The sequence below is a fragment of the Vanessa atalanta genome, chromosome 30 (assembly GCF_905147765.1).
Source record: "Vanessa atalanta chromosome 30, ilVanAtal1.2, whole genome shotgun sequence".
Lineage (NCBI taxonomy): Eukaryota > Metazoa > Arthropoda > Insecta > Lepidoptera > Nymphalidae > Vanessa > Vanessa atalanta.
This window is the reverse complement of record NC_061900.1, coordinates 3446379-3511628: the sequence shown is the minus strand read 5'-3', so window position 1 is coordinate 3511628 and position 65250 is coordinate 3446379. Positions and strand designations below refer to the sequence as shown.

The 65250-nt window shown below is 34.7% G+C and overlaps 2 protein-coding genes across 2 annotated transcripts; both read right to left on the bottom strand.

Annotated features, from left to right (window-relative positions):
• Positions 1-6241: 6241 nt before the first annotated feature.
• Positions 6242-38268, bottom strand: LOC125075417. The gene is made up of 15 exons (XM_047687157.1): positions 38158-38268; positions 27749-33903; positions 25702-25856; positions 19708-19783; positions 19166-19296; positions 18327-18381; positions 15945-16156; positions 15076-15269; positions 14745-14895; positions 10816-10908; positions 10192-10303; positions 9050-9225; positions 8031-8186; positions 6940-7043; positions 6242-6521 (listed from the first exon to the last, which is right to left on the bottom strand). Exons 1-15 carry the CDS (start codon positions 38184-38186, stop codon positions 6338-6340), a joined length of 7983 nt encoding a protein of 2660 aa, XP_047543113.1. The 5' UTR covers positions 38187-38268; the 3' UTR covers positions 6242-6337.
• Positions 38269-43148: 4880 nt separating this feature from the next.
• On the bottom strand, positions 43149-47445 carry LOC125075416. The gene is made up of 2 exons (XM_047687156.1): positions 47107-47445; positions 43149-43702 (listed from the first exon to the last, which is right to left on the bottom strand). The coding sequence occupies exons 1-2, from the start codon at positions 47443-47445 to the stop codon at positions 43256-43258; spliced, it is 786 nt and encodes a 261-aa protein (XP_047543112.1). The 3' UTR covers positions 43149-43255.
• Positions 47446-65250: the final 17805 nt, after the last annotated feature.

The window sequence follows — 65250 nt, the reverse complement described above, 5'->3', positions numbered from 1 at the left end:
ACAACGCCGGAACACTTGAAAAACAGAGACTAAACTCAACATGGATTCCGGATATCGATGACGGAACAAATAACAGTTTTAAATTAAAAAAAAAGTAGTTGTCAAAGTTTTGACACTCAAAGGACTTACCAGAAATTGGGCTTAAATATTTGTAAATTTTAAAATTATTTTGCATAGCAATATAGTATTATTAGTGAGATGATTATATTATGTAATATAGTATTATTTTTGCATTGTGACAAGTGTTGTCAGTATTAAAAAAAAACGGTTGAACCGTTTAATAAATTCGTAGTTAGGTTAAAGAATTCAACCAAAATCGTAGATTAAAAACAAAATTGTAATGAATTATAGTTTCTTTCCATTAGCTTTTCAAATTATATTATATATAGATAGAATGTCTCACGAAAATTAATTCAAGCAATTAAAAAAATAACCAGCGTAGTTATCTTGGTGTGCGTGACAGCTACGCTTGACACTCGCTAAACGTCAAATCTACTTTACTAGTGTGCGTGTATTATTTTTCGACGCGCTCTCTGCTTTGACAATCTGAGTTTATCTTAGACGTATTATTAATCAAAGCTCCTCTATGATGACATTTTTATCCACGTATGTAAATTAAACGGTCGAATTTGAGTAGTATAACGCAAAAAATTGTATTATCCAATATACTTTGTTTATACGTCCGTGCTTGTAATGCGGTTCAATTCCCTTGGCGAGATATTCGTATGGTTTTAGACTGACTCGAGTTTTTATTGTAAATGGGAAAAGGGCATAAGCGACTTCGTGTTTTAAAGAATAGGAAACCATACGTCACAAATAAATTAGGATGACGGTTTACGTCGCGTGTATTTGTTTTTGATGACATAATGTCAAAAGATATGTGCGTTTCTCTTCCTGAATATGTGTGAAAAAGTAGTAGTTTGCCTTAAAAGTTTGACGCGTGTTTTGATGTGAGCGTCTCGCCACGTGTGTCGTACGAAAGTGTACGAAAGTGTTTAAGTTACTCGTGTACGAAACCTCTGCTATTTATGTACGAATAAGTTTGATTTATTGCTCGATCTAAGTTCTTATTAATGTAAAATTGCCAGGATTAAAAATACGAAACTGTCGTTTGGATTCTAGTGTCAAAATAGGCCGGATATTTAATTAAATATATATCTTTATTTATTATTTTTTAATATACGTAGGTGGATGAGCATATGGGCCATCTGATGGTAAGTGGTTACCAGTTACCACCTCTCATAAATATCAACATTAAGACCATGCGCCGCCAACCTTACGACCTAAGATTTTATGTCCCTTGTGCCTGTAGTTACACTGATTCACTACCCGTTCAAACCGGAACACAGTGATACTAAGTATTGCTGTCTGGTGGTAGAATACGTCACGAGTTGGTAGTTCCTAATCTGATAGACTTGCACAGAGCCGTACCACCAAGTAAATTTTGAGAATTGTCAGATTGTAACATTCGTTTCAGTATGCGCTCGATTTAAGATACTTACAAATGCTTGACGATAACTAGACCACGTAAATATTAGACCGAGCACGACCGTAAAAAGTATAAGCTTGCTGTCATGCTTAAAAAACGAATATCTGGCAACACTAAGGTTTTATACCTTAAATATAAGATATAATTAAAATAGACATTGATATTTCACAGTCATGTTTTGTTTGTTTTTTTTTTCTTAATAATACTTAATACGTAGTTCTACAATCCACAAATGTAATGCGATGTTTTATTTGTAAAAAATAATCATTATCTGTAACTTAGTATTAGATAACAATATGATCTAAACACAAATAACGACTTAAAACGATTCAAACTGAATAAAAACCGATATTATTTTATGGTTATAATCAAGATTAGCCAGACTATACTCTATTCCAACCATAACAGGAAAAAAGTCAAATAAACATTTGACAACAAATTGACGCGATATCATTGGTCGAGAGCTTGATTAATCTATGATATTCACTATGGTTTTGCGAAAAAATGCCGTTTCGAACGTCGACGAGACTGTTATCGGAATTTTAGAAGTAAAATTCAAGTGGATATAAGTAGTTCAGTGCAATAGTGTTGTATTATAAATAAAGATATATTTATCATATACTCTTAGTATTGCACAATATCGCTGTGTTATTTGCGAATCGCATGAAATACGTATATCTAATTTTCGTTTATCTTTTTTCCTGTTTCCATTGGAATAGGTTATACGAAAAAATATTTTTGACAAACAGTGTTTAAAAAATGTGTCGCAGGACATCCGGTTGGAATGAAGTTGCTTTCGTTATATATATAATTTATTTAATAACAGACACAATAAAACAAATTAACAATCTTTGTGTTATTTAATAACAATGACAAAATTTTTATTAGAAAATTATGAATTGAATAATCTTACATAAAATCCTACATAATAGAAAAAGAGGATGCCTGGAGGGATAACCCCTTTTCCTTATGCGACGATTACCGTCAGTTTTCTCTGCAACCAGCGTTCCTCTTCGTTCAAAAAAAAAAATAAACTTAATAAATTAAAATTAAGTTCGTAATTTAAATAAAAGTGTACATATATGACAGATCTCTGAATATATTAATCTTTTCATATGATTAAGTGGGTCGGACCCGTCTGGCTTCCATGCTATCCATGACGATGTCAGTGCCTTTATAAGCCATCAATACTTGTAATATAATATAATTTGCCTTCGGTTTTTATAAAAAAAAAAAAAACTGTCTATAAGCCAAACAAAATGTTACCATATCTTAAAACATTTTATATTACGTAGTGTTTTTTCATTTAAAGCTAATTTTACACGAATAATGTTAAAAAGATTGTGTGTTCATGGCTACAGGTATATACTCACCAATTGAATGATTTTAAATGAATGAAATTATATGTAAATAAATGGATGTTGGTAAACAAAAATGTATTCTAAAAATATATGTAAGTCTTAATGTAATTACCATCACCATCAATTTAATTTTAGAAAAAAAAAAGCTTGTTTACCATTTTTTAGTTGAACGAATTTTTTGCTGTCACACGCTTTGATTCTACTTGTCAACGTCAACATCTTATGATCAATAAAAAAGTAAAATATAAATAAAATAAAAAATAAAAACGAATCAATAATAAAATAAATAAGAAAAAAAAAATAATCAAAATCAAAAATCAACGATCACGTTATCAAAAACTATTCTCTCTAAAAGAACGAACAAAATAGAATCGTGTGACAGCGTATTCAAAAAAAAAAAAGTTTAACAATACAGTCAAATTCATATTGGTCATGGAAAAAGAGCATAAGCGACTTCGTGTTTTAAATAATAGTCAATCATATGCCAGATATTACTTAGAATTATATTGGTTAATCAGTCGTCATCGGATTTGATTTAATTCGTGTAAATTCGACGTTTGACTTCAAAAACTAAATTTGTAAATTGTTTTGTACGAATATATAAAGTCCATTGACATTTAAGTGCTGCTTTTTCGTTACATGCACTTGTCTGTACGAACACGCATGTTTGTTACATGTTTTTATAAAATAAAAATCGTGCTAACGTTCCTTTGTCACATTGTAATATTAATTGATGTAATAAGGTTATTTTTATATCAATTAATAAATTAATTTATCTATAGATAAACAAATTTAGTTAAGCAATTATATCATAATATTAAACACGAATTTGTGGTAAAATAAATGAAATAGAAATTGTGTTTATGATTTTTCTTTTATTTTATAGTTCCCTTAAAATATTTTCATGGATATGTGTGTTGGTTCCTCCTGCTTGACCTAGGCCAAGCGGTGTCGTGCCTCGAGGCAAACCTCCTTGCCGGGGCATGTCCTCAACGGTATCAACAGCTGCCGTGTCTCTGTATTTTGACCCGGCGGGTCAGAGCTCCTTGGCCCAGTGGTTTCATGGATAAAAACTGTATTATTGTTGCTACAACTCGGTAGCGATAGATGGCGCTGATTAAAATGAACACTTTTCTGAATCGCACTTACTAGATATTTACTAGAATGACATATATGATACGGATCCCTTTTGAGAAACTACGGCTTGATCGCTCTCTGGCGTGAACCCCATCCGGTTCAGATATCACGGATAATAATCCACCCAGTGACCCACATTGCAGACGGCGATGCCACCACTGTAGGCCTGTAGGGGGCCTGGTCGCTCTGACCAGTTACCCCGGGGCCCATGCGGGCCTGCGTGGATATCTCATGATGAGAAACTACGTCTAATTTTATCCTCCTAATATTATAAATGCGAGTTGGTAAGGTATCTTTGTTAAACTTCCATGCAAACACTGAATCTATTTTAATGGAACTTTTCAATTACATTGCTTATACATCAGAACAGATAGCCGTAGCCAAATGGCAAAAAACGGAGCCCTTATAAATTCGTCATGTCTGTCTGTATGTCCGTCCGTCCGTATGTCACAGCCGCTTTTTTCCGAATATAAGAACTATACTGTTGAAACTTGGTAAGTATTCTGCAAGCCGCATTATTTTTCATCCATTAAAATTTGAGGGTTCCCCATACTTAGAACTGAGACTCATAATTTTTTTTTTATCAAACCCATACGTCTTAGGTGTCTATGGATAGGTCTTCAAAAATGATATTCAGGTTTCTAGTACCATTTTGTTCTAAGCTGAATAGTTTCAAGACAGTTCCAAAGTGATAAAATGTCCCCCCCCCCCTCTAACTTCGAAACTAAGAGAATGATAAAACTAAAAAAAATATACGATGTACATTACCATGCAAACTTTTTTAATACATCATAAATCGTAAACCGTAATTTACCTTTCATTCAAAGTTACAACGAACTAGAAGAAATATTATATTATGTGCTGCTACCGAACCCTTCATGGGCTAGTCCGACTCGCACTTGGCCGCTTTTTTATATTCATTTCGAATTTAGGATAGAAGTATGATTATCAACAAGCAGACAAAACCTTGTAATATATATATATATATATGGCATTTGTTGGCGGACGACGGCGGCCGCCTATAGACAAAGGCGCTGTAAGAAACATTCACCATTCCTTAACTAAACTAGGAACTAAGATGTTATGTCCCGTGTGCCTGTGATTACACTGGCTCACTCACCCTTCTAACCGGAACACAACAATACTGAGTACTGTTATTTGGGGGTAGAATATCTGATGAGTGGGTGGTACCTACCCAGACCGGCTTGCACAAAGCCTTACCACCAAGTATATATATATATAATGGGGGTAGAACTTAAAGAAAACCACTATTTCCATGATTACAATTTTATTAAATATGACACAGTCATATTCTGCCTCTTTCTGACATAAACTCGCTGAGCTTCTAATACAAGGTCATCAAAAATTTCAAGTGACAACGAATAAGCTTTATAATTGTATGAAAAATACATTATATTCCCACGAATTAATGTATCTCTTCGTAGTAAACAAGTCGCTTGCGTTGTACGCTTGGATCTTTTAAGCTAAGCTAAGCTAAGCTTTTAAGATTTCCGACGGAGAACGATTCAAGAGGAAGGTTTATATGTAAATGCATACGCATAACAGACGACAAAAAGCAAAAATTTTTCTATTTATGTTTGGTATTCAATGTAGTTTTGCATATCGATAATCCACTATCGATAGTCTATCGATAGTATCGATAGTTTTGTGCTATCGATAGCCAGTAATTTCCGATAATATTACTTTCTCAAGATAAGTAATTTAGTAGGCCAACTTTAGTGTATATTTAAATAAATTTAATTAAATTTACAACAATATTAGTTTTTAGAATTAAGACATTTAGTGTGGAATAAGGATTAATGAAAAATTTTGCTGGTTATCGATATTCCAAAACTATCGATAGTATCAATAGTATCGCTACTACCAATAGTATAGCTTACAGAGAACTAACGATACTATCCATAGTATTGCCACTATCGATAGTATTGCTCACGGAGAGCTATCAATACTATCGATAGTATCGATCAATACGATACTATCGATAGTAGTATCGATATCCTGAATAGTTTTCGAGGTCAACTATCGATAGTTCTGCAACGCTGATTCAATGTATAACTTGTATGTAGACTCTTATTGTAAACACGTGAAGCTGGGACGAGTAGCTAGTAACAAATATTTACATTTGAATTCCCATCTCGCATTAAAATAAAAACTCCAAGCATTTTACTACATAACTATGTATAAAAAAAAAAATTAATTTAGATATAATCTTAATTTAATTATTACACAAAAAAAAAAATTTAAAGCTGTCAACACCAAAACCTAGCCTGGCAACATTATAAAATAAACCCAATAACATCAAAGCTACAAATACGATAGAATAAATAATTTACACTTTACAACAAACTTTAATTTTATCTTGATCTTTTTCATTATGGCAACACTTATCCCTGCGTCCCTTTCCCGCCAACGGTCGATCCTTTTCATCCCACACGACGACACCGTCGCACGCGCATATCCGTTTCGGATTCTGGAATATACCCGCCGATCTTGCTATAATGCCACACGCTACCCTGTTTATAAAAAAAAAAAATTATTTCACTAACCTAGTTTCGTTTAACACAGCTAAACTTGTAAATATGTTTGTATATTGTCAAGAGAAAGGCATACAAAGTAATTATCATATACAACATCGTCAAGCAACGCCCCCCCCCCCCCTAAACTTGGGAGATAAGTTGTTATGTTGTACAAGCTAACTCACGCCCCCAATTTAAATTCGGAACACAAGAATATTTTGTATTGCTGTTTGGCGGGTTTCCGTCTTCCGTCGTCCATAAGTCACGTCTGTGGCGCATCGGTGATGTAAGGAATGGTTAATATTTCTTAAAGCACTATTGTCTATGGATGGTGGTGACAACTTATCATCCATCAGGTGATAAACAAACCACTGGGCCGTCTCGGCTCTTAGTGTGATAGTAAAATTTTACATACGAGGCGCCGGAATGTCCGTCAGTCTTTGAGGCGGGACTCGTACCCCGACCGAAGTCATCGGCGTGCTCCTTGATCGCTATCGATCTGCCAACGATGTCGTAAATCTAAGAAGAAGAAATGTTTTTGGTAGTTGTATTTTGTTGACTTTGATGCAGGATATTTTATGTATGTAGGGTGGAGGGTGACGTGTGCATTGTAAACCTAAGCATTGAGGCGGTAGTAACGAATAAGGAATCAGACGACAGCCCAGGCGGGACAACTTAAGGAATCCCGCCACCCCAGGCGGGACGACATCCTCGCATCGCATATGAGCGTGCTAAATCACTTTTTTTTAACTGTGAATGCTGTTGGCCCGAATTAGGTCCGGCACAGGGCTAAGGGGCGAGTTAAAATACTCAAGTCGGATGGGTTAGGAGTAGTGTTGAATATCGATAGTTAAGGTGTTAGAGATAGTATCGATAGTCTATCGATAGTATTGTCACGTGTCAATACTATCGACATACTATCGATAGTACCGATAGTATCCCCATGAGCAATACTATCGATAGTATTACTTTTAACCTAAACTATCGATAGTCCAAAACTATCGATACTATCGATAGTCCAAAACTATCGATACTATCGATAGTCCAAAACTATCGATAATATCGATAGTATTAACGATATTCTGAATAGTTTTCGGGGTCAACTGTTGATAGTCAAACTATCGATAGTTCTGCAACGCTGGTTAAGTCCCCTCAAGGGTTCACAGAATGAATATACACATCCTAAAAAGCCACTTATGAGCCCAAACCGAAACCGTGAACCGTCGACGTTGGAAGAGAGGAATTAGTCCAACCTTGAGTTGAGAAGTTAGAACCCACTTAAGGGCACAGAATAGGCGCGTCCTAAGGGTGCCTCCTGTGAGGCCGGACTCTCGGCTTAGGACGCCGTCGTTGATTGGAACATCACCATCCTTAATCATCGACTATATACCCCCAGTACAAAAAATCTTGCCTGCGCGATTCAGAAAAGTAAAATAATTGATCAACGCCATCTATCGGCAGTAAATTGTAACATGTCCTTCGACCAAACTGAAGCGTCATACTCACATTAAGCACGCTGTCCAGTATCCTGAAAGTCGCCCTGCCCTTATCATCAGCGACTATGTTCCCCAAATCACCCGCGTGTCTCTTATCCGGGGGATCTGAAGGGGCGCCGTGTGGAGAGTGGTGGGGGTTGTAATGGTCGCCGATCGAATCGCACCCCTGGAATCAACCGTTTAATACCAACTAATATTAAAAACGCGTTAGGGATTTTGTTTATTTGTTTGTTACGTTACAAGACTTAACTACTGAAATGATCTTTAATTAATTTAACATAGCAAGTCGTCTGGGCAATAAATATGGATATAGCACTAAACTCATCAAACAGCAACAACAAGAGGAGAAAATCAAATCAAAATATACTCTATTCAAGTTGGCTTTTACGAGCACTTTTGAATCGTCATTTAACAAACTATATTAGGTGAAGCCACCACCGGTTCGCAATGAAGATTCAACCGAGAAGAACCGTCAAGAAACTCAGTAGTTAATCTTTTTCAACGTCTAAAAATACAGTCACGTTAGTTAAATACAATTATATACGTATGTTATATAGAAGTCGACAAGCATTAACTCCACGCTTAAAAATCCAAATAAACAACATTTGACAGCAAATTGACGCGATATCATTGGTCGAGAGCTCGATTAGTCTATGATATTCACTATGGATTTGCGAAAAAATGGCGTTTTGAACGTCGACGAGTCTGTTATCGGAATTTTGGAAGTAAAATTAAAGTGGATATAAGTAGTTAAGTGCAATAGTGTTGTATTATAAATAAAGATAAGATTATTTTATTTGTTCCTACTTCCATTGGAATAGGCTATAGGCTTTATGTTATCCGAAGTTTAGTTAATTAGAAGTTTGATTGATCCTGATGGTTGATGATTGAATATCTTACATTTCTAGTGATGGCGCTTTGACGATATAAGGACTAATATTTATAACAGGACCAACGTCTATCGGCAGTGGTGACTTACCATCAGGTGGCGCATTTGACATTCAATACCGTCATTCAGTAAAAACTCACCGCGCTTAGGTCACCAGCGTCATGAACGTGTAGAGCGTGCGCGCCGGGCGTGAGACCGTCCACGCTGCCATCTGCTACGAGCGGACCGCCTTCGTTCTGCTGGAATCTGATCACGCCCAACACCTGCTGCTTACAGCAGTGCTGGCTGGATATCATGGCGACCGCTGACTGAGTATCTACAAGATAATTTATTAATAAAACTAGCTTATCATAAATCAACAACTATATATTGGGTATATATATATATATATATATAATATTAAAAGAGTACTTTTTAGAAAATAACGCCTGGATTTAGGTTCGGTTTCCATCACAGGACACTAATTATTGTAAAAAAAAACAGCATTGTAAATCTGTTTATTTGAAAAGAGCAACTATGCGAGTTTTTTGCCGTTCCTTCTCGCTGGAGGCTGCTTTCCGAAACGGTGGTAGTATTTTAATATTGACGATTCAAAAACGCTTCGTTGTGAAGTTTACATGAATAAACTTGATTTGATTTGATTTTGTTATATAGGTATAAAAAAACCGAGATGGCCTAGTGGTTCGTGTTCAAACCTAGGCGGCACCACTGAATTTCATGTGCTTAATTTGTGTTTATAATTCATCTCGTGCTCGGCGGTGAAGGAAAACGTCGTGACAGGTTCCCTGCATGTGTCCAATTTCAACGAAATAATGCCACATGTGTAGTCCACCAACTCGCATTGGAGCAGCGCGGTGGAATATGCTCAAAACCTTCTCCTCAAAGTCAGAGGAGGCCTAAGCCCAGCAGTGGGAAATTTACAGGCTGTTAATGTATGTTATGTAGCTTATCATTATATTTTATGAGTATATCATACTCCTCCAAAATATTTTCATGTAAAATCTTGCCAAGGCGAAACCATATGACGATGATACTTGGTGGTAGGGTTCGCGCGAGTCCGTCTGGGTAGGTACCACCCACTCATCAGATATTATAACGCCAAACAACAGTGCTCAGTATTGTTGTGTTCCGGTTTGGAGGTTGAGCCAGTGTAACTTCAGGCACAAGGGACATAACATCTTATTTCCCGAAGTTCATGTCACGTTGGCGACGTCAGGATCAATATTTCTAGATATGAATGAAGATAGAAGATTGAGAACGTATATAGACAAAAAAGGCTTACCCCCAAATCCCTGCAGAACTGATCTTCTACCAGAAGTCCTTGTCACCATGTCCAGGATAACGGAGCTTGGCAATGTCGTTTCTACCATAACAGCGCCATCTTTGAACACAGCCTAAAGATACAGGCATGTTTACTTAAACAAATAAAAGGACGAGCGAAATTGAGAACCTAATTTTTTTAGAAGGAGACACTAAAAGACCTAAATTTTTATAATTCACCAGTTACACCGGGCCTTACTCCCAAAGTGGGTTATGTCCTACCTCCGTGATCTATAGCGAGATTTTATATATGGTATCGTTTATGGTAATCTCCTGGTGTTAGGCATAAAAAGTTGCCTATAGCCTAAAGTTCGAATTAGGGTCAAAAGTCATAACGACAGACAGACTTACTTTCACACTAGTACTAGACGACAACCTCCAGAAGAGAAATAAAGTACTTTAACATTAAATAAATATAGCAAACATTGTTCGATTGGAATGAGCTCTATAATTTTACTGACTAACTCACCCTTCAAACCGGAACACAACACAATCAAATATTGCTTGCAGAAGAACACATGACCAGTGGATGTTACTGAGCCACTCAGAATACGATATATTTATGATATAATTTAAAAAAAAATACCTGTTTAACGCCATCTTGTTCTTGTAAATGTTTGAGAGTTTTGTCCACGATTTTCTGGTCTGCAGTCGCGCCAAAATCGACCAACACTTCCAGCTTAAACAATACATAAAATATATTTTACCAGATATTTAAAAATAGGTGATGTCACGTGGAACACCCGGGTGGAACGAAGCAAGGATGTTATGGAGCTCCATGGAAATAAAAGCTATCGATAAGCGTTATCGAAACCAACCAAGCCTTCCTCTTCTGCCTTGCATTTATTAATCCTAGTTATCGTCAGGGTCTGCCTTACGACTAAGTCAACTCCACTTTGCACGGTTATTCTGTGTAAATCTATTGGCTCTCATGTCCTTCACGAGATCCAGCCATCACTCGGACGTCCGGGAGGCCCAATTCCAGGTACAAATATATCAATGCACGTTTTTTGGCGATGTGGTGGGGGACTCACCGGCAACCATGAAGACTGGTACACCGGAATACTCACTAAAATAACCAGTGGTACAAAATGCAGGGCTATAGCGGTTTGTATTGTCTAATGACAAAAAACTGTGAATGTTATATATAAAGACATTCTGTAGTATATTTAGTATCAGCATTGCATCCGTGCGAAGCCGGGGCGAGTCGCTAGTTTATAATATTAGTATAGATTATTATAATTCGAAGATATATATTTATTTTATTAAAATATTTATTTATCAGTTTTTTTTTTTAAATAAACACCTTTGCCCATATTATTGACCACCAATTCATTTACAGAAAAACTCAATATTGACATAAACAATGTATCATATAAGACATTATCACCGTGACAAACATAACAAATCCACTCAAAAGATAAAACAATGTTGATAACAATTATGCTTACGACATCTATAAGACGTTAATCAACTTTAATGCACATTAAAAATTTTTTTTTGTTACTTTGTATGTAGGTAGACGTTCAAATGGGCCATCTGATGGTTAATGGTTAACACTGCCCATAGACAATATTGTTGTAAGAAATTTTAACCATTCCTTACTTCGATCACCAACCATGAGAAAGTATGAGTTAAAAAAAACATTATAATTGGATAATTACCCCCTACATATAATCAAACAAAATCCTCATAATTATATATGTATAGAAGACAGATATGAGGTTTTTATAATTCACAAAAAAAATTGTAATCATCAAAGTTAATTGACATCTCTGACTAGTGAGCACAGCTGCAAAATCATTATTATTACTTTTTTTTCTAGTGTATATCAGTGCTGGTTGCGCACAAAACATTCTGCCAATGACACACATAGCAAAAAGGATTATGAGATTAATAAATTTCTAATCCAAAATCCTTTTTAATTACTACAGAATATTAAAAATAAATTTAGATTATGGGTTTACAAAGGATCAACTACTATTATGAATTCAAAATTAAATTAACTTTGTAACCTTAACAATAGGAACTACTGTTAATTTTCTCCATCATCTGTGACATTGGCAAAATAATCTGTCCACTAACAGCAAAAAAAATTAATAACGTACAGACACCATCGGAAGAAAGATTCAGAAGAAATTTTGTATCTGCACATAGACATACTGACTAAACCAATCAGTCCTAAGTTTTAACTTAACTATACACAGCTAGCTTGATTTGCAACATATTATAATTATATACAATTCAATTTCGTTAATGTAATAATTTTGATTCTTTCTTCGAAATAGTTTCACAGATATAAATAAAGCGAATACATGAGAATATTTCTACCAAAATGAACACCCAAATAAATAGTGAATCAAAGTAATATATAAAAAATGTATAAATGTTTATAAGTGGCAATCATAAATTTCTTGCCCCAAAACTAAATTATTGACTATAAGTGGTATTTATTATTTTACGGAAAAACAATTTTTTTTATTTTTATATTTCAATTAGTAAAGTATTAACATTGTATCAACAATTACGAGTTGTGTATAAACTGGGCAATTATATATAAAACATTAACAAGGATTTGTTATTATTATTTGTTCATAAATAAATAAATCGGCTCTTTCTCTATCTGAAATATTTTTTATTACGCGCAAAAAGACAGTGTAAATAAGTTAAAATTTGTTTACTGAGTATATATTTTTATTTAAGGTAATAATTACATGATAAACTTTACGTTATTAAAGTTCTCATAAATATATCAAGGTTACCTACAATGACCTAATGAAATGTATATTTTTTGTTTTTTTTTTTTACATTTATCAAAGGCCAAGGCAAAGGGCATCCTGAATTTAAACAACTTCATTAATAAACAAATGCATTTTGTATTTATTAACTTACCTTAGATGTTAACATGCTTGTTATATCAATGTTAACACTTGATTAGGACTTAGCGCGTAGTTTCTAGAATAAAATGCAAATTATTTACAAAAATGTTACATACAACCGGCCACCGCACTGCTATAAATATGACTGACACTGACAGTTGTCGGTGTGAAGTATATTATGACGGAAGATTACAAGAGTTGCTTCTTGCTAATATATTTTCTCCTTAACATTTTTATATTCGATTATTGTTATAAATTGAGATAATGTACCGATTTTTTTTAAGGATTATTAGGTTTTTTGGTAAAAATACTGCATTGGCACATAAAATTGATTAAAAGTTGCAAGAAAAAAAATAGGTGATAACAATTTTTTTTGAGTAACAATACATAATAAAACTAAAATTTAATTTTAATTTCAATTGCTTTATTATAGGACTACATGCACTTTTAAATCGTCATTTATTTATGAAATAAAAATAAAAAATCCACTGGTTAGGAATCTAGTTTCCATCGAGTTCGATTTCAGAGAGAAAGGATTAAATTGCATATATAATCGATAATCAATGAAATTATATATCCTGCACGATAAATATAGTTTTTTTTTATCTTTGTCTTAACATTATTATATTGAGTAATTTTTTCTTTAATTTTTTTTTTAAATGTATAGCAAAGATAAAATTACCAGTACAAGAAAAAAACTGATATAAATTGTAAAAAATATTAATAAACAGTTTTAATAAATACATTTTTTTAATAACGATTTATAACAATATATACACTACTAATAATGTTAAAATAAAAACAAAGATACTTTCGCCCAGATTTTTATTTCATAATTATTAAAAAAATAACAAACATAATAATTAGCTAAGTATTATGAATATAATAAATTTTAATAAATTATTGTAATGTAATGTGTAAAATACGTAATTATTTATAATTGAATACATTAAATATATTATTAATTGGTCTTTTTGTACACTAAATACATTTTTTATCTATTTCAATTCTGACAGCTAAATTGTTCCTACCGTCCATTCGGACACGGTGACATCGACCGAGCTCTCTGAAATAAAAAGAATTTAAGTAAAACCTTTCGAGTAGTTTTCGTATCGATTTTTAATTTAAGTACAGTAGAATCTAGATTATTGCAAAAAAATATCAATTATTCATATAAATGTAGCATTTGACGTTTCCTAGTTATTTAATATTTTAATATGTATGTCTAATTTTAATAATAGCTGTACTGTTTTTATTTATAAAGGTTGTTTTTGTTCGATCTTATCCTGAAGTTTAGTTTTTTTCAACATTTCGATTATCCGAACTAGCCTCGGTCCCAATTAATTCGAATAATCGTGGTTCTACTGTACTAAAATATAAAACTGATTAATTATTTAATGACAGATGACAATTATAGATTACAGAGTATTAATAAAATAAAAAAAATTGATGTGGCTGGCCAAATCGCTTAAAGAACAATTATTTTAAAGGCTATAAATTATTTAAGTTTTGACAACGACAACGTTGTCTCATGAAAGAGATGAAAGATATGACGTCGCGCGAAATAGAAAGGGAGGTATATATTTTTAAAAGTTTCACTTCTATCACGTGTACTAGGTACATTTTTTTATCTTACCTCTCTATAATCAGCTTCAGCGATGGAAGGCATCAGCATAGCAACTCTCTTCGGAGGCGCTTCGTCCATATTGTGTATCGCCTTGTAGACTTCGGAGTGTTGTAAGTGATCGAGCCCTTTGGGTGGCTTTTGGTATTTCATGAAATTTACTCTATGGAATAAAAGAAACCGTTCTATAAGTTTAAATTTTGTTTGCAAAGATTGTTTTTGACAAAAGTGTGATTTCTGACGTGCTGTACTTCTGACGTCACAATGATAACGTTCTTAAAATGAGGGTACAGTATTATTAAATTTTTTAAGTTGATCACATGATAAATAGATTAAACTTTACCCAATTGCGTTGCCTTTGATAACTTCCGCTTGTGCGGTCAGCGTTTCCTGAATCAATTCCTCGTCGTATTCCCTGGATTTCTTCCATTTCCTCCCACCGGGGAGGACGAGTGGCCTTTCTGGGGGCGCAGGGCCGAACATAGGTGTTGGCTTGACTCGGGTCTGGGGTTCTTGTTCAATTTGGTGGACAATTTCCTATAATTTTTTTTTCAGTTGAATATGTAGGTATTTTTAATATTATTGTACACCATTATAAATTGTGGTAATACTGAGAATGAACGTGCAGTACGAAGGGTGGATTTATGTAAGGAATACATAATTAAGTCAAATAATAAAAAAAAAAATTAGATATAGTAAAATTGTCTATGTTTCAATCTTTTTTATTACCCATAGCAGGCTAGCGTTTTTCCGCAGTCTTGCCTAATTTTAAGCATCGACACGGTCTACGTAGCACGTAGAACATAGGTATCTTCAAATCTAGAGTTAACAGGTGTTAAGTGTGAAGACACCAGCGTTGTTGTTAATGTTATTGTCTTTGGTTAGTTCTATTATTTGTATTAGTATCTATGATATATGTCAGGAAGATATGGGAGAGTAATCTGTGACGGATAACTTTGCAATAATAACGACGTATGTGCTATTTGGAAAAGCCGAGAGGGCGAAGTGGTTTGAACGCGTTCATCTTAACCAATGATTGCGGGTTCAAACCCTCGACCACGGAGGTCGTCGGATTTATATAACATCGAATTATTGACAAAATGTTGTATTTGGGATAAGAAGAACTTTGTAAGACTACTTTTAGTGTTATGGTTGTGGTGACTGCCATCATGAGGCCTATTTACCAAACCTCCCATATAGTAATTAACTTACCTTGTTATGCTCCTTCTTCATTTTACTCTCCAACATTCTCTTCACCTCCTCTCTCTTCATGAGCGCGACTTCGTCTTCCGTCAAGCTCGGCTTCGTCACACGGATTTGCATCTTTCTACCTCTCTGTCCGATCGACTCATTCTCCGGTACGTCGATCTCTGTTATTTCAACTCTAGTGTTTTCTGGATGTTTCTCGAAATGTGTTACCCTCTCTGGAACAAACGCCAAATCGTTCGTTTCAATATACTAACCTTATGTTTACACATTTAGACTGTCAAAGTTGAGGACGCTTGGAAAAAAATACACGCACACTAGTAAAGTAGTATGACGTTTGACGTATCAAGCGTAGCTGTCACGCACACTAAGATAGCAAAGTTGGTTCGTTTGTTTTAGTTCTGTCAAAGTTGAATCGGTAACATATGATAGCCGTTACATGTTAGTGGAATTAGCCTTTTATCCGCCCATAACTACTAATAAGTTTTAAGTTTGTTTTAAGAGCAAATGCTTTTACGAATTGATATACAAAATATTTATCTATTTTAACCCCCCTTTGCAGGACCGGACCGTGAGTTTAGGGGGCCCTGGGCTAATACGAACCCCACTTAAGATACACCTGAACGTAGACTTGAATTAATGGAATGGGTTTGATTAATAAGGACTCGCAGGGCTGCAAAGCATACGATCTGTTTAATTTAATAAAGTTATGGATTCTTTCGCATTATCGTCTGTTTTTGACTTTGACTTGACTTAGCTGGGGGCTCCTTGAATCCACGGGGCCCTGGGCTGAAGCCCAAAAAGTCACGGTAGATCTAGCTTTGTCCTTTTGGGATTAAAATCAGGAAATTAAAAGTATGAAAGTCAGGAAATTATTGAAGTTAAAACAATTACTGCAAAAGGATTTTAAATGGTATTTAAGTGTTATACAAGGAGGGAAGTTTTATTATGACGATGAAAAGTATTTTCGTGTGGACCGTACGAACTGAATCGTATATAATAATATTTTGAATAAAGATTTGTTTGTTTGTAATAGATAATTTGAATTGAATTTGAAATATTGAACGTGTCATATATGCGTCCACCCTATGGAGGTACATTAGGACATCGCGTTCGCCGAAACCACCGACGACGGCCCGGTACCAGCAAACCTTGCGCAACATCACGCCGCCCAACAACGGACCACACCGATCTTTCTTCATAATTTCTGTGTCTCTTAGAATTAAGAAAAGTATTAATATAAATAATATTATAATATAAATAATATAATAATTGGTTCTGAGGGCATTCTGTGTTACAACCTCAACACATGAAGTAGTCTAATTAAATTAGTATTAATATTAGTAAAATAAATTTGTGAAATAAAATAAATTCACTTTTAAAGTACTTTCAGTTTTTTTAAGTCTTTCGGCTGCGAACGACGTAATTAACGTATTATACAGTAATAACATTTAATTTTATTTAAGTAACATTAAGACGTTTACAGTTACAAATTTTAATAACTGTGGATAAATACATGAGAAAAGATATTTGATATATATACATAATCATGGATAATTTTATAAAAAATATTTTTTGGAATTGGATCTTTATATCCGAAGAATGAACCCGAAATACAAACAACAAATTTAATCTCTTTATTATAAATAATAATAGTAAACACAACATATTACATTACATTTATATTAGCAGCCTGTAAATTTCCCACGGCGTCAGAGAGGAGAAGGTTTGGAGCATTCCACCACGCTGCTCCAGTGCGGATAAAGCTCATGAAATTTCAGTGGTGCCTGCCTTGGGTTGAACCCAACTCATCGGTTAAGATGCACGCGTTCTAATCACTTAGCCACCTCGGCTCATTTTATATAGTTTTATTTAACATATGTTCATTCTATATAGTTTTAAAGTCAAAACTAATTTAATTGTTTATTATAATATTTTATTTGATAGGCTGTTCCAATCGAAGTAGGAATAAAGATAATCAAACCTTACATTTACGTATTTCATGCGATTCGCTAATAACTCAGCTGTATTGTGCACTACTAAGAGTTTATGATTAATATATCTTTATTTATAACACAACACTATTACACTTAACTACTTATATCCATTTTAATTTTACTTCCAAAATTCCGATAACAGTTTCGTAGACTTTCAATACGCCATTTTTTCGCAAGTCCATAGTGAATATCATAGATCAATCAAGCTCTCGACCAATGATATCGCGTCAATTTGCTGTCAAATGTTGTTTATTTGGCTTATTTCCTGTTATGGTTGGACTAGAGTATAGGTTTATTTTATAATGGCCTCTAAGAAAGGTTTTTTGGAAATTTTAACTTTAAGGGGGGGTTATGGACTTTCTAATAAATTTCGAATGACGCTATCACTCACCTGGATTTGGTTTATTGATCTCCAGATGTTTTTCTTGATGAACTTCTTTGTATTCCTGCAAACCAACATTACGATAATAAATCTCTTATCAATATTCCGCATAAGACGTTAAATTTAAATAAGAACCAAAATTAAGTAGGTGGACCGTGAAATGGGCCACCTGGTGGTAAGTCACAACCTACCATAGACAATGACGCTGTTAGTTTTAACCTTACTTAACATTCCTAATGCGTTAACCAACCTTGGGAACTAAGATGTTATTTCCCTTGTGCATACAGTATTTTTTTAATTTGACAGCGCATCGCTGGCGCCATCTTTTAAATTACGAGGAAACAAGATTTGACAGCTAGTAGGTCTGGTGAAGCGTCTATCGATGGTTGGCGGGAAAATTGAACGTCGCCATTATTGTGGAGTTGTCAAATGCAAGCTCTACCACGTCTGCGACGAATCGCCTTTGTGCCTCAAAATCGATATTGTGTTTCTTAAAAATAATCATAAATAAATGGCTTATCCTGATAGAGAGATCTGCCTTTATATTTAATTTTACAACAACCACGGATTCAGAGTTGCCCGTGCCATTTTTTACATTTTACTGTAATACATTTTGGCGTTTTAAAGTTTTATTTTATGACTGAACATCAGCATATCTTCGCTGGACTTTTTTTTTATAATAGACACATTCGTTAGTATGTCTAGTCACACTTTCGCGAATACGGAGCCTCACATTTTTCGCCTGTAGTTACACTGACTCGCTCACAATTTAAGCCGGAAGACAACAAGACTAACCATTGGTGTATAAGGCCCTATGAATATATATAGAAATAAAAATAAATAATCACCATTTGACTGATTTGATTGATCTGTCGGCTCACTGCCTCCACCTTCTGCTGGATGAGGTTTGGGAGCTGTGAGAGGGCTGCAAGCTGTGCCTTCATCTGTGCTACTTGCTGTTCCATACTGGCATTTGGATCTGAAGATATATAGTAAAAAAATAAAAGCCATCTAGGTTTTACGTTGAGTTTAATTTTTATGATATGTGGCCACCTGATGGCAAGTGGTCACCACCGATCATAGACACTGATGCTATCGGAAATATTAAGCATTCCTTACATCGCCAATGCGCCAACCTTGGGAACTAAGACGTTATGTCTGCGTTGGTTGTGATATTTTTAAATTTGTTCGATTTTTGGTTTCTCTTAGCTGGTCACACCACCAGATTCGCAGGAACTTTCCCTTTAATTTTGGCGATTACAAATTTCATCTCCAGATTATCTGGACGACCAGCAATGTGACCGAAACATTGTCATTTTTTTCGGTAACATTGCGTTAAGGGTATATAGTTATGTTTAATTACGGGTTAATTATTTAATTAATCGCGTACCGATCATGCTGTCCACTGCTTTCATAATCTGATTGGCTAAGCACGTCCGCTCCATTTCGTAGCACCTGCAGTGTATCTTTTATTAACTTCGCTTCGAGCTTAATCTGTGCTAAAACAAAAAACAGACGATTCGAAATTGTTTTAATAAATTATTTGGGTTTGGGAGGAAGTTCTTTGACGCGGCTTACAGTAAGGAAACAGCGTTATGTCTCGTCAACGGACTATATCCCTCTCTTTCTCTTACTCTTTGTCTCTTTCTATTGTATACGGTTTTAGTGCATATTATTAAGACTTTTTATACCCTGTACTTGATCTTTTTGACAGATGTAAATTTTTCTGATCGACTATAACTTTGCAATGACGAACATATTATTTTCTTAATTTAACGATGTTAAAAATTGTAAAAATATTTAAAAAACTACATATAATACAAAAGTTCCTAAAGATTCAAGCGTTATCCGAAAATTATAAGACTTTTTCTATTATATATTATTGCTTCAAAGTAAAATTTAAACAGAAACACTGAAAATTAATAGACGCTTGTACGATGTTACATCGGTCGGACGGTAGGGACGCGAATAGCAAGCATAAGCTGCTACAAATATCGATTACAAAAATCCTTATTAAAGATCATTGTTAAGTTAATGTTACGAACGGGGGTCCTCTTGATTGGGGTCTCTTTAGCTGGAATAACTCTTTTTAGAAAAATAAGTTAAAAAAAAAATTGAATTCTAATTTGAATCACGCATTCCATCGTTCCATCGACAGTTATATATGTTATATTTTCTGTTTCTCATCACTAGCGCGTCTGTCAAAGAGATCAAGCTAACTTGAACAGGGTATAGTAGATTTTTAATAACAATATTGTCAATTTTAGTTCTCAAACTGTTTGTTATTTCATACATAATATATATCAAGAGCGACTTCGTTCCAACCTTGAATTCTGTGTGTACATACATACACATTATAAATTTTTTTAGAACTAGTTTCAGCTAACGCCTTCACGCGCGTCTAAGTTAGTTTAAGGTATCAATAAAGTAGCCTATGTTCCTTCCTTGGAATTAAAACTCCATTAATCGTGATAGTTAGACAGTTGAAATTTTCACAGATGATGTATTTCTGTGGCCACTTTAACAACAAATACTAAAAAAACAGAATAAAATAAATATTTAAGGGGTTAACAGACAATGGTACGGAACACGCACTTGGGCGGTTTTTTTTGCACTTTTATTCTATTTGACGTAAATGAAAGGACATTTATAAAAACATATCTAGCAGCATACGGCTAGTCTCAATAAATGCCAATACATCGTCCCCCAAACAAGTTGCTAATCAAAAAAATCAACTAGAAGAATTTCGTACGTTGAACTGTCATATCATGTCCTTGTCACTCTCGTATAAATATATAACCATTGCATTCACACACGTGAATTATAATCCTACATAATCGGGGCTTTATTAATAACTATACAGTATGACGATAATAGTATCGAAATTTTACACTGGCTCACTCAAGGGCAACGTGATAAAAGAGGGGATGAATTGCCCCAAAATCGATTCTATCATAATTTATTAGTACTATTTATAAATACGTTAACATATCACGACTGTCCGTGAACTGAAATATGCACTTTTCGTAACACAAGCACACACATATATACAAAGCGAGGGTTGATATATACATAAGGACTTACATAAGAGGCGACTGTTTGAGGCAAGTTCAGTGTATGCACTAAATATTTCGAAGGCGTTGCCAATTTTTTTTTTGTATTGAATTCAAGCCAAACGATCTCATGTTAAATTGGTTTATTTATAGAAAATTGTTCCGTTTCGGGGTTGAATTGCTCGTATGTATAAAATTAATTAGCTGAATTTAATTGTATTAATTTAAAGTGGAATTTAGGTTTCATTTTGACAGTGCGACATATGTAAATAAATATTGGACAACATCACATACAATTACTCTGATCCCAATGTAAGTAGCTAAAGCACTTGTGTTATGGAAGATCAGAAGTAACGACGGTACCACAAACACCCAGACCCGAGACGACATAGAAAACTAATGAACTTTTTCTACATCGACTCGGCCGGGAATCGAACCCGGGACCTCGGAGTGGCGTACCCATGAAAACCGGTGTACACACTACTCGACCACGGAGGTCGTCAAAACTGTAAACTAAGAATGTTATTGTTGTTAATAATAATCGTTTTAGTTGGTGGTAGGGCTTTGTGCGAACCCGTCTGGGTAGGTATCTGATGAGATATTCTTCCGCCAAACAGTATTCAGTGTGTGTTCCGGTTTAAAGTGTGAGTGAGTCTGTGTAACTACAGGCACAAGGGACATAACATCTCAGTTCCCAAGGTCGATGGCGCATTGGCGATGTAGGAATGCTTAATATGTCTTACAGCGCCATTGTCTATGGGTGATGGTGACCACTTATCATCAGGTGGCCTATTGTCTGTCTACCTTCATAAAAAAAAATCGAGTTCATGAATTCATTTGAATTTTTTTTTGGTTGGTAACTACAAATTTGATCTTATTGCTTTCCACGGGCTCGAATTTATTCATAAATTAAATTATTATCACAGAGCATTACTCGAAGTAGTTTATATTGTTATTGATAGTAACAAGCTATCCGTCCCGGTTTCGCTCGGGTGCAATGAGTGTCTATAAATAACTTTAAGATTGAAGGCCAAACCCAAAAAAAAACGACTTTCTTCCGGAAAGGAAAGTTGAAATTCTCGATTTTTCTCTGCTATAATATGCATGTATTATACACATAAACCTTCCTCTTGAATCCCTCTGTTTATTGCTGAAAACCGCATTAAAATCCGTCGAGTAGTTTAAAAGATCCAAGCGTACAGAGCGGGAAGCAACTTTGTGGGTATACTCCTATATGTAGAAATACAGTATGATCAGTAGTTTTAACATCTACAAACTTCAAATTTGGCTGGTAGGTTCTTTATAGGGTGTAGACATCCGCTAAGAATGGATTTTACGAAACTCTATCACTAAGAGTGTAAAACGGGGGATGGATATATCATAAAAAAATATGTTTCCCTTCGTATACACAAACTAAGCATATGGAAATTCAAAGGTCCTTGACAGGAGCTTGAACCGCAATCTTTAAAGTAATACAAGTTTCCGCTCACCGCTTCGATCAAACCTGAGAGGGGGGCGAGGGTAACCTAAAAGAACCGAGTCTCTAATTTTTCAATAATCTCCTGACAACGCGTGTGTAGTATCATGATGAGCTATGACGTTAGTCCGTAACAAACAAACAATCACTTACTTTATAGTTTTAGGGTTAGATGGAAATAATAAAAGCTTATATTAATTGAGTATTTTTTAATTAAACTTATCAAAAATCATCATAACAGTCACGCAGTAGCGTCCTTAAATAAATTCTCGAAATTCTTCGTAGTCTGTATCTGTAAATAATAAAAATTCTTTAATTAAAACACACACTGCAAAAGAGCACCTTATTGGTGCTTAATCGGGGTCGTTTCTTTATGTATACTAATATAATGAATTCCAAAGTAATTCTGCCTGTTTGTTACGCCTTCAAAGCTAAACCACTAAAATCGTTATTTGTTAAATATAAGACGAAGATGATAAAAAATCATGGAATTAATGCTTGGTGACTTCCAGGAGACATAATATACTTATGTTACATTTACATTAGCAGCCCGAAATTTCCCACTGCTGGGCTAAGGCCTCCTCTTTGAGGGGAAGGTTTTGAGCATATTCCACCACGCTGCTCCAATGCGGGTTGGTGGAATACACATGTGGCAGAATTTAGTTGAAATTAGACACATGCAGGTTTCCTCACGATATTTTCCTTCACCGCCGATCACGAGATGAATTATAAACACAAATTAAGCACATGAAAATTCAGTGGTGTTTGCCTGGGTTTGAACCCGCCATCGGTTAAGATGCACGCGTTCTAACCACTGGACCATCTCGGCAACATATATACGTAATTGTATTTTATACATACATATATAATTGTATTTAACTAACATGACTATTGAGTAACTATTGAGTTTCTTGCCGGTAGAATCTACATTCCAAACCGGTGGTAGCTTTACTTTAAATAGTTTGTTAAATGACGATTCAAAAGTGCTAAAAGCCTACTTGAATAAAGTATATTTTGATTTGATTTGTTTTTGACCCTCTAACACATTGAAATAGTTATTAATAAAAAAAAAAACAAAATACTTGTATTGTATATCTTTATAAATACACTAGATGAAAACCCGGCTTTGCTCGGGTATATTAAATATAAAGGCAAATCTCCATCTCTATTAGGATAGGCCATTTGTTTATTATTTTCCTAAGAAACTACAATTACACAGTTTAAAAATTATGAGGAACAAAGGCGATAGAGCTTGCATTTGACAACTCCAGTATAATGGCGGCGTTCAACATTCCCGCCAACCATCGATACGACGCTTCGCCAGACCGACGAGCTGTCAAATCTTGTTTCCTCGTTATTTAAAAGATGGCGCTACTGATGCGCCGTCAAATATAATTAAACAAATACGGTTTATCCGTTACGTTTCATATAACATACAAATCTGTATATGTAAAAGCGAAATACCACTCACTGACCAATCACGAGATCTCTGAAACTTATAACACCAACAAACTTGAAATTTAGGAGGTAGGTTCTTTATAATGTGTAGACATCCACTAAGAACTTTAAGGACTTTACGAAACTAACAAGCCTAAGGGGATAAGACGGGTGTTGAAAGTTTGTGTTTATTTAAATTCGCACGGACAAAGCCGCAAGTTTAGATAGTTTTTCATAAACGTTGATATTTAATTTATTATGGATCAGTTTCCATCGAGTCTACGACATATCAGCAATTATTTAATATAGATATATAATTGGTTTAACTGTAAAATTAAAAAAATATGGTTTTAATAGAGCGTCATGAGTCATTCAATTTTGGATTTATATATTACTAGCGAAACGCCCCGTCTTCACACGGGTGCAATGCTAATACAAAAAATACTACAGAATGTCTTCCAACGTTCACAGTTTTTCAGTCGTTAGAAAATACAAACCGCTATGTCCCTGCGTTTTAAATCTGTAATGTCTTCGAGAATATTCATTTGAATTACATGTCTATTTAATTGGATAAGGAATAATGCTGTATTGTTTAAAATCGCTTCGAAAATAAGCCATTATTTATCGTAAAAAGTAATGGGTAAAAAATGGTTATTGTGGGTTATCCCTAAGAGATAGACATATACTATCATGGACTTTTTTGAAGACCTTTTTTAGGTGTACAACACTGTAGTACATTATTTTGATCTATCTTGTAGAGATCAGCCAGCGTTTGCAATGTAAGCGCAAAAAAAAGTGTTTATTTACGACATCACTTGGGAAACCTCTAAAATTATCACTGTTTCTCTACTGTATTGTGCATGTATTATACATATAAACCTTCCTCTTGAATCAATCTATCTATTAATAAAAACCGCATCAAAATCCGTTGTGTAATTTAAAGATCTAAGCATACACAGGGACAGACAGCGGTAAGCGACTTTGTTTTATACCGTGTAATGGTTATATAAAGACGGCCTAGTATATTCGTCAAGTGACCATTCCTCACATAGACAATGTACCACAGACATCGGGAACTAAGCTACTGCATCCCTTGTGTAGTTACACAGGTTCAGACTCTTCAAACCGAAACATAACAATACTACATTTTGATCTCCAGGTATTTTTCTAGAAGAACTTTGTATCCTTACAAACACTTCAGTATGATCATAAACTTTACGACACCATACCGTATACGACGTTAAACTCAAATAGCAACCAAAATAAAGTAGACCACCACTGCCCAAAGATATATATGCCGTAAGATATTTTAACAATTCTGCGATGTCTCTGTCACACTGGGTCACTCAAACTTCAAACCGGAATTTGTCAATAATAATTGCTAAACCTTACTTATTTAGATGGGTTACAAATATACATGTAGAAATAAAAATAAATAATCACCATTTGATTGATTTAATTGATCTGTCAGCTCAAAGTCTTCATTTTCTGCTGGATGCGGTTTGGAAGCTGTGGGAGCTGCAAGCTGAGCTTTCACCTGTGCTGCTTGCTGTTCCAGCTTGACATCTTGATCTGAATGTATTATAATTCTATTCGCTAAATTTTTGTTTACAAATAGTTTATAATAAAGTTAGATCAATACCTGATATTGATTTTAATCCATTTAAATTAATAATTTGACGATTTTGTGTTTACCTGAAAAGACAAATGAATTAATTGTTTTTTGGAATGAAGTTCTTTTACGCGTCTTACAGTTGAGTGAACTGGCAGAAAACGTAACGAAAAACCTTACGCCTCCTCCAGACGACCTTTCCGAGTTTTATATAACACTAGCTGTGCCCGCGACTTCGTGCGCGTTTGAATTTAACAAAAAAACCATTGTTGTAGCCTAAGTTACTCCGTCATCAGCATACATCAGCTATTTACCAGTGAAACTACCGTCAAAATCGGTCCAGCATTACCAGACATTAGCCGGAACGAGCAGACAGACAGACAGACGGACAGATAGAAAATTGTAAAAGATATTAAAATTGGAGTTTCCGTAATGTATGTGTAAATGCGTATGTATGTGTACACGATACATATACGAAAACAACATCGTTTTTGTTAAATTCAAACGCGCTAGAAGTCGCGGGCACCACAAGTTAATAAATAAAAATGGAGTTTGATTATATTTCCTTACTTACCTATGGTTCGTTGTTCACAGTGTTGCAAGCTTTAAAAAGTAACCTTAATTGTTTTATTATTTGATATTTATATTCTGTCATTCTTTAAGTGTATCTTATCTTGCCTTATCGTATATTTTAGTGAAGCATTCCATTTAAATCCACTCACGAAAGACTTTTTAGTCACGTCGATAATGTTACGTCATTTGTGTAGTTCAAACTCTGAGATCATTTTTATCTAATTCTTCCAAATGACATCTAAGTATGTTTGCCATATAAACACTTGGACGTAATAATGCAATCATTATTCAAAGTATAACACCTCTCATTGGTTCCATTCGTGGTTTATTTTACAACAGATTATTGGATTGCAGCGGAGAAATGCTAGGATTCGTGCCGTCATACGCAGTCAAGATTTACAGTAGCAATTTTATTTACATATATATGTCGAGAACTATGCCTCGGTGTTGCTAGTTAATAAATTCTCGATATCGAAATGTCAAGTGGACAATTGGATGGAGTCGATTCGGCGAAACGGCAACACTGCATTTTTGATGGGGCTGTCATTCATTCATTCTTCATTACTTTTGACTTTATTGAGAAGTACGTTAACGGTTTTATTTGAGTACCGAGTAATGGAGGAAGAGCGATCTGGGCCCGAACGTGCGGACGATGCGACTTATATATACCTAAATGGCTTTAATGTATATAAGAAGGGTCTTTATTAATTAGATTTGTATAGAATTATTTTTTTTAACGTATATTTGTTGTGCTTTTTGATGTACACAATGCTTCAGAGACATGAGTTGATGATTTCGAAATAGATCTTTTGCACGTGTGTCATGTTTAAATAACTTATTTTTAGCTAAGTCTTCAATAGCAATGTTATTGTCCACAATAAATTGTAACTTTGACGTGTTAAATATATTCAAGTTCCCTTATATGACGATTGCACAGATGACGTTTTAAATTTGTCAAGAATATCAGTAGTTATATAACCCAAATCCGTTTTTAGCACTATGTGAATCTTTTTGCGTCGTATGCCGGTTGATCTAATCTATTATATATTGATTGATTGGTTTTCCTTAATGATAAATTCTTCAATACAATTTCTATCTGACACATCTACCAGCGTCTCATGAGGTTCAGATTTCTTTACATCTTCAACCGATTCTTGCATCTTGGAATTATTTTTGTCATCAACACTAATATTTATATTGATTCTTATTAGATACTTAAATTTAATTCGTATACTATATCTAGATTTGAAATTTACTTTTGTATAAATATCGTATCAACTGAGGAATTTAAAAAAGCTTGCGTTGATTGTCTTCTCGTCCGAACCCCCTTTTAATGCTGGTTTCCTATAAATCGGTATGATTTGCCGTTCTGGTGAACCTGGAGGTGTAGGTAGAGGGGGGCTGTAGATGATTCGTTCTATCCTGGTTATAATGTGAGGAATTAAACCGTTTCTTAGTATAATTTCATCTTCTATACTTTCAGGGCTATAAGAACAATCCCTGGGTACGAATTCACATTCTTCCGGTAGTGGAATTTCGAGTCTAAATATATATTCATCAGTCAATGGTGTTGGTGGGGTTAATGGTGGTGATATTACACCATTTGTGATTTCATATGATTCACCAGTTAAATCAGTTCTGATTGACAGACCCCCATCAGATGCCAATGATTTCGATTTAGATACAGATTCAATTGACATCATCGATTCACGATCGTAATCAGCTTCTATAGACAGCGCGGTCGCTTTGCTCGCTTCGATATGTTTTCTTTTAGACATCTGTGATTCTTGTTCTTGATTTACTTCCATACTGAGATTGTTCTCCATGCTGACTTCCATACTTGCTTGAAGCGATTGCGAATGTAAATAAGCTTCGCTTTCCATGGCTTCAATGTGTCTCGCATCTGAAATTTCAACTGTACTAGCTACACTAGCTTTCGATTCAGCTTGTAGTGCTTCTGCTTTTACCGCTGATGATTTCTTACTGGATTTCGTCTTTCGAACTGTCCTTGAACGTCCGCTTGCTTCAATAATGGGTTCTTCTTCAATCGCTAACACGGTTACATCTATGCCAGATTCGATCGTTTGTTTCGTCGCTGCGCTTGCAATAGCTAAATCCGTATGTAAACTTTGTTGTTCAGTTTGAACGCTCGTTTCTAAAGTTTTGGACGTTTTCTGAGATTCGAAGTATTGTTTATTTATATCTGTTTCGGATTTATATTCCATTGATTCTATATCAACATCAATGATTTCTGAATGAAGCTGTGATACTGCTATATCCTGTAATATTAATGTTAGACTTGCATCAAAGTTTTCAACAGTTGATGATTGAAATTTAGACTTTAGCCTGAATGTTGCTTCTTCAAACACATCTTCTATGTATTGAAATCTCTTCAAGGACGGACCTCTAATTCTGAACATGTATTCTTCAATCAGAGGAGTTAGGGCTGATGATGCTAACGAAAATGAAAACGTACTTATATCACCATTTTTAATAAATTCTGATGATTCGCTTGTTGATGATATAATTTTGAGAAGCTCTTCATCAACTTTTTTATTAAATTCTTCATCTGTTATAAGTGCCGTGTAACTAAGACTCTCGTCCATGGATTGTTTGAAGATTTTTCTTTTTAAAATTTTCAGAGATTTGTATACGTTGGAATCTAACTCAGTTTTCTTTTCGTTAAATTCATATTCCGCATACACATCCAAGGGTGGCGTTTTCTGTTTAGTAATGGTAACTTCAGCAAATACTTCATTAACTTTATCATCATGTTCTTTAGGTAACTCAACAGTGTAATTCAAGTCAACGTCTTCGAAGTTTCTCGAACCATCTGACACATCGACTATTTCAAGCTTTACGTCGCGCGTTTTTGCTGTCACTGGTTCTTTATTCAAATATTTGAATGTTTCCTCCGTAGCTACTGCAACGGCTGTTTGTTCTGCAACCATAGTAGCAGTCGATTCAACCAATGATACATTTACTTGCTTTTCAAGAGATTTTTTTATATCTGGTAACACTAAATCTTCATTAATTGTCTCTTCAAACATAATTATTTTGCTTTCTGCAGCTTTTAATTCTTCTATATTAATATGCGCTTCTTGATTGATTGTTTTATTTACAGCAAAAGTTTGATCTATTGGTTCTTCGGGTATTATAGTAAACGTTTCAGCAATATTTAAGTTCACTTCCTGTAATTTAGTCTGAGGCTGTTTTTCAATTATGTTTTGAATTACTATATCATCCTTAACAGACTCCGCTAGCGACGTACTAATAGTTTCCACTGAATGTAATTCATTAAAATTTACTTTGATTTTTTCTTCTGATAATTTATTTATTTCGAGACTTGCAGCTTTTGGACCTTCTGGTATTATTGCTAATGTTTCAGCAAGAGCATGTCGAGGGCTTTCGATTTCAGATAGTGGTACTTTTCCCTCAACTTTTGGTATCTCTAAGATTTCTTGTTTGGGCTCTTCAGGAGCTACAATGGTCACAGCAGCTGCTTTGAATTCTTCAAAATCAACATTAGGTTCTAATATGGTTATTTTATCAATTTTAAAAGGTGCATCTTTAGGGCCTTCAGGAAAAATAGCTAGCGAAATAGGAACCGACAAAATCGGATTTTCCATTAATGCCTGTGGGACCCTAGTATCAACTTGTGGTACTTGGAACTCTTCGTGTTGTTCTTCGACAAATACAGTGGATGTGCTAAGAGGCTTTAAATCATCTAAATCAATATGAGGCTGTTCTTGTGAAATCTCAGTCACGTCAAATACACCTTCTTTGGGTCCTTGAGGTAAAATATCCAGTGACTCGGCAATTGTTAATGATGGTGATTCTATTAATACTTTTGTTTGATTCGTGGTCACAGGTAGAACCTCGAAATATTCGTCTTTAGGCCCTTCAGGTATTACAATCTGTGCTTCAGCGAGAGTTAAGACACAACTTTCTAATAAAGTCTGTGGTAACTTCTCAACTATTTTGGGAATATCAAGATTTTCATGTACAGGTTCTTCTGTGGACACAGTTATAATTTCAGCAGTTTTAAACTCCTCTATACCAATATTAGCTTGTTGATTTGATGCTATTGCTACTTCCAATTCTTTGCTTGTCTCTTCTGGTAATACAGATAATGTTTCGGCTACAGTATAGTTCGTTTGTTCTACTAAAGGTAGGGGTTGCATTTTTGCGATGTCCTTTATTTCTAAATTTTCATATTTCGGTTCTAATGGGTATACAATACTTGCTTCAGTTGCATGAAATTCTTGAATTTGAAGACTTGCTTTTTGATTTGTAGTTTTAATTTCTCCAACTGGTTCATTTCTTGGTTCGATAGGAATTTCCTGTGTAGTTTCAGCAACAGAAAAAACAAAATTTTCCATTAACGACTCCGATTTCTTGTCTTTGATTTTAGGTATGTCAAATGTTTCTGGTTCTTTTTCAAGAACAGATATTTCCAATACTTCGGCTGCAACGTTAGTTGTTAAGGCTATTTTCGCTTGTTCAAACTGAGGTTTTTGTGCCATAATACTTTCATTACTTGGTTCTTCAAATGAAACATGTGAAACTTCAGTAGCTATATTTTGATTGATATTCATTGTAGCGGTTTCTTTACGCGTTTCAGTAACACTTAAAAATTCACTGCTACGTTCCGGAGACGTTGTTGTAGTTTCTGCTACAGACATTGATGTTTTTTCTACAACAGTATTTGAAGTTTTGCCAGCAGTCTTAGGAACATCAAAAAGTTCTATGCTGGCTTCATCAGGAAGAACTTCTGAAGTAACCGCGACGGCCTTTGCTGTAATATCTACAGTAGGCTGCACTTCAAATGTTTTCGGTTCAGACACGACGATCTCAACCACTTCGTCTTCTTTTGTTATTACTTCCGAAATTTCAGCAATGGACTTCACTGGTGTTTCGATTGCCGTTTCCGGTAACTCCACGATAACTTTTGATTCTTCAAGAACGGTACTTTCTTCCTCGTCAACTGGTATTTCTGTTATTTCAACAACTGGTTTACGAGGTTCTTCAACTGACATGTACGATTTTTGAGTTACAAAAACTTGGGCCTGGAAATAAACTTGTTTTTCTTCCGCTGAGACATCTGTCGTTTCAGCAACCGATATAACCGGAATTTCAAGTACCGCGTGAGCCTGTTTACTACTAGTGTATTGTTTGTTTTCCATATGAAGTAGCGGTTCGATAATTTGCGTTATATTTTGAACTGCAAGTTTTTTTGCTACATGCTCGAAATCAGTAGCATTTCTTATATATTTTACTGGTTGTGATTCAATTTCCCTCAACGACGAATCTTCTTCAGGAGGTATCACAGTATCGCTTGCGAACGATAGCTTACGAGCCTCATCAAATGCAACATAAACATTCATTTTATCAGTCGTTTCCAATAAATCGCTAAGTTTACTTAATTCCGTTTTTTCAATTAGCTTTTTACTCTCTGACATACGTCTTAAATGCTCTTCGAAAATAGCATCTTTGTTTGTATAAACGTGTGCTTCTACTATAGCTATGTAAATTATATTGCCGTCATCGTACCTTACTTCATTTTGCTCTTCATTACGAATGTTTGAATCAATTTTCGTCGATTTGAATTCTGAACATCGTTTTTCCGTTTTTATTTCTCTGATTTCCATCGATTGAGTCTTAGTTGTCTCGTACGTCTGGTAATTGTTTTGTTTGTTATCACAACGTGTAGTATAGCATTGGTAATATGTACCCGGAGCGTCGTCTGCTGCGTCACCTTTACTTCCAGATGTGTCATATTGTTGAAACTCTTTTTTATCAAAGCCCATTTTATCAAATTCGTTTTTATTAAAACTCATTTTATCAAATTCATTTTTATCGGAACTCATTTTATCAAATTCCATTTTATCGAATTCCATTTTAATAAAGTCTTGTTGATCGGAACCTTCCTCATTAAAACCCATTTTAACAAATTCTTTTTTATCGAAATCTGTATCTGTATCGAATTCCATTCTAACAGAATTTCTTTTATCAATTTGTTCCTCAATTCCCGACTTTCGTTGAAGTTCCAATATGACAATATTCATTTTTTTGGTTAGTTCCTCGGGTTTCATTCCTTCTATTTGAGCTATTTTAGCTCCAGATAGTTTATGTTTTATAATTAGTTCTCCATCTTTTAACGCTTTCGAAAAAACATTTTCTCTTGTTTCTTTTCTTTGTTCATTAAATTGTTTATCTTCGCTTTTAGTAACATATGGGAGGGGCTTAAATGTTACAGATTTAGACAATCTTATCATAACTTTAGTAACATGTGCGAGAAATGCTTTTAATAATGCGTTTCCAATGGAAGGATATTTTGCGCGATGAATATTTAGTATTGTTTGTGCTCCCATGTTGAATACTCTTTGTTGTGCTATTTTGATATTACATACCTTCGTATCGTGTGGTTTAATCGTTGATGATAGCTGTTCCGTTTCTTTGATATCGGTTTTTTCATATTTACTATCAGACTTATTAATGTCTTTTATTATATTGGATTTCTTAAATCTTTCGGTTCTATCACGAACGGTGCCCGGTTTTATGGCTTCTTCAATATCTTGTCTTGTTAATAATTTTCTCTTTTCAGCTGTTAATCTAGATTCACTTTCCACGTTCATCGTTTCGTAATTATCTATTTCTTCGGTTAAACTCTTGACTTCTTTGATTACATCTTCGCTGAAACTCACCCTTTTCTGTTTTTTATCCAATGATGTTCTTTTTTTTTCCTTGACATCTTTTATTCGCACGTCTTTGACTAAGTTTGATTCGTTTTCTATCTTTTCGACTTTAGATTCCTTATGTATTTTATATTCAGTATTTTCGAATTCAGATTTTAGTTTCGTCTCTGCGATTGTCAGAGCCTTATTGATACTTTTTTCTACAATTTTCGAGGCTGTTTCTCTTACTGTATCCCAATCTTGTTTATTATTTTCCGTATATATAGATTCTTTTTTGGTCATTTCATTTTGTCTTAATATTTCTTTAGCGATTTCTTTATTTATGTCCGATCTTATCTCTTCCGCATATCTGGCAGTTTCATTTTCTCCTAGCCTCATATGTTCCGATACTTTTTTAAGATCAATATTTAATATATTTTGATACAATCTCTGTAATTTTGACATCTTTTTGCCTTCGGGATCGTATTCTTCAGATATGGGAAGTTTGAATCGGGCTGTAGGAGGTAGATCGTCAATGTCGATATGTAGGAATGCATCTTTTAAATTAGATTTTATTTGATCTTCGTAATTTGTATCAGATTTCGTACCGTTAGCAAGATTTCTTTGTTCCACATTTTGTCTATCTGCATAATTAATGGTATAAGCTTCTCCTGTAACATTAGTCGTTTGTAAATCTTCTTCTGTTATCGGTACATAATACGACTCTGTATCGTCTAATACTGGATCGTAGAGGCCACTGAAAGATTAAATAAGTACTGTTAACATAAAAACTACAAACATTACTACTATAAGTTTAATATTTCGTTTTAATTCGACAAACAAATGAATCAATACGAATTAATCTATAAATATTGTTTAAGGGATGAATGTTATGCTTATTCGGTCTTTTACATTCGAATTTCAAATCAGTTATGTCAGAAAGAGATAGATAAGTGTTAAACGTCCAGTCATTATATACAAAAAATGGCCGATAAATGCAAATGAACTGAGATGGCTGATTTTTGGATAAATTGTAGTGAGGGCTTAGAAATGTTTAAGTATCTTATCATAATTCTCGTATCACGACGCGCAGCCAAGTTATCACGAAAAAAATACGAAATTCCTCCCTTTTTTAATTAAAATATACTTAATTCAAGAAGGCTTTTACAAGCACTTTTGAATCGTCATTTAACAGACTATATTAAGTGAAGCTACCACCGGTTCGGAATATAGATTTCAGCGAGTACCACCGGCAAGAATCTCAATAGTTTCGTTAGTTTAGTAACATATCGATGAAAATATACATTTATGAGCCTTATTAAATAAATAACGTTTTAGAGTTGTCGTTTAATGGAGAGAAGAAAAATTTGTATTAAAAAAAGAAAAAAATGATTTCAAACCAGTGCTAGTAATTTAATAAAACAATTCTAATTTGAACGCTTTTGCGTAAAGTCTGTTATTTTCGTCTGACGTTTTTTGTTGCACCAGTTATTTTGATATTGAGGCATCTTGGTGATAAAAAAAGAACTTTTATAATAATTTTTCTGCCTCCCGAGCTTCTTCATGCGTGCAACCAATCACAATTTTTAAACTATATCCTGTACAAGTTAGCTCGATCTTTTTGACAGATGTAAATTTTTCTGATCGACATAACTTTGCAATGGCGAACATATTATTTTCTAAATTTAACGATTTTAAAAATTGTAAAAATATTTAAAAAAATGCATATAATACAAAAGTTCCTAAACATTCAAGCGTTATCCGAAAATTTTAAGACTTTTTCTATTATATATTATTGCTTCAAAAGTAAAATTTAAATAGAAACACTGAAAATAATAGACGCTTGTACAATGTTACATCGGTCTGACGATAGGGTCGCGATTAACAGGCAGTAGCTGCTATAAATGTCGATTACAAGTCACAAAAAATTGTATTCTAATTTGAATTACGCATTCCATTATCCCATCGACTGTTAGCATTAGCAGCCCGTAAATGTCCCACAGCTGGGATAAAGGCCTCCTCTCCCTTTGAGGAGAAGGTTTGGAGCATATTCCACTACGCTGCTCCAATGCGGGTTGGCGGAATACACATGTGGCAGAATTTCGTTTAAATTAGACACATGCAGGTTTCCTCACGATGTTTTCCTTCACCGCCGAGCACGAGATGAATTATAAACACAAATTAAGCACATGAAATTTCAGTGGTGCCTGCCTGGGTTTGAACCCGAAATCATCGGTTCAGATGCACGCGTTCTAACCACAGGGCCATCTCGGCTCGGCATCGACTGTTATATATGTTATATTTTCTGTTTCTCATCACTCGCCCGTCTGTCAAAAAGATCAAGCTAACTTGAACAGGGTATCAGGTGGCCCATATTCTCGTCCGCCTCCCATAAAAATAAAATACGTAATAAACTGGCATGTTTTTTTACGTAATAAATAAATGAATAAATGTTTATTAAATATTTAATGACAATCAATCATCCCGGCGATCTTAATAAGAATCTATTTCGAGCACAGAATTTTATTTCTAATGTTATTTATTTATTTAAATACTTTATTGACCGCTACAAGGTAAATGAAATCAGAGGCGGACTTAATGCCCGAAGGCATTCTCTGCAAGTCAACCTTTAGGTCAAACAAAACCACGAAGGTACTTAATAATTAACAATACACGAATATGAGAGCCGAGATGGCCCAGTGGTTAGAACGCGTCCATCTTAACCGATGATTTCGGGTTCAAACCCAGGCAGGCACCACTGATTTTGACTGATTTTCATGTGCTTAATTTGTGTTTATAATTCATCTCGTGCTCGGCGGTGAAGGAAAACATCGTGAGGAAACCTGCATGTGTCTAATTTCAACGAAATTCTGCCACATGTGTATTGCGCCAACCCGCATTGGAGCAGCGTGGTGGAATATGCTAAAAACCTTCTCCTCAAAGGGAGAGGAGGCCTTTAGCCCAGCAGTGGGAAATTTACAGGCTGTTAATGCTAATACACAAATATATACATACTTATTTATATAACTATATATATATATAGTATCTAGAATATAAAAATCGGTCTATACTATATAAAAAAATAATAATAATAATAGTGTATTATGATCATGAGAGCTTTATAGGCTTTTTGACAATATGTGCTCACGGAGACGAGTTTTAAAAGTAAATTTAGAGGTAGGTTTTCTAATATTTTCAGGTACTTAAGAATTAGAGATTACTTAGAACGTAGCTGACGATCGTGATTATCACACAGAGATTTTAATTTATTGTTTCATATACATACTAGTGACACGCCCCGGCTTCACACGGGTGTAATGCTGAAAGATTTTTTAAAGATGTACAATGCTGTGGTACATTTTTGATCTATCTCGTAGGGTTCAGCCAGCGTTTGCAATGTAAGCGCAAAAAAATGTGTTACGACATCACTTCAGAAACTTCAAAAATTATCAGCGTTTCTCTACTATATTGTGCATGTATTATACATATAAACCTTCCTCTTGAATCAATCTATATATTAAAAAAAACCGCATCAAAATCCGTTGTGTTTTAAAGATCTAAACATACATAGGGACAGCGGTAAGCGACTTTGTTTTATACTGTGTAATGATGATAATTGTGTCTAACTAGCATGAATTTGTATTTTTATTTGTCAAAATAGAGTAACTAGTGCGTTTCTTGCCGGTTCATCTCGGTGGTAGCTTCACTTAATACAGTTTGTTAAATGACGATTCAAAAGTGCTTGTAAAAGCCTACTTGTTTAAAGTATATTTTGATTTTATTTAACTAATCATTGAAAAAGAAATCTCGCTGAATCTGTTTGCTATGATTTTATTTGTAAAGAAGGTTTTTATTTTAAATGAATAAGCTTGGTTTTGGAGTTCAATAATATTTAAATAAATTTATCTTGGTTGAAAGGTTTGTCAAATGTTTTTTTAAGGTTAAAATTGTAAATGTATGAGAATTGGATAAATCGGAATGCTTTATTTAATAAAGACCTAATTATATTAAAAAAAAAAACGAATCGAACGTTTTTTTTTTTAATTTTATTATATTAAGCTTATGAATCCGTTTGATTGTTGTTTCTTTTTATTTTTTAATAATAAATCTATTAAAATATTCAACCTCATAAAATAATGACGTTTAAAAATACTTATCGAATAATCGTTTGTATTATTGATTTTAAAAATAGGTATTTATTTTTATTAGGTCCGTAATTATATTTAAAAAAATAACTAATTTAATATATTTAAAAAATCAATTGTGAGTTTTTCAATTGTCTATTTGGAATTTAAAATTTATCAAATATTTACGTTAAATTCTGCTAAAAATAAACATCATTTTTAACAACAACAAATTATTTAAATGAAATTAATTTGTTTCTTAAACATAATATAGTCTTGATGCATTTGTCTTGATCATGTTTTAACATTTATATTTAAAAAAAAAATTATCAAGGAACGAATATTGAATTTATTCTCAAATAACATAATTAGAACTAATTTTAAATTTATTTAAAAATAGAATACTTTATATTTAAAGCTCTATTTATAAAATATAATTATTGTTTTCGAACATGAATGTATAAATTTAAATACCGAATGATATTTTACCTTTGTTTTTTTTTTTTTTAATTGTTATATCGTTGTAAGATGAATATTTAAGTAATATTTAAGCAACAAAATTAATAGTTCAGTCCACGAATTAGCTGCGTTTTTAATTTTGCAATAATGATTATATAATTCGTTTTTTTTTTTTTTTTTTAAATAAATGTCATTGTAATTGTTAAAAAATTTACTTGATTCGTCATTTTAATTTTTTTATTTAAAATCACTGCACAATTTGGATACATTGTTCAAAGTCGAATAGGTTTAATTATTTTTTTTAAACTTGTCACATTAAGCACTTAATTTAGAACATTGTATAACGTAATTTTTTTAATTTTTTTATGTGTACAATGTTAACACATACAAATATCACACACACATAAATAACACAACGTAATTCTCACTGATTTTTGTAAAGGAGATAAAACCGCATTTTGAAATGACCAAATAATATATATAATACTGATTTGATGTAGGGCCAATTCTTGAATGAATTTTTAATCGCTTACTATAACGTAACCGATCGGTACTTACTGACGCTGCCAACAAGTTCAAACGTCTTCGTTCCACTGGCAAACCAACGCGATATAATATAAACGATTTAATTATTATTATAACTTTTCGTTATTATATTAATTCACGCGGTATTTTATTAATTTGCTCATTGTTATTTAATACGTAAAAAAACAGTAAGCGGTTTTTTTTTTTTAAACTCATTTTTACACATTTTTTTTTTAAATTAAACTACGAACCCGCGCTCACAGTTAGGTTAGGTTAGTTGTTCTTATTGACTAAATGTCATCTATCTTTGAATATCTTGGGATTCAATTGTTTCACCCGTATGAGTTTGGGAGGAATCAATTTATTATAGAGTACTTGGGTCTACGTGGCCTAGATCAGATCGGTTTCCGTCATTTTTGGAGTAAGAAAACAGCCACGTTATAAACTTGATGTTTTAGCCGTTTCAATAAACTCCATAAAGTTCGTTTCGTAAGTTTTCCGAGAAAAAGTGATATACATTTTGTTTAATGGTAATTTTAAGAGCTCCAAATTTAATGACCACATTTTTTTTTTACCATAACTATGACCGCTCCCGAGACAATCGAGAAAATTTGTCGCGACCTTTGACCCTGGATAACTTTCTTAGCGGTAAATAGATCAATAGGGACTTTTGGGTTTTTGTTTAGAACCACAAAACGATGAACCTTTCATCCAAAAATCCAGCCTACCCCTGATTTTTCCGAAGTGCAATGTCTTTACAAAGGCGATATCCTTCACAAATAACAGCGTATAGAAAATCCACATACGGATAGCACACATACGAGTATTGTCTATGTATGCGGTGTAAGCTTCCCCAGCCAATCACAATACCCGGTCGAAAGAGGCCGGCTATGATGGCGGACAATATCGATTTCATCCGTTCGAAGAGAATTCAACCTTATCTCGCTCACAATAAAGTATATATTGGTTAAAATAATATATTTTTGACGGCAAGAATGTGTAAAACACATCTCTGCAACGTTCATGCCGTCCTGGTACGATGTTTTGGTTGAAACGTGCAATATCGCTTTAATAGCTGTCCCGTGACTTTCTTCGTTTTTTTAATTTAATTTGTATTTTGTTTATGTATATATGTATATGTATAAATCTGTACATTAGTTTGTAACTGGTACTGCGTAAAACTGGGTTATGATAAATACTTTATTTATTTTATTGTATGTATTAGTCGTGTACCCAAGGGATACCTTCGGAAAATACTGTAGATTAGGCCTTAAATATCGATGTTACCAACTTAAAAAATGAAGAACTGGGGATGAAACATGTACGTTTATCCCCAATTTCATCATCTTGCATCTCGCACGGGTGCAGTTCTGATACTAAATATACTACAGAATGTATTTATTTACAACGTTCACAACTTTTCGTCATTAGACAATACAAACCGCTATGTCCCTGCATTTTAAATCCGTAATATCATCGAAAATATTCATTTAAATTACATACTGTAAAGGGATATTGATCTCTATTAAATTCACAATGTATTTAAGGTACTTAATTGGATAAGGATTGTTCGGTTAAGTTAGTTATGCGATTTGTCAGTAGATGGCGTTAACCAAAAGAGTCTCAATTATGAATCGCGCTGACCAGAACCCAAGATAAAACCATAAAGTGTTTAAAAATGTTATATTTTCTTGTCTCTCAATACAGGTATATATTTAAAGGTGTGTTTTAATTTATCGTGTTAAGTTGTAAATTATATTTCAATTGTGTTGAGTGAACAAGGATTAAGGCTGTATTACTTAAAGTCGCTTAATAAGCCATTATTTCTCATAAAAAGTAAAGGATAAAAAATGGTTATTATGTGTTATCACTAAGAGATAGAAATGTACCGTCACGGACTTTTTTGTAGAACTTTTTAAGATGTACAATACTGTAGTAAATTATTTCGATCTATCACGTAGGGTTTAGCCAGTATTTGCAATGTTAGCGCACAAAATGTGTTTATTTACGACATTAAATTAGAAACCTCTAAAATTATCACTGTTTCTCTACTATATTGTGCATGTATTGTACATATAAACCTTCCTCTTGAATCAGTCTAACTATTTAAAAAAACCGCATGAAAATCCGTTGCGTAGCTTATATACATAGACACAGACGGACAGCGGGAAGCAACTTCGTTTTATACTACGTAGTGATCTGTAGGTAACTATAATTTAGTATTGGATCATTTTGTTGTGGAGTTTTAAAACTGATATCTCCTAAGACTTTGTGCAAGGGTAGGTACCACCCACTCATCAGATATTCTACCGCCAAACAGCAGTACGTTGTGTTCCGGTTTGAAGGGTGGCTAAAGTTTGTGTATGCTCTACAATTTATGTAATTTGATATTTACACCAATCGTTGATAAGTTTTATGTGAGCCGAGATGGCCCAGTGGTTAGAACGCGTGCATCTTAACCGATGATTTCGGGTTCAAACCCAGGCAAGCACCAATGAATTTTCACGAGCTTAATTTGTGTTTATAATTCATCTCGTGCTCGGCGGTGAAGGAAAACATCGTGAAACCTGCATGTGTCTAATTTCAACGAAATTCTGCCACATGTGTATTCCACCAACCCGCACTGGAGCAGCGTGATGGAATATGCTCCAAACCTTCTCAAAAGGAGAGAAGGCCTTTGCCCAGTAGTGGGAAATTTACAGGCTGCTAATGTACTAATAACTGTTAAGATATCAAATGAGAAAAACAAAAAATAAGAGATTGTAATCTTTTTGTTCGGTTTTCGTGATACGAAGAAATAATGTTTATTTTATTAAATGCCTTAAAGCTCTCGATATTAGTGGCACAGTAAGGAAAGGTTGATATTATTTACAGCGTCATTTATAGGCAGTGGGTACATTTAGAATCACATAGCACACATATTGAATCGTCGTATTAGTGTTGAATTAAATTTAAAACTACCACCGGTCCGGAAAGTAGATTCTACCGAGAATAACCGGCAAGAAACTCAGTAGTGTTACACTATTTTAATTACTAGAAGTCAAACACAGTCCACGCTTTTTAATCTTTAATATAATCTTGTATTGAGTAATATGCCTTATTTATCAATGTTTTTCTGACATGAGCTTGAATCTAATATAAATTTATTAACACAAGAATTGATAACATTAAGTGCTTAAATATATACAAATATGAATTAAAAATAGTTACTGTATAAATCTTGAACGCGTGGAATGGTGGCGAGGATGCTAGCAGCATTTCCCCGTTGAATCGCAATTCCGATCCTCTGGGCAAAAAACGAACCAGCCCTCCTGTCACCAGTGGAGGCAATAAGGATGTGTTATACTATTGATGAAGCTTTTTGCACCATTACTCTAAGGGTCAAGTGTGACAGCAAATGGGACAAAAAAGTAATTTGTCATAATTGGAATCTGGTTATAGAAACCCTCCCCAGGAAGGATGTGTTTGACTTTGCGAAGTCGGAAGCTAGGCGTTTATTACCTTTTCTCCTCATGTCTAAACAATGTTACTGATCCAAAAAACTTTAAGACATATTGTGAAGAAACTGTAAGTATACCCAAATGAAAACATCAAGAAGGGAGTCTCGAGCTCCTAGATCATAAATAGACCGTTTGGTCTATTTAAAATTAACAAAAACATTGAATACCTTTAAAAATAAGTTTATTTTTCTTATAACAATAATATGTACAAAAGAACTACATCGTATGCGTCACGCACAGATATGTCTTCGTTTACCAACATCGGACATTTTTCCACCTAGAGGACTAGTAATCAGCCAGAGCCAGTGTAATCACAGGCACAAGGGACATAACATCTTGGTTCCCAAGGTTGGTGGCGCATAGGTGATGTAAGGAATAGTTAATATTTCTTACAGCGCCTTTGTCTATGAGCGGTGGTGACCACTTACCATCAGGTGGCCCATGTGCTCGTCCGCCAAACAATGCCATAAAAAAAAGTAAAGTCATTCAAAATAGATCCGATACTTGTATAGGCGAGATAGCTTCTATTGACATAGTGGACTTGCCTTAATGTCTTTTTTTTTTAAATATTGGACAACATCACACACATTACTCCGATCCCAATGTAAGTAGCTGAAGCACTTGTGTTATGGAAAATCAGAAGTAAAGACGGTACCACAAACACCCAGACCCAAGACAACATAGAAAACTAATGAACTTTTTCTACATCGACTCGGCCGGGACCACGGAATGGCGTACCCATGAAAACCGGTGTACACGCTCGACCATGGAGGTAGTCATTCAATTATACAATTTTGTATTGGATTTCTTTAATAAAGATTCTTGGAACGAAGTTCGTTTACGCGTACAGTGGAGTAAACTGGCAGAAGTCGTCAAGTAAAAAAAGCGTCATTTTCAAGGCTACTTCTCTCTCTTTCTGTATCTTTCTATCTCTTTTTAACGTAATTGTATTTATGTCTATGTGTCTGTTACTTAATACGTAGTATATAGTAAAAGCAACTCCGTTCGAACCGCCAGTATCACGACAAGTCTATTCTGTGTACGAAACCGCCAGGTTCAGAATTCACAGAGCGGTTCTCGATTCGGAGCTGCAGTTACTTATCCTCGGCTTCCTTAGAATCTAAATTCATGACGCTTTTGAAGTCCACGACGGAATTACATTTGCAGAGTAATCGTACAATCGTTTGTTGATAGGTGGTACTTACTTGGTGGTAGAGCTGTGTGCAAGCCCATCTGGCTAGGTACCACCCACTCATCAGATATTGTACCACCAAACAGCCGTACTCCGTATTGTTGTTTTCCGGTTTGAAGGGTGAGTGAGTGTAACTACAGGCACAAGGGACATAACATCTTGGTTCCCAAGGTTGGTGGCGCATTGATGTTTATTCCACGCCACGTCTAAGAGCCGCCAAGTTTGCGCAAAATCAGCGACGACGATGACGCCGAGTTTTGGAAAAACGAAACAGCCGTCTCGTAAACGGCTGAGAACCGCTCCGTGAGTTTAAGGGCTGCTGTCATGCTTCTGCATTCTTGGTAGAGATGAGTTACCCATATGAAAAGACATCGCCGAAGAAGAACTCGGCCTGTTCTGTTCGTGGCATTCGGTATAAAATAACTGATTTATCTTTATCATCATCATATCCCTTCGTTCCTCGGAGAGTTTACGCATCTTCTTTGCTATCAGCTTACCGAATATGCTGCATTCGTCGTCTTCTTCGTGGGACACCGTTTGTTTGGTCCGGTCTGTTTGTTGTTTGGTCTGTTGCGGCTCGGGATACTTCCTCCTGGCTGTGATTGGACTTGATTTCGGTTGTGAGGGTGGAGATTGATTCGTACCACGTTGGAATGTTGCGTGTGCTGAGTATTTCTGTTCTTGGTTTGATTCGTCGGATTCAACGATGATGCTTAACTCACTTCTATCATCCTGACTTTCCCGGTGAACTTTATCCTGGAAATAAACATTATTTATAATAGTCGAAATTAATTCTATCAAATCAAATCAAAATATACTTTATTCAAGTAGGCACAAGTACTATTTTACAAGCACCTTTGAATCGTCATTTAACAAACTATTTAAAGTAAAGCTACCACCGGTTCGGAATGTAGATTCTACCGAGAAGAACCGGCAAGAAACTCAGCAGTTGCTCTTTTTCGACGTCTAAAAATACAGTCATGTTAGTTAAATACAATTATATATGTATGTTATGTATCCTGCCTGGAAGTCAACGAGCATTAACTCCACGATTTTTTAACATCAGGCAGGAATCATGGCTAGACCTTATCACTATATTGATGTGTTTGTGTGTGTTGTTTTGGAATGGAGTTCTTTCACGCTGCTTACAGTAAAGTGACCTGGTAGAAATCTTTTGTCTCATTATTTTTGTTCTATCTCTTTCTATTATATACGGTTTCTTGTAACATAATTTATACAGGGTGTCCCAAAAGTCGACGTCAAGCCGAAATTTCCTGACAGGTAATGCCACACCAGTTATCAGAAGAATTAAAAAAAAAAATTTAAGTCATGTATTTTTGAAGTTATGGAAATTTTTCTTTTATTTCAGAAAATGTACACCATGTGACCGTTTTTTCATTCCTGTTGTTACAAATATTTACTTTTTGCCAAATTTTTTTCTCTTACGTCATCCCGAATAGTGCTTTATGTAACCTATGATCCTAAACCCTGTGCCGATCACTCCAACTTGTAGGAAAATGTCATTTTATACCGTACCAAGTTTTCAAAATTAATTTTTCGCTCTACTTCAACTGATCGCCCTGAAAAAAAAATGTACTACTGCAGTTTGGCAAGCAGCTTTAAAAGTTAGCGCATTTAATAAGGATTCTAACGTGGTATAACACTTACTCCTTTATTTCTTAGATCGGCCATAAAATTTTTTTTGTTAAACAAAGTCTGTTTTCAACAATCTCTTTGAAATTACAAAAAACGATTCCAGTGCACTCAAAGCGTTCCTAATGACCACAGCGTGGTTTAAATAAGATGGAGAGAGGCATTCCATAAAGTGTGAGCGAGACACACGAGACTACACGAGTGGCACGTCGAAAATCCACGATTGATGAGACAAGATAGATCACAGTCCCGTTTCAAAGTTAACATGTGGACTGGAACTGGAGATTTTTTTTTATATATAATAGTATCAATGTCCTTTATTTTAAGGAATTTCTATTATTCCTTAAAATTTTGGTAGGGCTTCGTGCAAGCCTGTCTGGGTAGGTACCACCCCCTCATCAGGTATTATACCGCCAAACAACAGTATACTCTTTTTTGTTCGTAGTTAAAATATTTGCAGCGTTCGCTTCGAAAGCGATGTCGTACAGAAAATTTCACTCCGAATACGTCGATATAATAAACTTTACTTAAAATACCAGTATGCAGTATGTCCGTCACACAACTATAAAATATTTTTTTTTAGCCGAGATGGCCCAGTGGTTAGAACGCGTGCATCTTAACCGATGATTTCGGGTTCAAACCCAGGCAGGCACCACTGAATTTTCATGTGCTTAATTTGTGTTTATAATTCATCTCGTGCTCGGCGGTGAAGGAAAACATCGTGAAGAAACCTGCATGTGTCTAATTTCAACGAAATTCTGCCACATGTGTATTCCGCCAACCCGCATTGGAGCAGCGTGGTGGAATGTGCTCCAAACCCTCTCCTCAATGGGAGAGGAGGCCTTTAGCCCAGCAGTGGGAAATTTACAGGCTGCAAATGCTAATGCTAGCAAATAAACGAATCGAACATATATGTATATATAATGACTACAAAGTCTGTCTGTATATAATACTAGATGAACCTGCGACGATATATAAAAGACAAACTTCCAAGCCCCGTTTTATCCTCTTAGGGGGTGGTAGGTAAAATCCACTCGGATGTCTATACCCTATAAGGAACCTACCTGCTAAATTTCAAGTTTGTAGGTGTTATGTTTTCTGAGATTTCGTGATTAATAAGTGATATTTTGCTTTTATATACAGGCTTATTGGTAATTCGACGTATTCCCGTTAGGAGGCGATAGGGGTGATTATTTGCGATAACTTTAACCCCCATATGCATGATGCAAAAGTGAACCATTTTTGAGTTATAACGTTTTTTAGATTTTTTCGAAATAAGTCAAAAATGCAACTTCAAAAACTTATTAAAAAAAGTATCAATTAAGATCTATTTTGTTTCTTCTGATTTATAAAAATTATTAAAACAATAATAATCGGTTCAAATTTAAAAATGCGAGACGGGCATCGATATTATATCAATATTCCTCTCATTAATAAACAACATGGACTCTTTCGGCATTAATTTGTCGTCTCTGAACATTACCAGTTTCCCGGTTTCGTTTATTATAAGCTGATACATCGATCGATCGAATTACCATTAACCCTGTATATAGATTTAAAATGCCTTGAATTTCAATAGGTATCAAAAACGATTTAAAAAAAAAAGGTTTTCATCACAGGATACTCAATTTTACTGTTCAAGAATAATAAGAATAATTAACCCTCAAGAAATAAAATTTTTACAAAAAATCCTGTATGACTTAAAACAATAACGATATATTAGTTTTATGATGTCATATAAAACCGTATATATTTGAAAGAGACGGAGAGAAAGAGAAAGGAGATGATCGTCTGGAGGGGGCGTAACACTTCTGCCTTACGGGACGTTTTCCACCACCACTACTGTAAGCCGCGTAGAACCTCGTTGCAAAAAATGTAACTCTATTTCGTTCAAATAAAGCGAATATGACAATATTATCGTGTAAAATTCAAAAGAATCATTAAGGAGCGTTTATATGGTTAAGGATATTACAACACTAATGACTTCTTAGTTGACTGCACACCTCGGGAATGAGATGATCGCCTCCAGGCTGTTTCAAATAACGAAAATATATTAATTATTAACGCATGAAAACAATAAATGTAAAAAATGACATTTAAAGGAAAAAAAATCAGCTGAGTTTCTTTCGCCGGTTCTTCTCAGGTCCGAGGTGCTAAATTCCGAACCGGTGGTAGATTTTTGACAATCAATAAGCAAGTGTAAACACTTCTATATTGAATAAAGGTTTTTGACTTTGTCTTTTTTACTTGGCTTGTGCGAGTCTGTCTGGGCAGGTAGCACCCATCCATCAGACATTCTACCTCCAAACAACAGTACTCAGTATTGTTGTGTTCCGGTTTGAAGGGTGAGCCATTGGATCTACAGGCACAAGGGACAGAACATCTTAGTTCTCAAGGTTGGTGGCGCATTGGTGATGTAAGGAGTGGTTAATATTTCTTACAGCGCCATTGTTTATGGGCGGTGGTGACCACTTGCCGTCCGCCTACCTATATTATAAAAAACTTACCTCAGTGTTAATAGGAAGTGTGCATTTATAAATTGTTCCCAGGAAACTATCCATCAACGAATAAGCAAACCACGTCGGTCGGTACACCTCAGACTTCCCACCAGGCGTCTCCGACTTCTTGATCTTCGTCCTGTACCCTCTGTACGCAGCCATCAACGACTCCTTCTTCTTCTTGAGCTCTTGCACCGTGCACGGTTCGCCCAATTTATTCTTGATATCCGTCCACGCGTCGCTTAGACGCGTTTTGTTTTTGTGCGAACGATGTTTCGGGTCCCAAATGCAAGGGTGCGTTTGGTACAGTTCCAGGAACCGCATCACAGTCTCATTCGTCCAATCCATACTCAAAGACCGACCACGTCTACACGGGTCAGCCGCGCGGGCTACACTGAGGCGACGAAATACACGATCGATGCGAATATTTGTCGTGTTTGACTTTGACGTAAATAAAATGCGCCGAGTGGAAATACGTTTCGCTATTTTCGATCGTTGCTTTATTTATACGAATTAAGCAAATATGTATGTGTGGGTACACACATTGCTGTATTTGAACAATTAATGCAAATATAAGCACGAACGCGCTGTGCCGAACGCCGCCGCCATTGTTGTCACGAGTTTTATGCAAATGGCCGTGAGAATTACTTGCTATATGAGTCATCTTTTTATGAAATTAAATATATATTCTATGTAACGAATATTCGTATATAATTCGTTGTATTTAGATTTTATTTTTATATATTTTTTAATACTAATACAAAATTTACGATGCAATTAGAATACTTTAAAATTTAATTAATAATAAGTGTTCAACGACACTTTTTCATTAGGTGATCGTCATATTATCACTGTACTCAGTGTAATTCGTATATTTTTAAATTTCTTCTTAACGTATATATATCCCTAAACTCCTAAAAGGTCAGACGAATAAAATATTCGTTCGTGTATTCGCGTAAGGTCTTGTTCGGTTTACCGACCAATAGATGGCGCTGTAAATATGTTCCAACAATTTTATTTTCAGAACCAATTAAAAACATTAATAACTCAATTGACATTCCTTTTTTTAATATTTTAATTATTGTCAAACGTGGGTTAATGTTCAATATTTGTTTTAATTGAGACAAAGATCTTTTTCATGTTTAAAATTAATTTTGTTCGTATAATAATACAAAAGTTACTCACTAATGGAACACCTCACAACTCGTGAGTGTGTTGTAGTGATCTACTTCGAAAATGACGTCATCATCATCATTACACAGTATAAAACAAAGTCGCTTACCGCTATCTGTCCCTATGTACGCTTAGATCTTTAAAATTACACAACGGATTTTGATGCGGTTTTTTTTAATAGATAGATTGATTCAAGAGGAAGGTTTATATGTATAATACAAGCATAATAAACTAGAGAAACACTAATAATTTAGAGGTTTCTAAAGTGATGTCGTAAATAAACACATTTGCGCTTGCTGGCTCAATCCTACGAGATAGATCAAAATAATGTACTACAGTATTGTACACTTTATAAAGGTCTATAACTTTAAAAAAGTCCGTGATGGTCTATATATAAGTATAAGGAATAACCCACAATAACCATTTTTTTATCTTTTAACTTTTTACGAGAAATAACGGCTTATTTTCGAAGCGATTTTCAGCAATACAGCTTGAATCATTATCCAATTAGGTAAACGCATTGTGCATTTATTATAGATCAATATGGCCCTTTACCGCATGTAATTTAAATGAATATTTGTGAAGAAATGGCAGATTTAAAATGCAGGGACATCGCGGTTTGTATTGTTTCATGACAAAAAAGTGTGAACGTTGTAAGACATTCTGTAGTATATTTAGTATCAGCATTATAAATAAATATATATATATAAATATTGGACAACATCACATACATTATTCTGATCCCAATGTAAGTAGCTAAAGCACTCGTGTTATGGAAAATCAGAAGTAACGACGGTACCACAAACACCCAGACCCAAGACAACATAGAAAATTAATGGACTTTTTCTACATCGACTCGGCCGGGAATCGAACCCGGGACCTCAGAGTAGCGTACCCATGAAATCCGGTGTACACACTACTCGACCACGGAGGTCGCATTGCACCCGTGCGAAGACGGGGCGGCTCGCTAATTAAAATACATCCAAATCAAAGGAATGTTTTGTAATTTAGACGTTTTATTAGCGGCTTCTTTAGTTTAAATAACTAAAACTTTAATTTTGTTAGTACGGCTGTCCATATCAGTGCACTTGTTTGATAAAAAGACGCGTTTTCATGAATTATTTAAAGAGAAATTATACTACATGCAGAGGTGTATTAAATTCTGTTTAAGATAGTAGCGTGGAGTTAATGCTCGTTGACTTCCAGGCAGGAGACATAACATACATATATAATTGTATTTAACTAACATGACTGTATTTTTAGACGGATTTTTTGCCGGTTCTTCTCGGTAGAATCTACATTCCGAACCGGTGGTAGCTTTACTTTAAATAGTTTGTTAAATGACGATTCAAACGTGCTTGTGCCTACTTGAATAAAGTATATTTTGATTGATTGATTGATTGATAATATAAATATATGAATATCATATATATCATATCAATTGAGAGCCATGATGATGAGTCACGGGAAATATAGTCACGATTAAACCAAAACATAATACCAGGATACTATGAAACCTCAGAGATGAATATGTTTAAGGCCTTCGTTGTTCTACAATGAACTTTATTGATATTGCAGTAAGGTTAAAACTGTCTGTAAATTTCCCAATTCTGGGCTCTCTTTTTAAAAAGAAGGTTTTGGAGCCAAGTCTACCACGCTTCAAAGCGGGTTGGTGGATACAAATGTGGCGGAATTAAATTTAAAATTGTATACATATTGATTCACAACCGATCACGAGATGAATTATTTAATTATAAACACAAATAAAATACAAATCTGTTATAATATGCACGCTTTGTAACTACTGGGACATATTGGGCTCTTAGCAGCATCATGAGAGTCACGGGAAAATCATATAGAGTCACGTTTAAACCAAAACATAATACCAGGATACTATAAAACCTCAGACATGTAATATTCGATATGCTTCAGACCTTCGTTGTTCTATTATGAACCTTATTGATGTTTCAGTAAGGTTAAAAGTCAATTTGAATAAATACTACTAAATAAAAATGCACCGGACTCGGCCTCTTTTAACCGGACTATTCGGAATGAGTTGTAATTGTGACGTCATCTGCTTATATTTTAATAAGTGGATTTTTGTCCCAGTGATTATGGGACGACGGCTGCACGTAAAAAGTCGGTTATGGTCTCATTTTGAAGAGCTCCAGCCGTAGATGTGCAGAAAATAAAAAAGAGTTATTGATGGCATTTTCATAAATTGTTACGAATTAACAAAGAATTAATTTTAGAAAGCGGAAGATACTGGTCCGTTAGAGAGCGGTACTACGGCTGTATAAGGAAAAAAAATTAACAACGTAAACAAAATTAGAGTAATTTTCTTTCGAGATACCCCAATTCCAGCTGAACTAACGTATACTATTTGACATTAATTAATTTAAATATAGTTACATAATTTTGGCGCCGAATGTAGACGGGTGACTTGCAGTTTACAATGAAACGAAATTCCTAGAAAAAACTTTTGAATAAACGCAAAGTTAACTTAATATCCTTGTTTCTATTATTTTTTATATAGTGGCAAACGGGCAGGAGGCTCACCTGATGGAAAGTAACTTCCACGATGAACATCTGCAACACCGGAGGGCTTGCAGATGCATAGCCGGCCTTTAAGGAACGAGTACGCTCTTTTCTTGAATGTTCCCAAGTCGTATCGGTTCGGAAAAACCGCCGGCGAAAGCTGGTTCCACAGATATAATGAGAAAATGTATTAAATTTTTCTTTATGTAACATAGCCAGAATAAGGTATATCTAAATATATTAAATTAAATGTTTAATTAAAAAGATAATTTATTTATTATTTTGAAAAACTTATTTAAAAAGAAATCCCTTTTAATCCATTAATTTAATAGTAATATTATTATTATTGCGAAAGTAACTCTGTCTGTCTGTCGCTCTTTTACGCACAAACTCTATAAAGCAAGCTTCAACTCCAAGGAAGGCCATAGGTTACTTTTTATGCCTAATCTGACGACCTACCCTCAAAACGCGAGCAAAGGCGTTACTTTGTAATACGCGCGTGACCCTAACTCTATTTTTGACTTCTTTCCATTTTTTTAGATGAAGGTTTGTGGATCAATTCTGCGTCTAATACACCAAATGTTTTGCCTGAATATTTTGTTATTTTGAATTTAATTTTACTCTGTTTTTCCTCGTGTTGATGACTTTCTGAGGGGAAAGCATCTTCACGAATCAGTGATGACCTATTTAAAGATCATACATTAGGGAAATTTAAGTATCACCCATTGTGCTATAAATTGGCTCTGCCATTCATTTTTTTAGGGCAAAGCTTATAAGGATCAAGGTGTTCTATATTCAGGCTAATAATAATTAGTGAGTTTCTTGTCGGTTCTTCTGGGTATAAATCTACATCTAAGGAAACGAACGGTGCTAATTAAAAAAAAACATTAAAAATAAATAAAATAAATATTGCGAGGTCACGTTTAAACCAAAACATCGGATACTAGGATCGCAGGAATAAATCAGAGGTCGACAAGCGTCCTTTATCCGTGTATACGGTGTTGTAAAATGAACTTTATTGTAGATGCCTCAAGGTTGAAATCTCTTTAAAATTCTGTGACATCGATTGGACCTCTTTTATCCGGGTTGGTTTAAATCGGCTGCTACGAGTATCGTCAAAGCGATTTGTATCGTTATTTTTCGTGTTTTTTTTTTAAATCATTAAAAACTTGAGTAGTTTCTGGGTCAATTATAGTTATGTGATATAAGATTTTAAATTACATAAAACATAAACATAAGCAGCCCGTAAATGTCCCACTGCTGGGATAAAGGCCTCCTCTCCCTTTGAGGAGAAGGTTTGGAGCATATTCCACCACGCTGCTCCAATGCGGGTTGGCGGAATACACATGTGGCTGAATTTCGTTGAAATTAGACACATGCAGGTTTCCTCACGATGTTTTCCTTCACCGCCGAGCACGAGATGAATTATAAACACAAATTAAGCACATGAAATTTCAGTGGTGCCTGCCTGGGTTTGAACCCGAAATCATCGGCTAAGATGCACGCGTTCTAACCACTGGGCCATCTCGGATTTTAAATTAACATGATTATTTTTATTACTAACAGTATTTAAAACGGGATATTTACCATGTTTTTTTATTTTTATTTGGTGGAGCTCGATATTTCGACATTATCTACGAATGTCTTGTTTACGAGACTCTGTGTAAATAATTAATAAGGTAAGGGCAAGATGATTCTTATCATCCTTACACAGTATAAAACAAAGTCGCTTCACCGCTGTCCCTATGTATGCTTTGATTTTTTAATTAACTGATTTTGATGGTCCTTTAATAGATATATTGATTCAAGAGGAAGGTTTATATGTATAATACATGCACAATAAACTAGAGAAACACTAATAATTTAGAGGTTTCTAAAGTGATGCCGTAAATAAACACATTTTTTTATTCAAGTAAGTTATGTTACAATACGTATATAACACCAGTCGGTGGTAGTTTTTTGTTACTTACTAGCTGTGCTCGCGACTTCGTAAACGTTATAATTAGTAGCCTAAGTTACTCCTTATTACATCAGCTATCTTCCAGTGAAAGTCCCGTCAAAATCGGTCCAACTATTCCAGAGATTAGCCGGAACAAACCGACAGACAATTTTTTTAAGAAAATGTTATTTTGGTGTTGTAATATTAAATACATATATGCATTTAGCACGAAGCTTTTATTTAATTATTACAAACAGACACTCCAAAAAAAAGCGTGTTAGTATTTGTTGATTTCCAGACAGGACATAAATAAATTTAATTGTATTTTGTTGAGATACTCTGTAATTGTAAAATGTTAGGAAGCAGTATCTATCTACTGAGTTTCTTGCCGCTTATTCTCGGTACTCTATTCTACTTTCCGAACCGGTGGTAGCTTCACTTGTAAATGACGATTCAAAAGTTCTTGTAAAAAGCCCACTTGAATAAAATATACTTGATTTTGAATTATTAAATTAAAAAATTCTATTTGTTTTAATTTCGTTTTTAATTAATTTATTTTTTTATTTGAAAAAGCCGTAGGAAAATGTTATAGAGTCACGTTAAAACCAAAACAAAATACCAGGAAACTATAAATTGAAAGCGATACGACATTCGGGATGCATTTTCAGGCTTCCGTATTACTCTCAAAAAGGTATTCAATTGAATCTTATTGATATTGTATCAAGGTTCAAAATCACTTTTACTTTTACTCATACATATAAAATGAAACGGAACTACGAAACGGAAGAAATTACATATCTCAATTTCATTAACTTTGTAAATGTAACCTTATTTTTGGCGTATTAAGGTTAAAGTTCCTTTGAATACTTACACGGATTATTGACTTATTGTTCTCATATATCCGGATGTCTGTATGCGTATTGGTACAAAAATGCGTCGATTAAAACGGGTAGATCATATCACAAAGGTCGTGAGTTTAATTCCAAGCAAGCAACACTGAGTTATCATATAAAAACCATTTATTATTTTTCAATATGTAAATTTATTATTTTCATGGTCATACCTGCTGTTCTATATGGATCAGAGTGTTGGGCTACACAAGGGATGTCTGAAAGTGTTTCTCAGACGTTAGACAATACAAAGCGCTATGTCCCTGCGTTTTAAATCTGTAATATCTTCGAAAATGTTCATTTAAATTACGGGCTGTAAGTAGTAGAAGTAGTCAGCCAGCATTTGCAATGTAAGCGCAAAAAGTGTGTTTATTTACGACATCACAAGAATCCTCTAAAATAATAAGCGTTTCTCTACTATATTTTGCATGTATTTGAATACATCTCTTTCTTCTCTTCGGGGTTCTCTTTTTAAGATGAAGTTTTGGAGCCAACTCCACCGCGATTCAATTCGGGTTAGTGGATGTACTGTAGCAGAATTAAATTTTAAATATATTGGGTTCCCCAACGATCACGAGATGAATTATGAAACAAATAACACCCACATTTCAATTTAATGGTACTTGTCTGGGTTTGAACCAACAATCATCGGTTAAGATACACGCTTTCTAACTACTACATACAAACTACATATTGGGCTCTTAGCAGCATCATGAGAGTCACGAGAAAATCATATAGAGTCACGTTTAAACCAAAACATAATACCAGGATACTATAAAACTTCAGAGATGTAATATTCGATATGCTTCAGACCTTCGTTGTTCTATTATGAACCTTATTGATATGGTAGTAACGTTAAAAGTCAATTTGAATAAATGGAACTAAATAAATATGCACCGGACTCGACCTCTTTTGACCGGATATTTCAGAATAATAATTGTAATTATTGTATTGTGATAATAAATAAATAATTAAATATTGGACAACATCACATACTTTACTCTGATCCCAATGTAAGTAGCTAAAGCACTTGTGTTATGGAAAATCAGACGTAACGACGGTATCATAAACACCCAGACCCGAGACACCATAGAAAACTAATGAACTTTTTCTACATCGATTCGGTCGGGAATCGAACCCGGGACCTCGGAGTGGCGTAGCCATGAAAACCGGTGTAAACACTACTCGACCACGGAGGTCGTCACATGGTGATAAATAATGAAAGTGGTACTGTTTAATGCCCTGTTTACTATATTCAAGAAACGATTCGTTTTCCTTACGGAAAGTAATTAATTTACAGCCTTTTGAAGTTCCATAGCATTTCACACGTCTGTCTCTCTTTTGAAGAGAAGATTTGGAACTTACACCACCACGCTGTTCCAATGCGGGTTCCTGGATACATGTGTGGCGGGATTTCATTGGTGTTAGAAACAAGCAGATATCCTCACGTTGTCATCCTTCACCACAGAACACGAGTTTTTTTTTATGGCATTGGTTGGTGGACGAGCATATGGGCCACTTGGGCTGTAAGAAATATTAACCATTTCACACATCAACAATGCACCACCAACCTTGGGAACAAAGATGTTATGTCCCTTGTGCCTGTGATTACACTCACTCACTCACACTAACTGGAACACAACAATACAGAGTAGTGTTATTTGGCGGTAGAATATCTGATGAGTGGGTGGTAACTATCCAGACGGGCTTGCACAAAGCCCTACCACCAAGTAAAGATATGAATTATAAACACAAATTAAACATGAAAATTCATTTGTACTGGCTTGTGTTTGAACCCTCAAACATCGATTAAGATGCATGCCTGTTAACTACTGGGCCATCAGTTCATTTTTGTTGTCTCAGCCACGCGTTCGCGGCAATTCATTTGCTTAACGCGTCCGCGATGTCGTAGTGTTTGAACAAATAATTTACTAGCATATACTAATACAACACGACGTAAAACCCATAAATATATAACGTACGACATGACGTTTTATATGTTGACATTACCATTGCCCGTGGCTTTGTGAAGTTGAAGTTGAGTATATTCACATATTAACTTAAAATATTACGTTAATTTAAGATCTCTTCGTATACCACATTGGTGTGTATATCACTTCTTATTGGTAAAATATCCGGAAACGCTTAAATACGTATCTAGTCATTTTTAATCAGTATGCCAAAATAATTTCACGTGAACTTTTTAAACTTAAAAAATGTCGGACTTCCATACCCTCTTAGGGGTAGAATTGCCAAAATTCCTTCCTTAGTGGGCGTCTGCTCGATAAAACGATCCTACTCACCTAATTTCATGGCCCTAACTTTGAATCAGTCAGGACATGTTATTTTATAAGTATAGATAAAGCTCTATTCTCACTTGTAGATACTCACTTGGTGGTAGGGCTTTGTGCAAGCTCGTCTGGGTAGGTACCCACTCATCAGATATTCTACCGCCAAACAAATGTACTCAGTATTGTTGTGTTCCGGTTTAAAGGGACGTAACATCTTAGTTCCCAAGGTTGGTGGCGCATTGGTGATGTAAGGAATGGTTAATATTTCTTAAAACGCCATTGTCGATGGGCGGTGGTGACGACTTACCATCAGGTGCTCCATTTGCTCGTCCGCCTACCGATAACATAAAAAAGGCCCATCTACACATATTGCATAGATTTATTGTTATGATATATAGAACATGAACCGTTATAACTTGGATTAGGATTATATCGAATAACTAAAATGTTGTCAAGAACTGAATTATTAAAAATAAAAGTTTTATTATACTTAAGATTTCATTGATATTTCTTTATAAAGCCCATTTTTAGTCACTGACTCACGGAAGATCATCAAAATTCTTAGCGTATTTTCTGATGACCTACACACAAGAAATTTGCTATGTAATTTATTTTTAGTACACAAACAACAAAAATATTATAAAACGTGTGACTTTTATCCCTCGACCCTGAATTAATGAGACTTCAACAATTTTGACGCTAGAGGTCTGGAAATTGAAGCCACATATTTTGACTGACGTAAGGAGTTTGGAAAGTTAGATCTTGTAGAGTTAAAAGCTTGGTTCTACGTGAGATCTTATAACTTTTTCACAGTGCCAGTCAAACGGTCTCGTCTTGGCAACATTTAACATGAAAACATTTCGTTGGGATGCTTATTTACAATTAACAGAAAATCCGGCTAAAAAATTCAGTAAAACAAATCAACGCCATCTAGTGACATTCAATTGAAAACATTACTCTTAACAGTGTCCATAAAGCATCGATTCGCTTGGCAGCCCACTCTGTAAAATATACAGAGTCACGTTTAAACCAAAACATAAGTACCAGGAGACTATGATATGCGAGGGATAATATTCCTTTTGCTGTTTCAATCTTTCAATATTGCAAAATACACTTAATACTTAAAGCAACAAGGCTTAAAATCATATGGATAGGTACGATCAAACTTTTTATTATACCGACTCGACCTCTTTTACCCGGCTTGTACACCACCGGTCGTGCATAATAACATTAACACGTTTACAAAAATAAGGTAAATATTCTATTAGAATATCTCTACATAGTAAAAACTAAGTCGCTACCCGCCGTCTGTAGGCTTCGATCTTTTAAACTTAATGACAGTTTTTAATGCGGCTTTCATCAGTAATCAGATTTCTTATCCGAATTAAGTACCTTAAATACATTGTGCATTTAATAGATATGGCTCTTTACAGCATGGAACTTAAATCAATATTTTCGAAGATAATACAGATTTAAAATATAGGGACATAGATTCGTATTGTCTAATTTGTCCGTGCGAAGCCGGGGCGGGTCGCTAGTATAATATATTTTATTAATAACTTTTATACATCACATTTTTTTCACCTTAAAGACGTAATTACATTATTAATAGTAATCAAAATATTGTACGAAAGAGAAACTATTATTTTTAGTATTTATTTTCTACGATAAAATATGAGACAACACTATGATTGTCTGTGTTATTTTTTTTTATAAAATATTGGACAACATCCCAATGTAAGTAGCTAAAGTACTTGTGTTATGGAAAATCAGAAGTAACGACGGTACCACAAACACCCATACCCAAGACAACATAGAAAACTAATGAAATTTTTCATACATCGACTCGGTCGGGAATCGAACCCGGGGACCTCGGTGTGGCATACTCATGAAAACCGGTGTACACACACACACTACGACCACGGATATAAAAAACCTTTCTTTTGCGCTATTACGTCACGCTTAAACCAAAACATAGTACTAGGAAACTATAAACCTGAAGCGATGCATTCCGTTTCGGCTTTCCAAGTTTATCAGCGCATATAGTAAAAAGCAGTTTTTTTAATATTACAAACAGACGCTTCAATTTTATTATATGAATAGAATAATATCTCCCTTACAATGTCGTAGATACCATCACCACGGACACAAAAAACGGCATAATTAAGGAAATTGAGTTTTAGTGTCAGGTAAAGGTCTGGAGGCTTCATATTAATGTTTTTTTTTATGTTAGAGGTGGCAAACGAGCAGGAGGCTTACCTGATGGAAAGTGACTACCACCGCCCATGGACATATGCAACACCTGGGTTGTAAGTGCGTTGCCGAAATTCCGATCCTCTCGGCAAAAAATGAACCAACCCCCTAACACTAGGCATAAGTCAATAAGGCGAGTGTTATAGTTTTAATGAAGGTTTTTGCACAACTCCAAAGTCCATGTATTTAACTGCAAATGGGACAAAAAAACGTAATATTATTTATTAAAACTTTATCGGTATTGTGCCAAATTAAATCTCTATGAATAGAAAAAAAATGTGTCTACATCGGGATACCCAACAGATGTTTCATAACTGCTGTGGTCGGTATTGAAAGAATTTATCATGAAAACAATCAAATAAACTATTTTTTGGATATTATTAAAAGTACTTGTGCGTCTCGGGACGCGCGACTGAAGTGATAACTTAAACTAACCTAAGTTGGACTGTTTAATATTGAAATTGTTTAACTCGAGATAAGCTTAGTATATTACTTGAATTTTATATATAAAAAAAATGGGCTGACCCCTAAAGCAATGATCTTTAATTTACAACAACAATCAATCTACAACAAAAGAAGAACATTTAACCTACCAGGTTCATCTAGTATTATATACAGACAGACTTTGTAGTCATTATATATACATATATGTTCGATTCGTTTATTTGCTAGCATTAGCATTAGCAGCCTGTAAATGCTGCTGGGCTAAAGGCCTGCTCTCCCATTGAGGAGAAGGTTTGGAGCATATTCCACCACGCTGCTCCAATGCGGGTTGGCGGAATACACATGTGGCAGAATTTCGTTGAAATTAGACACATGCAGGTTTCCTCACGATGTTTTCCTTTACCGCCGAGCACGGGATGAATTATAAACACAAATTAAGCACATGAAAATTCAGTGGTGACGAACGAAGTACGATACGTCCTAATCCTGCTAGCGGTGGCGATCCGCCGTGTCTGCCGCACAACTACCGCCTACTTTTTACAAGGGAATTTGTGTGACGTCACTTGGTGGTAGGGCTTTGTGCAAGCCCGCCTGGGTAGGTACTACCCACTCATCAGATATTCTACCGCCAAACAGCAGTACTCAGTATTGTTGTGTTCCGGTTTGAAGGGTGAGTGAGCCAGTGTAACTACAGGCACAGGGGACGTAATATCTTAGTTCCCGAGGTTGGTGGCGCATAGGTGATGTAAGGAATGGTTAATATTTCTTACAGCGCCATTGTTCATGGGCGGTAGTGACCTCTTAGATGGTAAGAGGTCACTAAAGAGTAAAGAGCAAATAGGTCACCTGATGAGGTGACCTATTTGCTCGTCTGCCTACCGACAACGTAAAAAAAAAAATGTTGCTCGGCTAAGATGTTTATTCCAACAGTACATACAACCTTCTAAGGTACATATTCGAGAATTGTAACTAAGAATGTATATGAGAAAGGGAAACCAGACTAGCGCCGTAACGCGTTACGTAACGAAGCGGTTTACCCCCCATAAGAAGTTATCAATTCAGGGGGGGGATTCGTTGAAATTTTTCTTATCACTTTAATAATACAAAACAACGAAGTATACAGTCTGATGTGTACCAGGCGCTCATAAGTAGTAGGGAGAGGTGAGGAAGAGGACGCATGGAGGCATTAGAGAGCGTGACATTTGCCGCTTCCGCATACGATTCCGACTTACACGAGGCGCGCGATATGTAGCAAAACCAAATATGTATATACATTTAAAAAGATCGCGGTTTCTTTAAAATCGCATCACACAAAATTGTTGAAAATTTTAACAGGAAATAAAAATATAATAATAAAATAAATTTTATCAGCGTGTTTCAGAGAAGTTTTGTTTAATCTATAATACTTGCAACACTACAGATAATACACAATTACTCTTTCTTACTTATATTAAACCTTATATAACGGAGGATCGGGACTATAGGAGTTTTTAGAGAGAGTGACGTCAGCGCTGCTGACAATTTGCGTCACTTGGTTCGCTTATCACAAATAATGAATCAATTATTTAAACAAAAATGTGTATTTCAAATAATAACCGGCAAATTAAAATAAAAGCTAATTTTATTATTGCAAATAGTTAAACTAGAATAAAAATAACAAATTATCAACTCACCAGATATAATTGAACACAACACTGACACCTCTTGTTTGCACCGAAGCTCAAACAAAAAACAATTCCCGATTCCGCCATCTTTATCGGCGCCTTTTAAAGACTAGCTTTGTCCGGCGGAAATACTTTTATTTATTTATTTATTTATTCTTTATTGTACACCACAAGATACAGATTAAAATATGTTACAAGAAAAAATTAAATATTATTGTAGAGTACAACGGGCGGCCTTATGGCTAAGTAGCCATTTCTTCCAGACAACCCAAGTTTTACATTAGAAAAATCACATTAAAAATCACCTATTGCTATTTATAAATTCGAATTATAATTTTTGGACAACGATTTCGTAATTATTAGATTTATTTGCTACAAAACTTTTTAGTTGTTATGCGACTGCTATGCCAACGTTAAATTTTAAACTAATTGTCCAAAAATTGTGTTTACGCAAGTAATATTCATAATAAATTGCAATATGAATTGACAGCAACATAAAACGGGTTAAAAGATTCGATTAACTATACACGACAAATTATTTCCTACAACGTGATTTACGTAAACAAAGTAATCGCTAAAAGACTAACTTAAAATAATTAGCTAATACTAAAAATGCTTAACCAATGAACGACGAGAATTTATCGCGCCATCTTGGAATATTCTGGAACATGTGTCGGCGGCGTGTAAATTCGGTGTTTAAAAAAATCGATTATTTCGAATTTAAAATTTAAAAGTCGTGTTAAATAATCCAAGAATCTGTGGGTAAGTTTAGAATATCTGTATTAATAATAACGTGCAGGTCTACGATAGACCCGATAAAAATAATCATTTTTTAATCGACAACAGTTCAATGGGCGGCAATGTTTGAGTTTCAGTATTCGGTAGTTAGTATATTTATCATCAATACACTGTATAGAACAAAGTCGCTTACCGCTGTCTGTCCCTATGTAAGCTATCTTTAAAATTACACAACGGATTTTGATGCGGTTTTTTTTAATAGATAGATTGATTCAAGAGGAAGCTTTATATGTATAATACATGCACAATATAGTAGAGAAACACTGATAATTTTAGAGGTTTCTAAAGTGATGTCGTAAATAAACACCTTTGTTGTGCTTACATTGCAAACGCTAGCTGAAGCCTACGAGATAGATCAAAATAATGTACTACAGTATTGTAAACCTTAAAAAGGTCTTCAAAAAAGTCCGTATAGGTCTATATCGTAGGAATAATCCCAATAACCACTTTTTTCCTTTAGTTTTTACGAGAAATAATGGCTTATTTTCGAAGCGATTTTAAGCAATACAGCATTATTCCTTATTCAATTAAGTACCTTAAGTACATTATGCATGCAATATAGATCAATATGGCCCTTTACGGCATGTAATTTAAATGAATATTTTCGAAGATATTACGAATGATATCAAATCAAAATATACTTTATTCAAGTAGGCTTTTACAAGCACCTTTGAATCGTCATTTAAAGCAACCACCTGTTCGGAATGTAGATTCTACCGAGAAGAACCGGCAAGGAACTCAGTAGTTACTCATTTTCAACATTTAAAAATACAGTCACAGATTTACAACGCAGGGACATAGCGGTTTGTATTGTCTCATGACTGAAAAACTAGTAATTTATATTCCCTTAGTTTTATTTATTTTACTCGAGCGAAGGCGGCTTTCCATGTAAGTAATATTTATTCTTCCAGACCAGAAGTGACAATGACTTTAATTACTAGCATTAATTACTTTAAATAAATAATAATAATGAACAAAAACAAACTTAAACGAAATGTTTTCTTTGACCCAGAAATTGTATCTCCAAAGTAACCAATATTCCCACCAAAAAGTCTCCAAGTCTCTGTGATAGGCGATCACGCACTTTTTTTTTAATATTAATATTAGAATTTTGATCTATTTTTTTCTAGAACTAATATTGAAGGTCCTCCTCCTCTCTCGCGGTAAAAGCATAGAGCCTCAAAACGCTACGTGGAAAACTCTTTTCCACATCACTGCAGGCTCATACCAGGCGCGTTTATTTACGTGGTGTATATGGAAGGAATGGTTAATATTTCGTACAGCGCCAATGACTTTGGGTGATGGTGACCACTTGCCATAAGTAGAACCATTTGCCCGTTCCATATCTGAAAATAAATAAAATATAACAAACAAAAAATGGGCGCGTCACAGCGCTTCAACTTTTGAATCCATTCGAAGTCACGTTTATAACCCAAAACATTGTACCAGGAACGTATAAAATGAAAGAGATGCAACGCGTAATTTATTGTATGGTGTGGGGATACGTTAAAGGCAGGAAATGTTTCTTCAGGTCATGTAATTTTGTAATTTTCAGTTTTCCTTTGTAAATACAGGCTTATTGGTAATTCGACGTATTCCCGTTAGGAGGTAATAGGGGTGATTATTTGCGATAACTTTAACCCCCATATGCATGATGCAAAAGTGAACCATTTTTGAGTTATCGCGTTTTTTAGATTTTTTTCAAAATAAGTCAAAAATGCAACTTCAATTTATTAAAAAAAAATACGATATTATTTCAAATTTATTTTTATTTTTTCCCTCAAATATGCGTGAAAAACAAAAAAAAACATTACAACTTACTTAATACAAATTTAAAATAAAATTTATTACTAATAGATTTTTTTCAAAAAAGATGCATCTTCTAAGTCCTCATTAGCAGCCCGTAAATGTCCCACTGCTGGGATAAAGGCCTCCTCTCCCTTTGAGGAGAAGGTTTGGAGCATATTCCACCACGCTGCTCCAATGCGGGTTGGCGGAATACACATGTGGCAGAATTTCGTTGAAATTAGACACATGCAGGTTTGCCCACGATGTTTTCCTTCACCGCCGAGCACGAGATGAATTATAAACACAAATTAAGCACATGAAATTTCAGTGGTGCCTGCCTGGGTTTGAACCCGAAATCATCGGTTAAGATGCACGCGTTCTAGCCACTGGGCCATCTCGGCTCATTTTATCCAATTTGGGCATCACATTCTTTCCAGTTTTTTGTCATTTTGTATATTTTTTATTTTATTTTATGATTTGTACAATGTGTATGTCCAAATAAAGAGTTTTTGATTTGATTTGATTTCATTAAGCATGAATCTACAGAAAGCAGCTCTTCTTTCAGTACCCTGTATAAAATTTATATTTGTATATGTATGTGTAAAAAAAATTCTCGCAGTCTATTCAAAGTCACATTTAGTCACATTTCCTATGCAATAAAGTCGAAACTGCTTTGAATAATTAAAATGAATTATGTTTTCATTATTCTGACTCATCGTCCTCTTTTAACCGGGTCCGGTTTTAATCTCGTGTATTTTATTTATTGTATTATTTTTTTGGAGGAACTCATTAACTCATTATTTAAAAATATTTTTTATTGTATACATTGGAGGAGCATATGGGCCACCGGATGGTAGGTGGTCACCGCCACCCATAGACATAGACAATGGTGCTGTAAGAAATATTAACCATTCCTTACATGCACCACCTTACATGCAGATGTTATGTTGCTTGTGCCTGTAGTAACGCTGGCTCACTCGCCCTTCAAATCAGAACACAACAATACCGTTCGGTTGTTTGGCGGTAGAATATTTGATGAGTGGGTGGTAACCTACCCAGACGGGCTTGCACAAAGAACCAAGTAAATAATATCGTAAAGATTTCGCAAAATATTTATTAGTATTTAAATAAAAAAAATATTTATAGTTGCATAACTTTAATTGAACTATTAAATTTAAACGCAGACGAAATAATTTAAAAAAAAAATACAAATTTATTTATAAAAATGTTCTTTTATTAATTATATATCACAAAAAATGGTTTTATTTTTTTTTTATAACAAGAAAAAAAAAGTTATTAAGAATAAAGAATATAATATAATATAAGAAAAAAAGAAGATTTGGAACTTACACCACCACGCTGTTCCAATGCGGGTTGGTGGATACACGTGTGGCGGAATTTCATTGAAATTAGCCAGATGCAGGTTTAGTTGCCATCTTTTCCTTTATCACGGAACACGAGATGAATTATAAACACAACTTAAACATGAAAATTCATTTGTACTGGCCTGGGTTTGAACCCTCAAACATCGATTAAAACGCATACGTGCTAACCACTGGGCCATCAGTTCATTTTTGTTGTCTCAGCCACGCGTTTGCGGCAATTCATTTGCTTAACGCGTCCGCGATGTCGTAGTGTTTGAACAAATAATTTACTTGCATATATTAACACAACACGAAGTAAACCCATAATTATATAACGTCGTAAGTGACAGAGGTTTTTTTTTGTTTTTTTCCATTAGTTATTGCCCGTGGCTTTGCTCGTGTGGAAGTTGAATATATTCACATATTAACTTAAAATATTACATTAATTTAAGACCTCTTCGTATACCACATTGGTGTGTGTATCACTTCTTATTGGTAAGATATCCAGAAACGCTTAAATACGTATCTACTCATTTTTAATCTGTATCCCAAAACAATTTCATGGTTCTAACTTAAAAAACGAAGGACTTCCATCCCCTTTTAGGGGTGAATTGCCATAATTCCTTCCTTAGTGGGCGTCTGCTCGATAAAACGATCCTACTCACCAAATTTTATGGCCCTAACTTTAATACCACCCACTCATCAGATATTCTACCGCCAAACAAATGTACTCAGTATTGTTGTGTTCCGGTTTGAAGGGACGTAACATCTTAGTTCCCAAAGTTGGTGGCGCATTGGTGATGTAGGCCCATCTACACATATTGCACAGATTTATTGTTATGATATATAGAACATGAACCCTTATAACTTGGATTAGGATTATATCGAATAACTAAAATGTTGTCAAGAACTGAATTATTAAAAATAAAAGTTTTATTATACTTAAGATTTCATTGATATTTCTTTATAAAGCCCATTTTTAGTCACTGACTCACGGAAGATCATCAAAAT

Excerpts from the sequence above, each read along its gene's own strand:
- LOC125075417 (XM_047687157.1), bottom strand. The coding sequence starts at position 38,186 with ATGCGGTTTTATCTCCTTTACAAAAATCA. Across the intron at positions 19,297-19,707 it reads AGCAGTGGACAGCATGATCG|ATCCAAATGCCAGTATGGAA; the intron begins GTACGCGATTAA and ends ATATATCTTCAG. Across the intron at positions 10,909-14,744 it reads CTGAAGCTGATTATAGAGAG|CTGGAAGTGTTGGTCGATTT; the intron begins GTAAGATAAAAA and ends GTATTGTTTAAG.
- LOC125075416 (XM_047687156.1), bottom strand. The coding sequence starts at position 47,445 with ATGGATTGGACGAATGAGACTGTGATGCGGTTCCTGGAACTGTACCAA. Across the intron at positions 43,703-47,106 it reads CACTTCCTATTAACACTGAG|GATAAAGTTCACCGGGAAAG; the intron begins GTAAGTTTTTTA and ends GTTTATTTCCAG.